General features: G+C 35.3%; 9 protein-coding genes across 12 annotated transcripts in view; 3 read left to right on the top strand and 6 right to left on the bottom strand.

Moving 5' to 3' along the window:
• Nucleotides 1-5,028, top strand: part of LOC130733093 (dihydrolipoyllysine-residue succinyltransferase component of 2-oxoglutarate dehydrogenase complex 2, mitochondrial-like) — a 6,474-nt gene extending 1,446 nt beyond the window's left edge. Inside the window, exons 4-15 of the mRNA XM_057585166.1 lie at nt 113-170; nt 273-297; nt 1,234-1,295; nt 1,867-1,941; nt 2,041-2,096; nt 2,211-2,255; nt 2,380-2,646; nt 2,746-2,840; nt 3,421-3,511; nt 3,597-3,707; nt 3,975-4,169; nt 4,544-5,028. Coding sequence (XP_057441149.1) covers nt 113-170; nt 273-297; nt 1,234-1,295; nt 1,867-1,941; nt 2,041-2,096; nt 2,211-2,255; nt 2,380-2,646; nt 2,746-2,840; nt 3,421-3,511; nt 3,597-3,707; nt 3,975-4,169; nt 4,544-4,735 — 1,272 coding nt within the window. The 3' untranslated portion in view covers nt 4,736-5,028. The remainder of the gene's footprint in view (nt 1-112; nt 171-272; nt 298-1,233; nt 1,296-1,866; nt 1,942-2,040; nt 2,097-2,210; nt 2,256-2,379; nt 2,647-2,745; nt 2,841-3,420; nt 3,512-3,596; nt 3,708-3,974; nt 4,170-4,543) is intronic.
• A 146-nt stretch (nt 5,029-5,174) lies between these two features.
• On the top strand, nt 5,175-6,658 carry LOC130733094 (uncharacterized). The gene is made up of 2 exons (XM_057585167.1): nt 5,175-5,956; nt 6,382-6,658. Exons 1-2 carry the CDS (start codon nt 5,578-5,580, stop codon nt 6,573-6,575), a joined length of 573 nt encoding a protein of 190 aa, XP_057441150.1. The 5' UTR covers nt 5,175-5,577; the 3' UTR covers nt 6,576-6,658.
• Nucleotides 6,659-7,421: 763 nt separating this feature from the next.
• Nucleotides 7,422-7,985, bottom strand: LOC130732799 (protein STIG1-like). The gene has a single exon (XM_057584786.1). The coding sequence runs from the start codon at nt 7,983-7,985 to the stop codon at nt 7,422-7,424; it is 564 nt and encodes a 187-aa protein (XP_057440769.1).
• A 12,190-nt stretch (nt 7,986-20,175) lies between these two features.
• Nucleotides 20,176-21,093, bottom strand: LOC130731519 (chitin-binding lectin 1-like). Its single transcript, XM_057583827.1, has one exon. It carries the CDS (start codon nt 21,057-21,059, stop codon nt 20,400-20,402), a length of 660 nt encoding a protein of 219 aa, XP_057439810.1. The 5' UTR covers nt 21,060-21,093; the 3' UTR covers nt 20,176-20,399.
• A 4,621-nt stretch (nt 21,094-25,714) lies between these two features.
• On the bottom strand, nt 25,715-29,074 carry LOC130733092 (GDP-L-galactose phosphorylase 1-like). The gene is made up of 7 exons (XM_057585164.1): nt 28,285-29,074; nt 28,045-28,163; nt 27,883-27,942; nt 27,360-27,602; nt 27,076-27,261; nt 26,709-26,957; nt 25,715-26,273 (listed from the first exon to the last, which is right to left on the bottom strand). Exons 1-7 carry the CDS (start codon nt 28,388-28,390, stop codon nt 25,953-25,955), a joined length of 1,284 nt encoding a protein of 427 aa, XP_057441147.1. The 5' UTR covers nt 28,391-29,074; the 3' UTR covers nt 25,715-25,952.
• Nucleotides 29,075-36,994: 7,920 nt separating this feature from the next.
• On the bottom strand, nt 36,995-47,299 carry LOC130733091 (pescadillo homolog). The gene is made up of 13 exons (XM_057585163.1): nt 47,146-47,299; nt 46,781-46,866; nt 46,374-46,622; nt 46,157-46,282; nt 45,873-45,957; nt 45,675-45,785; nt 45,325-45,418; nt 44,927-45,222; nt 43,392-43,499; nt 43,181-43,302; nt 37,821-38,040; nt 37,507-37,722; nt 36,995-37,389 (listed from the first exon to the last, which is right to left on the bottom strand). Exons 1-13 carry the CDS (start codon nt 47,167-47,169, stop codon nt 37,312-37,314), a joined length of 1,815 nt encoding a protein of 604 aa, XP_057441146.1. The 5' UTR covers nt 47,170-47,299; the 3' UTR covers nt 36,995-37,311.
• A 3,207-nt stretch (nt 47,300-50,506) lies between these two features.
• LOC130733090 (uncharacterized) lies at nt 50,507-51,436 on the top strand. The gene has a single exon (XM_057585162.1). It carries the CDS (start codon nt 50,664-50,666, stop codon nt 51,225-51,227), a length of 564 nt encoding a protein of 187 aa, XP_057441145.1. The 5' UTR covers nt 50,507-50,663; the 3' UTR covers nt 51,228-51,436.
• A 4,475-nt stretch (nt 51,437-55,911) lies between these two features.
• On the bottom strand, nt 55,912-58,446 carry LOC130733088 (ribonuclease 3-like protein 2). Its single transcript, XM_057585161.1, has 3 exons — nt 57,900-58,446; nt 56,753-57,129; nt 55,912-56,217 (listed from the first exon to the last, which is right to left on the bottom strand). Exons 1-3 carry the CDS (start codon nt 58,362-58,364, stop codon nt 56,040-56,042), a joined length of 1,020 nt encoding a protein of 339 aa, XP_057441144.1. The 5' UTR covers nt 58,365-58,446; the 3' UTR covers nt 55,912-56,039.
• A 4,085-nt stretch (nt 58,447-62,531) lies between these two features.
• On the bottom strand, nt 62,532-67,714 carry LOC130731518 (uncharacterized). Of its 4 annotated transcripts, none has more exons than XM_057583823.1 (9): nt 67,231-67,714; nt 66,750-66,827; nt 66,303-66,392; nt 66,041-66,083; nt 65,146-65,252; nt 64,566-64,664; nt 63,885-64,075; nt 63,722-63,791; nt 62,532-62,879 (listed from the first exon to the last, which is right to left on the bottom strand). In XM_057583823.1, the coding sequence occupies exons 1-9, from the start codon at nt 67,402-67,404 to the stop codon at nt 62,772-62,774; spliced, it is 960 nt and encodes a 319-aa protein (XP_057439806.1). In that variant the 5' UTR covers nt 67,405-67,714; the 3' UTR covers nt 62,532-62,771. The 4 variants fall into 4 exon arrangements, with proteins under 4 accessions (XP_057439806.1, XP_057439807.1, XP_057439808.1 ...); XM_057583824.1 differs by having other exon boundaries at nt 64,566-64,661; XM_057583825.1 differs by having other exon boundaries at nt 67,246-67,714.
• Between the last annotated feature and the right edge of the window lie 2,453 nt (nt 67,715-70,167).

The following is a 70,167-nucleotide window of genomic DNA, read 5'->3' as shown; positions in this document are numbered from 1 at the left end:
TCTGTTCTCTAAAAATGTGTTTCTCGTAGTGGTTAACATTCATTCTTATGTCATTTGCTCTCCCTGCTGAAGTGTATAATTCATACAAGTTTTTAATTATTATTTTTAACAGATCGTATTTCATTCAAGAGGATGTGGAAATGTCCGGAACTTTTGTTATATAACACCTGGTAATTTCTGGTGCATTACTTTTAAAAAGTGTTAGCTGGTACAAATTTAAATGATTTATGCAATATTCCAATTTATGTCATCAATTTTTTTTGCTGTTGCAGGAAGCATTAATTCAAAATCTATAAGGTTAGTCACACCTTTTATTAGTCACATGCTTTAAATTTTTCTTTAGGATTTCTTTTATTTAATTTGCAAATAATTGGTTGGCTTATAACTTCAACAGTTCAACTATGAGTCAGTAAGGGCGGACTTTATTTTTCGTATTTCTTAAACTATTACATCAAAACCTGTTTACTGTAGTTTTGGAAATTTTTAAAATCATCAGAAGTCACGAAACATACAATCATCAAACTCTCCAACCATACCTACAAGTGGAAAAGATAGTTTGGACGCTTCAACAATGTTCTTATGGTTTAAATGAAGAACTAGAATGAAAATAAAATAACTTGGAAATATTTTCTCTTTCTTAACCTAGAGCGCATAATAAAAAAATTATAGTAAGAAAATAAAAGAAAGAAACTATTTTCAAAGCTGAGTAAACTCTAAATTTTCATTGTGATAATGTCAATTTTAGCATGACTTCCTTGTCCTCTATCTGTTTTTAATTTAGTTGCAAGCGCACATTTTCTTTAACGTTGCTAGTGCTAGCTTATGAGCTTAAACATGCACAATGTTTATTCTTCTTCGTATAAAAACCCAGGAGTTAAATTAGGTGATATTATCAAAGGCATTGGATGTCCAGAGATACAAGTCTAAATGCCAATTAAAAAAAAAAAACAAAGCAGAAAAATCTCGATGTATTTTCTGTAATCTTCTTGTTTCATTTGTACTCAAATCAAATTCTGTTGATGAACTTTTCACATGGAGTTTGGGTTGAAACAATACCACATCAATTTGGCTACAGTCCTTTGTGTATGTGCAAATATAATCATGTGAGAATGCAGTGTTATGAGTTTTTGCTGATTCTGATATTCCCGTCCATTAATTTGTTAGTGATAATGGTAGTTACTTACTGTCTCTCACTGTCAGCGGCCCTTTTCTGATTTACTTATTGCTATGCAGGAACGTTTTTCCTCAAGAGGCTTCCGCGCAAACATGGAGGCGTTCGTTTTCTTCAGAAAGTGGTGAGATTTCAATATGTATATCAGATTTCTGTCATTCAAGTATTTTATAGTTCAGGTTTCTCTTATTCATGATGGATAGCTTCACACATGTCATGGTTATTGTAAGAACTAAAACTTTTTTGGAAGAGGAAATATTTCACAAAATTCAAGGTTATGCTGATAGAGTATTGCATTTGTGTAACTTCTGAAATTTTAGGCACTGTGTAATTAATTTATTATCACAGAATATGGAATATGTTGTTTGTTTGAAAAGATAGATCATCTTTTTTAAGATCCAGTATTTTGTGGAATGAATGGCAGTCCTTCGGGGCTGGGTTGTTGATATTATCATGGTTTTGCGGTGTCATGGAAAAACTACGTGACTACATATAAATTTTAGAAGTTCTTTTTTAATTCCTCATTTCCTGGGCATGATGTTTACCGAGCATATCTGTTGGAATTTTGTGAAAATTTTAAGATGCAGTTTCATTTTATAGTGAGAGTCCAAGGATTTTATGCTGTTTATTTGATGTGCTTTTGTTTGCTAAAAAATTATCAAGATATCAAATGTTGTTTATTTTTTGTGATATAGGAGATACGGTTGATGTTGTTGTCCCTCCATTGGCTGAATCTATCTCTGATGGGACCCTGGCAACATTTCTGAAGAGTATGTTAATTAATTCCTTGTACAAGTTTCTTTCCATGTACTTGTTATTTTTTATGGTTATTGGTGACTGACTGTCATCATGTGTTTCCTTTTGAGCAGAGCCTGGTGACAGGGTTAATGTTGATGAACCGATTGCTCAAATTGAAACAGATAAGGTGTTATGTTGAAACAACATGCAAATGTTGGTGTGGAAGATTTCTATGGTTATAGGTGGATCCAATTTTCTTTATTCCTAAATAATTCGTGCTGTATTTTTTTTTCTTTATTAGGTCACAATTGATGTAACAAGTCCTGAGACAGGTGTGATTCTGAAGGTATGTTTAACAGGTTTAAAACATTTTTACTCCATCAAGCCACACCCCATAAATAATAGAAACTATAATTCCTGTCTCTTTTTTTAACTAAATTTGACTTGGGTATCTATCTAATGATTTGCAGCTTTTAGCCAATGAAGGGGATACTGTTGAGCCAGGTAACAAGATAGCAATCATTTCAAGGTCTGCTGATGCTACAACTCATGTCGAGCCATCTGAGACCAAATCTGAGAAAGCTGCTCCTCAACCTGCCCAAAAGAGTAGTGAGACTGAGGAGAAGAAAGCACCTAAAGTTGAAGCTGCTCCTATTACAGAGAAGCCCAAAGCGCCTTCTGCTCCAAGGAGCTCTCCTTCTGAGCCACAGCTTCCTCCTAAGGAAAGAGAAAGACGGGTGAGTCACTGTGATTTGTGATTGTTATACACTCATACCTAACTGAATTATGTTCAGCAATCTTGAAAGTTGTTTTGATGTCTTCCTTCATCATCAAAGGTTCCTATGACAAGGCTTCGGAAAAGGGTTGCTACACGATTGAAAGATTCCCAAAACACATTTGCTATGCTGACTACCTTCAATGAAGTTGATATGTGAGTTTCATGGATTTTCAAATTGGGGTAGAAGCATTGAACATTGCCTATTACACCTTTGAATTTGCATATTGGATTTTGTGAGCATGGTCCCCATGGAAAAAAACTATTCTTAATTTAATGAAGTTTATGCTACATCTATGATGCATTCCAAGTTTGGTATTAATGACGGATCAGTATAACATGTTACATATTCTCCCAAATAGCACATGTCCTGTTACACGATGTCTTGTTGTGCGTTTCTTATATTTTGTTGTTTAGACGAGGAGGGAGGCACTGGTATACACCAAACCAATACATATTTTCATATTTTTTTTAGATCTATTCTTGATTTTTGCTATATTATTTTACCTTAGGCCACTCACATGTTTCTATGTGTTAACATCAGTATCATGGGGCATGACATTGCCAATGACTTAATTTCAGTGATATAAAGAAAAATCAGTTCATATGTAGATTAACATAATAGAAAAGGGGTGATATTCCATTTGTTTTTTTTAATGTTATTTTTCTGGTAATGACCCTATCTAGTAACTTGCCTTTGTCATTCTCTCCTTAATTGCTCTGCCCTTTATGATAGGACTAATTTGATGAAGCTCCGTGCTGATTATAAGGATGCTTTTGTTGAAAAGCATGGAGTCAAATTGGGACTTATGTCCGGGTTTATCAAAGTATGCTTTCAAATTACTGAAGTATAGAGCAAATGGACTTTTTATTTTAATTTTCTTATGTACTTACTTTGGTCTCCCTTGTCAGGCTGCTGTAAATGCACTTCAACATCAGCCGATTGTAAATGCAGTCATTGATGGGGATGATATTATATACAGAGATTATGTAGATATCAGCATTGCTGTTGGAACTAAGAAGGTTTTTATCAGTCAACTTGACCTTTTCTCATTTACAATGTTTATTATGTAGGAAAATCATTGGGGTTGGATGCGTTATACACTTGTACGTTTTATGGAAACTTAACCATTTCACATTTCCCTTTATTAATTTATATTGACATAGATGGTCTGCATAATTTTACATTAAGGAGCTAATTAACAAGTTTATATTGTCTAATTTGCATTTTTCGCTCGTGCCTGATGTGTTTAAACTACAACTAATGTAATCCTTTAATTGGCTTACCAGGGACTTGTTGTACCAGTTATCCGCAATGCTGATACAATGAACTTTGCGGATATAGAGAAACAGATCAATGCTTTTGCAAAGAAGGCAAATGATGGAGCTTTATCAATTGATGAGATGGCTGGAGGCACCCTTACAATATCAAATGGTGGTGTTTATGGGAGCCTTTTGAGTACCCCCATTATCAACCCCCCTCAGGTTTGCAAGTTCTACTAAGATAACCCTTATTATGGTTTCTCTTCTATTTTAACAAATATTGTTCGATTTATGACAAGTGGAAACAAACAATGGCCTCATTTTTTGTCATTCATGGAAATGCATACCATATTTGTCTCCAGTTACTCTTCAAAATGAAATTTGTTTTCATGGTACGATCAATATAATTCAAAACATCAAGCCAAACCCTTTGAATACAGGCTAAAGAAATTTCTTTGATAGTTTTTCAATCTAATCAACAGAGTAGTAAGATTTGGATAATTGCTATTATGATGCTGAATAATTGTTAGCAATTTTGTATAATTGAAATTGAAACTATCTAGAAAGACATCTCATGTGGTTGTTGTTTTTGGCAGTCGGCAATCTTGGGCATGCATTCCATAGTGAGCCGTCCTATGGTTGTTGGAGGTAATGTTGTTCCAAGGCCAATGATGTACATTGCTCTAACATATGACCATAGAATAATTGATGGAAGAGAGGCAGTGTTCTTTCTGCGACGCATCAAAGATATCGTGGAGGATCCTCGCAGGCTTCTGCTTGACATATAAAGTGAACCTCATGTTCAGTGGAGTAAATTAAACCTCTTGAATTTCAATTACCATAATGTGTACCCTTTTGCTTGGGTCTTGAATTGCGGCGTGATTTATAATTTTTAATGAGCAAACTCTTTAGGATCATGTCCTAGTTTTTTTCTGATATCAGTTCAGCACGTTTGTTTTCTTTTCCCCTATTCCTTATTTAACATGAGGATCACAGTTTTTGGCACAGAAATTGTATGAGACTACTCTGCATATTGTAGGGATTGTCCCTAGAGTAATAATGGGATTTAATTTCAGTAGTACTATATACTACCACATGTCCACTGGATCAATTTTTTTAGGTGCGTTTCATAAATTGATGTCCTGGATCAGAGTGAAGTGAACCCGAGGAAAGGAAGATGATTGCAAGACATAATAAGCATGTTGGCCAATGTTTTCGTTAAATCATGTGTCAACTTTTAAATCAGCACTAGATTGGAATTTTTAAAATATTAGCTGCAACTTGTCAAAACCGGCATCTACCACATTAGTACTTTTGTTTATCTTATGTATCACATATACAATAGACTAGTGTGAAGGTGCTTTTGCTTACGTAAATTTGAAAAGGAATCAGGTCAAATGTCTTTGGATAGTGAAACCAAGGTTAAATATTCTAGGAAAAACCCAAAAAGGTAGGTATTGTATTGATCCAAAGCTTGCAATCCATATTCATTTGTTCTATTCTTATCAATGTTGCCATTGATTCCTCTTGTTTAAAGTTATTCTCTACCTCCTGGGGTCTTGGAAAGCAAAGCATGACATAATTCCTTGCCTAACCTCTTGAGTTTACAAAGGCAGGTGCTACAAAACACATGGTACAAAAAAACACAATAAAAGTTTGTTTTTGGTCCTGGCTCTCATTTTACCTTCATCACAGAATTCAAATATTCAAAAGTATTTCAACAAAGATGATACAACTTTTATTTCCACTTTTGGCGATTGAATTTGCCTTCATCCTGTTACTATCTTTTGCAAATCCATTGCGGAAATTGGTGGTTAAGGGGCTAGACATTTTGAAGCAGGGGAGGGGTCCCGTAGTCATAAACACTGTGGCAGCAACTATGTTTCTGGTCTTAGGCTCCACCATATATTCTATAATCCAAATCAATAAGCGTACAAAGGATGCTGGCATGATTAATCCAACAGAGGAGGTTCTCATGGCACATCATCTCTTGGAAGCATCTCTCATGGGTAAATATTGAAAAAAGAAAAATCCTTACTTCCTGCAATACCTTTGTTACTATTTTCTGTCACAAATATAGCTAGTAGAAAGATCTTTTATATGCGAGTAACAGAACAATACACTATGATCAAGATTAAAAGTTATTAAATGCACATGACCAAATGTTTTAATCATGACTATTCATGAGGGGATATATGATATGAGAAAGACTTTATAATGTAAGTGAGATGAAGGTTGAAATCATCAAAGTTTCACACTAGAAGCTTACACACAAATGTAGCAATTCATTCTTTTCAATTTTCATTCATTCAAACCAAGCTACCATATGAGTTCAATCAATGAATACAGATTTCTCTTGAACCACTGTTTCTGATATATTATATCCAGAACATAATGAATTTCAAATCCTATAAAATGTTAAAATATTGGGCAGGATTTTCTCTATTTCTTGGATTGGTGATGGATAGACAACACTACTATATTAGAGAGATTACTTTACTGAGGAAGAGCTTGGAAATAGCTAAGAAACAAACCCACAGCCGTGAGCCGCCAAAGATAAGAGAGGAAGAGGAAACTGAGAAGAAAAAGGACAAGCAGGAGGAAACCATGAACTGTCTTAAAGCTTGAAGATGTGGCATGTACTTGTATGAATGTGCAGTGCTAATAATTGAATTGAATAAATGTATATAATTGTCCAAATTCTGTTTGTAGTTTATATGAATAATTTATTGCATTTTAACTTTTAAGCAACAATTATAGAATATAAAGAAATTTCAAATTTCTGTCTTCTGATATCGGTAGAAGACTAGAAGCTATGGACAAGCATTTCTACTGTGGGAGTGGTTTGAGAATAAAACTCCCCCTATGTCCAATTTATGTTGTGCACAGAATCCACAAAGTAGAAAATCATAATTGGTGAAAATTAGAATACCATGTTTCCTTACTTTTCAGCATTATGTTCATCAGTGCAAGTTCTTAAAGGCAATTGGCAATATAAATATGGCTTCTTGTTATGTTTAACCTTCCCTTTTTCAGAAAAGCTTAACCTTAACCTTCATGCTAGTTGAGCAAAAATCAGAAACATCCACCACAAAATGTTGTAAAATTTGCAGTGTTCCTAATTCTGAAAGATGCCTAGCTAGCTTGGATGCATATAAATTTTGCCTTCAAATTAATACGTTTATCTTATGAGTGACAAATAAGTACCTTATAAAATGTCTTAATAAGGGGATACTAGTAGGTGTTGTATTTTCTCTCATAAACATAATATAATATATTATGCTCTTCTACTAATATAGAAGGCATTAAATCCAACACACAATATCATATGTAACAGCAATATCAGATACAACTTATACTGACACATGAAAAAAAAGACACAAACTTGAACCAAGGAAAGGTAACTATCAAACACAAGTCTACTAAAGTTTACTCCATTGAAGGTGAATTTTTGGGATATCAAGATTGGTGGTTCTAGGGCTGTGGTGGTTTTTGCTCTGGTAGTCCAGGAGAGGGTAGTGGAGCTAGTGGTGGTTGTGGCAGTGGCGCTGGCGGAAGCACTGGCTTTGGCTGTGGCTGTGGCTGCGGCTGTGGCAGCACCGGCGTAAAAGCACACACGCCAAGAATGCACAACCTTCCAATGGGGCAAATTTTCCCACATCCACCACAGTTGAGAGGGCTCAAGTTTGTGTTGGTGCAGAAACGGTTGCAGCATCGATAACCATTTCTGCATCTGACACCACACAATCCACAATTGGTTGCATCTGTTTCCACATTCACACACCTGTCATAACAGCACACATATCTTGCTGGAATTTCACCTTGGCTACATATCCATGGTGCGGTAGTACATCCAGTGATGGGGGGTATTTGGTTCACAACAACACCATCATTCATCCTTGGTGATGATGTTGATGTTTCAGTATTGGTGGCATTTCCATTCAGTGGAGCTGCTGGTATTGAATTGCCACCCTCTATGTTGATCACAAACAGCAGCAACAATGTCACAAGTGAGAAAGATAGTGCTTGGGGATTCATGGTGAATTAGTGATGAGAATGGTAGGATTTTGAAACATATATATAGGTTTATGCAAAGATAAATTGTGTTAGTAACAATCTTAAGGAACATGCTTTTCTTACATGTATGGCATGAAAAGTTGGCCTTGTGTTATGGTCAGTGAGCATTTTCCATGTTTCATTAGCTTTGTGCTTGGATTGCATTGTGAGTTTAGTAGCTTAACACTCAAGTTTTGATTAGTCCTTGAATTAAGGTAGCGTAGAACCGTAAGTTAAGTGCTAACTTACTTGGACTCATGCTTCTCATGGATTCCCTAGCCATGAGCTAAAACATTGAATGAATACTAATTCACATGAAAATTTCAATGCCTTTTAGAAAGAGTACTAAATGTCTAAATCCATGTCCTGTTGTTATAAACCTTTCACGCGTACTTACCCCATTCGCCCATCAAAATTGTCATGTTAGGAAGGAAAAATGCAAGAAACACGAGGAATGCCGAGGTGGCAAAACTCGGTTTGGATTTTCTAGTGTCAAATAAATGTCAAATTCATGCATTTAAGGAATGTGAGTCATTCGATCAAAAATCAAACGACTCAGATGATTCTTCAAAATCAGATGGCTAAGATAAATTCGAAATAAGAGTGATCAACCAACTCAAATTCTTTGATTGCGTGAGTTTAGGATTTACTTACCCCGAGAGAAAATCCAAATTCAGCAAAAGTAACAATATTATTTGGCTGAAATCATGGAAACATAGAATAGTTAACTTCAACTTTTGTATTCTGTATCGTTACTTTTAGCAATTTACTTTACGCGCGTTGTATCACATGAAGTAATGGTAAGCTGAATGTTGATACTCAATTTTAACTTTGAATGAAAAAAAAACAACAGAAGTTGCAAAATCAAAATTGGAAAAGAAGTATCCAGATCAAGTCATTACAAGGGTAAGCTCGTAACATTTTGTTACATACTCTTCACACTTTTTTGATTGATCCGGTTGTTAAAATGGTACTCCTTCCGTTCATAAATAACTGATATTATTTCTAATTGAATTTTGTTTCTAAATATCTGTCACTTTATAAAGTTCAAAAAAACATTAATTATATTTAACAATGGTACCATTTATTTATTGGTGATAGAAAAATTAAAAAGTTAGAATTAATAAGATATAAATGTTATAGTAAGAACATCTACAATGGTACGTATCTAATGTTAAATACATATTCATATGACTATTTATTACCATTGGAGTACATATTCAATTCTAACATGATAAAAATGAGTATGTATTTATTACAAGCACTAGACTTGAAAAGTGAGCTTGTAATTATTACAAGCACTTAGAATTAATATAATTAGATTATAAATAAATGAATATATATATATATAAAGCACTATGGTCGGGATCTGGACTGGTAGTACACTTTGAACTAAACTAAAATGAAAGCTCTTCTGAAAACCTTCTAGGATTATTACTATTCAGACTTATGATCATCTCTGCAGCGGAGGCGTTGAAGGCAGTAAGTCCCTGTGTGACCCCCTCTAGAAGCCCCTACGGACGCCACCACGGAGGGGCTTCTAGCAGAAATTTAAATTGCAGAAATTAAAAGACAGGAATTAAAATAGGAGGCTCAGCCTTCCATAAACAGAATAATAAAACTGGAGGAAATATATTACATAATCATAGGTTACAAAAACTGAAATTTAAAAATTGAAAAACTGAAAAGATTGAAGAAAGGAAAATTGAAAGAGAACTTACAGAAGGACTCTCAGTGTTTTCTCTCTCTATAACTCTCTATCTAGGCTATGCCAAACTCTGCCTAACAAAGCTCAGAAGATGCCTATTTAAAGAAAAATTTGGTCACTGTTTGAATAGTTCCGGTTGAATAGTTCCGGTAGACGGTACTATTTGACGGGCACTATTTGCTACAGTAAAAAGTTCTACTGTTGCTACAGTGGAATACAATAATTGAGATTGAATTATTACAAAACATAATGATAAAAGACGACAAAGCTTTAGCAGAGGTCATCTTCACTTGATTCCAGTGTTTCCGGGACAAGATCTGACCCGAAAGAAGATTGTGAGGAAGTCTTCTGCTGAGGGGCCTTTGAGGATGAGGCCTGCTCCTTTGGCTCTTTTTCTTTCAATAATTGCAGAGCTGTTTGGAGATTCTTCAGCAAGTCTTCTTCTGTTGAAGCTCCTGCAAGGGCCGCTGTGATGTGGGCCTTTTGATTGAGCAAGAGACTAGATTGCGGATTGGCATGCTTAAGGCACTTTTGGTTAGACTTAAACCACTGATTGACATTCTCCTTATGAGCTTTGGAAGCATTAAAGACCTTCCACCATTTGATTAAGGGTTGTTTGTGGAGAATTGGTTGGGCTTTTGTCTTGAGACCATAACGCCAGGCAAATACCCAAGAAAGGGAAAAGATTGTGTAAAAATTCAAACAATCAGGATAATTGTTTAAATCTTTATTCCAATGCTTTAAAAAATGATTGTAACCCTCAAGAACTTCAGAGGGAAAGATTTCCGTAGTAGGTCCAAAGAAATCCCACCAAGAGTGAAACCAATTTGGAAAAGAATATTTGTTGGACCATTTAAAATAAATGAGCCAAGAGTGTTTGAAATTCTGATTTTGTAGACCAAGGATTGTATTCTCCCAAGCTTTCATATAGTCCCAATAGTTGAAACCTACAGGGTCAAAGTTCTGAGAGAATTTTTTGTAACCATTTGGATTAGGTCCAAAGTCAGTGGGACGAAGGACACGGAGAATTTGGAGTGTAGAATGAGTGATAAGGGAGTTATCAGATTTATCCCTAAAGTGTTTGATTTCTACACTGTTTGTATCTATAAGGATAAACTCATAGAAAATTTGGGATTTGTTTGGGTGAATGGGATCAAGGTGATTTGGGAAGAGTTTAATGCCAATTTTGTTGGCAAGGTCGACTCCTCCAGAGCTATCCCACCATTCTGGTTCAATAAAAGTTTGGAATTTGGAGTTTATTTTGGCTAGATAACCGGTATTTTGGTTGGGTTGACTGGGTTGAGCAACAACGGGTTTTTTCCCGCAATGAGTTGCTAAGGTTTTGGTTTTATCAATGATGGCTTGGAGAGATTGAAGGTCATCATCTTCTTCTGTCATGCTAGCCCAGGATTTTTTGGGTAAATTGATGAGTCCCTGAGGAACATTATCCAGGCCTGCTTGTTTGAGGGCAAGGAGAGTTGGAATTGATAAAGCATAATCTGCTTTGGTTTGTTTTGGTTGGGGAGATTGATTTTGAGCAGTGGGCTCAGATTTTTGATTTTGGACAGTGGGTCCAGATTGATGGGCAGTGAGCCCAGAGAGGATTAAGTCAGAAATTGTAATACCTTTGTTCTTGTGAGAACCTCTGCCTCTTCCTCTGGATGAGGAAGAGCCTTTGGAGGCCATCTTATGATCTGCCCTGCAAATATTCACGAGTGAGGAAATCAGGGAGAGAATTTGAAGATCCTTTTATATATTCAATTTCAAAGTCAAAAACACTTAAAATAGCTTGCCATCTGGCGAAGATATGTTTTGAAGCTAAGTTTTTGACATCTTTTTGTAAAATCTCTTTGGCAGATTTGCAGTCCACCCGGACCAAGAATTTTTGATTGATCAAATCAGATTGAAATTTTGAAATAGACAAAACGATTGCTAAAACTTCTTTTTTGACAGTAGAATAATTCTGCTGAGCAGGGTTCCAATGCTTTGAAGTAAAAGCAATAATTTGTTCCTTGTCAGAAACCTTTTGTTTCAAAATGCCACCAAAACCAATATCAGAGGCATCAGTTTCAATAATTTTGAAAGCTTGAGGATTAGGGAGATAAAGACAAGGGAGATTCTTGACACGAAGTTTGATTTGTTTGACCACATTGGTATGAATATCGGACCAAGGTGGAGGATCCTTCTTGAGTCTATCATGAAGGGGTTTGATTATGGTACTGAGTTGAGGACAGAAATCCGCAACATAATTGAGACAACCCAAGAATCTCTGTAATTGGGTTTTGTCAATGATTTGATCAGGGAATTTATCAGTGAACTCGATGGCTCTATTGATCGGAATGATGGTTCCTTGGTGGATATTGTGACCAAGGAATCGGATTTTGGTTTGGAACAAACTGACTTTTGTCTTGGAAACAACCAAGCCATTCCTTTTGATTACAGAGATGAACGTATTGTGATGTTTGAAATGTTGATCAAGAGTTTGGGAAAAGATTAGAACATCGTCAATGTAAACAATAGTGAATTTGGAATAAGGATTGAAGATTTCGTTCATAATCCTTTGGAATTCAGAAGGGGCGTTCTTTAGCCCAAAAGGCATAACGTTCCACTCATACTGCCCAAAAGGAACAGTAAAAGCAGTTTTATACCTATCCTTCTCTTGCAATTGGATTTGCCAAAATCCAGATTTCATGTCGAATTTTGAAAAGACCTTAGCATCATGCAGTCTGGCTAAGAGATCTTTCTTGTTGGGGATAGGATATCTAATCCAACAAAGGGCTTGATTGAGAGGTTTGTAGTTAATAACCAGCCTAGGGGTTCCTCGTTCTATCTCAGCTTGTTTGTTGACATAGAAGGCTGCACAGGACCAAGGGCTCTTACTCCTGCGAATAAGTTTCTTTTCAAGGAGATCATTGATTTCCTTTTGGCAGAAATGAAGAAGTTCTTCATTCATTTGAATAGGTCTAGCCTTGGTTGGGATCTGTTTGTCTGAAAATTCTTTTTCATAAGGAAGTTCCACCATATGGCTCTTCCTTTCCCAAAAAGCGTTGGGTAGATCAGAACAGATGCTGGATTGAATATTTTCCAAAATATCCTCAATCCTTGATTTAACAGAAGGTTGTTGCAATTGTTCCTCAATGGTTCTGTAAGAGATTTCTTCCTTGAGGAAGTTGATCTGCTTCTCCTTGTAGGATATGACGTTCAAAGTCTTATCTATGGGAGGTTCAGAGAATTTGAACAAGATAGGTTGTCCAAGATGCTGAACAGTGATGCCGTTTTCGTCAGTATTATAGGGGAAGAGTTTCTTAATGAAAGGGGTCCCTATAATGATTTTTTGACTCAAATTTCTGACTAACAGAAATGGAGTTTCGATTTCAAGACTACCATTTTTGATGATAGCTGAGGGGATTTTATACTTGATCTTTAGTCTAGATCCTTCAGCAGCGCTGAGCTTCTCAGTTGTTTTCTCAAAATATCTGGTGGGAATGAGTCCCTCCGAGATACAACTGGAATCTGCCCCCGTGTCATAGAGGGCAGGGATTTCGAGAACAAAATCTCCAATGAGGATTTTAACATGGATAAAGAATTTCTGAATGGTGACCTGGTTAATATTCTCCAGAAAGTCTTCGCAATTGTCGTTAGGAGCAGGATTGGAATCAGGTATAGAAGAATCATCTTCTTCATAATTTTTAGTCAGTTTCTCCAAAATAAGTTGCTGACTTTTTTGGATTTGCTTGAGACTTTTGACCTCAGTCTTGAGGGAATTGACTTCAAATTGAAGGTCTTGAATAGTAATGGGCTTGACCGTAGATTTCTCAAGACGCTTGAAAGTATCTCTGAGATTGAATTTATTGGTGGTTATAGGACTTTTGGGAGGCCTATCTTCAAGAGTAGATCTGAGGCGTTCCAAATAGATTTTCTTTTCCTCAGGATCAGGGATAAAATTAATAGCTCTGAAGAGAAGATCTTGTTCATTGGTCAAAGTGTTGATAGACAAGGTATTGACGGAAGATGATGATTGAGAATCATCATTCTGAATTTGATTTAGGTCTTCAGAGACCTCAGAATCCGAAGGATTAGATTCTTCTTCATCAGAAGTTTGAATGAGAAGATTGTTGATCTTGTCTTCAATTTCAGGTTCAAGATGAAGCTCAGAGATTCTCTTTTTGAGTCTGCAATACCTGCTAATATGGCCCGGCTTGCCGCAGTTGTAGCAGGTAACATCTTTTCCTTGAGAGGGTCTAGTCTCAGGAGGATTCTTTGGAATTTGCGAAGATTGGGGTTTTGATCTAGGCTTGGGTTTCCTATGATCATTCCTGCTAGATCTCTTTCTCCATTGTTGTTTGGGAGGAGGATCTTGCTTTCTGGGTTTAGGTTTCTTGGGACAACCTTGAATTCCAAATTGTTCGCAGAAAGTACCCAAATCCCTGCGATTTTGAGACTTCTCCTTAGTGAGTTGCTGTTGGATTTTGTCATCCTGACAGATTTTGAGAGCAACTCTTTGAATGATAGCTATGAGCTGTCCATAACTAAGGGTGTGATATGGGATTTCTCCCCCCGGATTTTGGCTTCTAAGTTTCTCACGAACTTTGTCGCCAAAAGATTTAGGAAGACCAGCCAGGAATTTCTCTTTCCAGAAGGCTTGTTGGCTGTCTTCACGGGTGTAAACTCTGGTTAGGAAGGTATCTTTATACCACCTGAAATCACCCAAAGATTTGCACTTAAGATTGGACAAAAGATCACCAGATCTGTCCTTGATGAGGGAAGGATCTCCAACAAAATGTTGGGCTATGGTGAAGATTAAGGAGTTGACGGCATCAGAGATGAATTTGCCATCTTCCATGATAGGATTACCTTCTTCATCAGTCTTGACAGCAGTCAAGATCTGATCCTTCTCGTCTTGAGTGAGATAATTATCCCACCAACCTTTGAGCTGGCCACAGAAACCAGCAACCAAGACTTCAACGATAAGAGATTCAGGGCAATTGTTGGCGGTAACATAGGCAGTGGCTACCATAGTCATATTTTGGAGGATTTTGGTGATACCATACTCATTTTCACCATCAATGTTCCATTCATAGACATTGTTGGCACTGAAGCTTTTGAAGTTTGAAGATTCTTCTAAAAGAAGATCAGGAGCAGTAGCTCTAGGATAGTAGAGCTTGGTTTCTTTTCTCCACTGATTCTTAGAATTGTGAATGACAGTATTGACAGGAATACTTTTGATAGATTGAACGTCAGATTGAATATCAGAATCAGACTCAACCTTACCATCTTCAATATTATTTAAAGAAGTAGAGGTATTACGAGTAGAAGTACGAGTTTTTGGAGGAGGAGGAGCAGTAATAGTGGGATTAGAAACTGCTTCCGGAGTAGGTTCCGGAGTCTCAGGAGGTTCCGGAGTCTCAGGAATAACTTGTTTGAGAAGCTGAAGTTGCTCTACCACTTTTTGGAGGAGCTCATTGTCAGATTCCTTTTTTGCTCGAAGAGTTTGAGCCGAGTGTTTGGAACGGCTACTGATTTGAAAAGGTTTGAAAAGGGGTTTCTCAAGTTGACATCCTTTAGAGATATCAAGATTAGAAGAGGAAGGTTCAATCTTGACCTTTTCTTTTCCTTTCTTGGAAGAGGAATCCTGTACTTGGGATTCTCCAAGAATTTGAAGATACTTATTGGTGTAATTGGATTGTTCCATGAGGTCTTTGATGTCTTTTCCAGTGACATCCCCTTCTTCTTTTCTAGTCTTGAAGGGAGAAGCTAGGACAGCTGTAGATTGAGCTCCTTTAAGAAGGAAAGGAGTTTTAGGTGGCAGGTTAGAAAGGGTTTCTTTTCCATCTTTATGCTGCCATTTAACCATGTCAATTTGGAAGGGGTAAGATTTCCAATTCTTGTTGGCATAATCTTGAAACCATTCGAAAAAGAAGATGTTTTGCTGGGTTTTTTCAAGGAACCCGTAGAATTTTTCTTGGATCTTCTTTCTCTTTTCACCCTGATACTTTGCAAAGAACCATTTTCTTTGCTTAGTCCATCGGTCAGAGTAGAAATCTGCTTTGATACTTTCTTTGTCGATGACAAATTCAGTAGTGATTGCTCCAATGAAATCAGAAGTTTCTCCAGGGGTTTCTAGAGAAGAATACGTTGGAGATAAGTTGGATTGATGATCTTCATCACCCTTGTCATAGGTGGTCTTGACAGGAGTGGTATTGACATATCCAGCCAAATGGATAGTAGATCCGTCATGTGAGAGGGAAGGTCGAGCGCTAGACTCAGGCTGGTTCCTTCTAGTCATAGAAAAAGATCTTCTGGACATGGCAGATTGGAAATCATTTGAGGATGTCCTAATAGATCTAGGGATAGAGAAGGAATTTCTCCTATCAAAGATAAGATCTACTTGACCAGATTGGTGTTGGACGATTTCACGAAACTCAGGAGTTTCAACAGGTTGGGCTGGAGTAGCCTTTTCCAAAGACCATTTCTCTGGAAGGGTGATATCACTCCATTGGATGGTTTTGGGAACAATAACGTTTGCCTTATCATAATCTGTAAGGAAAAGAGTTGTTTCTCCGGATTTCTCACAATTGGTTCGCAAGAAATAAGATTTGATAGAGTTCATTACCTTGTATTGAACCCTGTAGATCAAAGAGATTGGTATGGAATCTTCTTTCATATCAAGGCCGTGAAGCTTGATATTTAGGAAGAGAACGTCAAGGATGTTTTTGTCTTCCAGACTGACAGTTAGATCTGGAAAGCAATTGAAAAAGATTGGTCCATTACTCAGGCTGGTTTCAACCGTTCCTAAGAGGGAGTCATGGAATTGATTATGTCTAATATCCCTAAGACAAAGAAGAACAAAGATGTCCAGAGACTTCCTAGTTAGGGGTTTGAGACCAACTTGAACACTACCTATGTGAAGATAGTTGAAGTTCTTGCTGATATGATCTTTGACGCTTTTCTCAGAAAGCAGATGGATTTCTTCATTATCAGATCTGAGCTTGTAGGTTTGCTCAACGGTTTTGATGATGAAGTCTGATCGTTTGAAAAAGGATTCGTTTGGTTTGTAGATCTCAGCATGAGAGATTTTAGGGATTTCCCAGTTGTCGAGATCTTGATTGATATCTTCAAAATGAATTTCTTCTTTGAAGACAGATTTGGATAATTGATTGGATTGATGAGGATGATCGATAGAAGAAGAAGAGGGTTGGGAAGATCTGAAAGAAAGCTTAGAAGAGAAAGAGCGAAGCATCATAGAAGACAGACCTTCCTTACCCGTAAGTATCATCGCCATCACCTGGTTCTATAGAAACAGATAAATAAATTAGAAATATAAGTTAGGTTCTACGTTGTTCTTAATAGTTGAGCAGTATAGATCTGGATCAGACTTAAGCCACCACAAAAGAAACTAAACAAGGACATTAAAAATATTCAGAACTTAATAACATGTCTGTAGTATGGCCAATATAGACTTACTGCCACACAGGGACTTACTGCCTTCAACGCCTCCGCTGCAGAGATGATCATAAGTCTGAATAGTAATAATCCTAGAAGGTTTTCAGAAGAGCTTTCATTTTAGTTTAGTTCAAAGTGTACTACCAGTCCAGATCCCGACCATAGTGCTTAATTATATAAGAACATAACAGAGAAATAACTTATATCTAACATATTTAGCATGTTCCTACTTCCCCATCAGGCTCTGATACCAAGAGGGGGTCAGAAGCAGAAGGAAGGGGATGAGATGAGGATTAAGAAGAGAAGTAGGACGCCACCACGGAGGGGCTTCTAGCAGAAATTTAAATTGCAGAAATTAAAAGACAGGAATTAAAACAGGAGGCTCAGCCTTCCATAAACAGAATAATAAAACTGGAGGAAATATATTACATAATCATAGGTTACAAAAACTGAAATTTAAAAATTGAAAAACTGAAAAGATTGAAGAAAGGAAAACTGAAAGAGAACTTACAGAAGGACTCTCAGTGTTTTCTCTCTCTATAACTCTCTATCTAGGCTATGCCAAACTCTGCCTAACAAAGCTCAGAAGATGCCTATTTAAAGAAAAATTTGGTCACTGTTTGAATAGTTCCGGTTGAATAGTTCCGGTAGACGGTACTATTTGACGGGCACTATTTGCTACAGTAAAAAGTTCTACTGTTGCTACAGTGGAATACAATAATTGAGATTGAATTATTACAAAACATAATGATAAAAGACGACAAAGCTTTAGCAGAGGTCATCTTCACTTGATTCCAGTGTTTCCGGGACAAGATCTGACCCGAAAGAAGATTGTGAGGAAGTCTTCTGCTGAGGGGCCTTTGAGGATGAGGCCTGCTCCTTTGGCTCTTTTTCTTTCAATAATTGCAGAGCTGTTTGGAGATTCTTCAGCAAGTCTTCTTCTGTTGAAGCTCCTGCAAGGGCCGCTGTGATGTGGGCCTTTTGATTGAGCAAGAGACTAGATTGCGGATTGGCATGCTTAAGGCACTTTTGGTTAGACTTAAACCACTGATTGACATTCTCCTTATGAGCTTTGGAAGCATCAAAGACCTTCCACCATTTGATTAAGGGTTGTTTGTGGAGAATTGGTTGGGCTTTTGTCTTGAGACCATAACGCCAGGCAAATACCCAAGAAAGGGAAAAGATTGTGTAAAAATTCAAACAATCAGGATAATTGTTTAAATCTTTATTCCAATGCTTTAAAAAATGATTGTAACCCTCAAGAACTTCAGAGGGAAAGATTTCCGTAGTAGGTCCAAAGAAATCCCACCAAGAGTGAAACCAATTTGGAAAAGAATATTTGTTGGACCATTTAAAATAAATGAGCCAAGAGTGTTTGAAATTATGATTTTGTAGACCAAAGATTGTATTCTCCCAAGCTTTCATATAGTCCCAATAGTTGAAACCTACAGGGTCAAAGTTCTGAGAGAATTTTTTGTAACCATTTGGATTAGGTCCAAAGTCAGTGGGACGAAGGACACGGAGAATTTGGAGTGTAGAATGAGTGATAAGGGAGTTATCAGATTTATCCCTAAAGTGTTTGATTTCTACACTGTTTGTATCTATAAGGATAAACTCATAGAAAATTTGGGATTTGTTTGGGTGAATGGGATCAAGGTGATTTGGGAAGAGTTTAATGCCAATTTTGTTGGCAAGGTCGACTCCTCCAGAGTTATCCCACCATTCTGGTTCAATAAAAGTTTGGAATTTGGAGTTTATTTTGGCTAGATAACCGGTATTTTGGTTGGGTTGACTGGGTTGAGCAACAACGGGTTTTTTCCCGCAATGAGTTGCTAAGGTTTTGGTTTTATCAATGATGGCTTGGAGAGATTGAAGGTCATCATCTTCTTCTGTCATGCTAGCCCAGGATTTTTTGGGTAAATTGATGAGTCCCTGAGGAACATTATCCAGGCCTGCTTGTTTGAGGGCAAGGAGAGTTGGAATTGATAAAGCATAATCTGCTTTGGTTTGTTTTGGTTGGGGAGATTGATTTTGAGCAGTGGGCTCAGATTTTTGATTTTGGACAGTGGGTCCAGATTGATGGGCAGTGGGGCCCAGAGAGGGGCTCACAGAGAATATATATATATATATATATATATATATATATATATATATATATATATATATATATTCAACTCTATAGATACTTTTAAGAGTTGTTGGGTTGGAGTAAAGTGGTGTAGATATTTTAGTGAGTATGATGGATGTAGATGCTCTAAGAAGTTACTCCCTTCGTTCCTATTTAACTGTCAACTTTGAGTGGAGACACACATATTAAGGATGTGATTAATTTTGTTGATTTTTAGAAAAAGTGAGGATTATTTTTCTATTTTACCATTTAAAGTATGTATCTCTCCTCATTTATTGTATTGACAATGACATTTGTTGTAAAACATAATTTAATGTTATCTTGAAATGCTAGTGGACAGTTAAATAGGAACAAAAAACTTTCTTCAAAGTAGACAGTTAAATAGGAACGGAGGGAGTAGATTGTAATTTTAATAAAATAAGAACATTAATTGTTATTACTTAATACTTGTGCAACAACCTTAAAGTGTCAGTTATATAGGAACGGGTGGAGTAATACACTAAACTTGTAGAGGTTGTGTTTTAATTGACAGTTAGAAGTTCTGTTTTCTACCTACCCTGGCAAATCACGCTTTTATATATGTATTTTTTTTTTTATCCTTGACGGCATCTCAACCTCTTTTGAGTGTAAGACTAATCTCGTTTAAAAAACTATATGTCATCACTCTTTCGTGTCTAGTTAACCTATCACTAGACCAACACTCTGTTAGTCATGCGTGAAAGAAATTTTGAAAAAACGTGAGTTTCAGTTTACTTCAACAAGTTCGCAAATGACAACTAAACGTTGATTGACTAGCTGTGATGCTATTAAATTTTGTCTTCAAATTAATAAGTTTGTCCTATGAGTGATAAATAAGTACTTTTTAAAATGTCTTAGTAAATTACAGAGGATTACTTGAAGGGGTTGTTCTTTCTCACACAAACATAATATAATATATTATGCTCTTCTACTAATATAGAAGGCACCAAATCCAACATACATATCATATGTAACAGCAATATCAAATACAACTCATACTAACACATGAAAACAAAGACACAAACATGAACCAAGGAAAGGTAGCTTCAAACACAAGTCTACTGAAGTTTACTCCATTGAAGGTGGATTTTTGGTGGTTCTAGGGCTGTGGTGGTTTTTGCTCTGGTAGTCCAGGAGAGGGTAGTGGAGCTAGTAGTGGTTGAGGCAGGGACGCTGGCGGTGGCACTGGCTGGGGCTGGGGCTGGGGCTGGGGCTGGGGCTGAGGCTGGGGCTGAGGCTGGGGCTGAGGCTGTGGCTGTGGCTGTGGCTGTGGCTGTGGTAGTGAAGGTGGTGGTGGCACTGGCTGTGGCGGTGGCAGCACCGGCGCAAAAGCACACACGCCAAGAATGCACAACCTTCCAATGGGGCAAATTCTCCCACATCCACCACAGTTTAAAGGGCTCAAGTTTGTGTTAGAGCAAAAACGATTGCAGCACCGAAAACCATTTAAGCATCTAACCCCACAAAATCCACAATTGGTTGCATCTGTTTCCACATTGACACACCTGTCATAACAGCACACAAATCTTGCTGGAATTTCACCTTGGCTACATATCCATGGTGCGGTAGTACATCCAGTGAGGGGGGGTATTTGGTTCACAACAACACCATCATTCATCTTTGGTGATGATGATGATGTTTCAGTGATGGTGACATTTTCATTCACTGCAGCTTCTGGTATTGAATTGTCACCCTCTATGTTGACCTCAAACAGCAGCAACAATGTCACAAGTGAGAAAGATAGTGCTTGGAGATTCATGGTGAAGTAGTGATGAGAATGGTAGGATTTTGAAACATATATATAGATATATAGATAACTTAGTAACAATCTTAAGGAACATGCTTTTCTTACATGTATGGAATGAAAATGTTGGCCTTGTGCTATGGTCAGTGAGCATTTTCCATGTTTCATTAGCTTTGTGCTTGGATTGTATTGTGAGTTTAGTAGCTTAACATTCAAGTTTTGATCAGTCCTTGAATTAAGGTAGCGTAGAACCGTAAGTTAAGTGCTAACTTACTTGGACTCATGCTTCTCATGGATTCCCAAGCCATGAATGAATACAAATTCACATGAAAATTGCAATGCCTTTTTGAAAGAGTACTACATCCATGTCTTGCTATGAACCTTTCACGCTACACGGTTCGTACCCCATTCGCCCATCAAAATTGTCATGTTACAAAGGGAAAATGCAAGAAACACGAGGAATGCTACTGTGGCAACACTTGGTTTGGATTCCCTTTGTCAAAGAAATCTAAATTCATGCATTAAAGGAATGTGAGTCATTTGATCAAAGATCGAACGACTCAGATGATTCTCCAGGATCGGATGACTAAGATAAACTTGAGATATGAGTGATCGACCGACTCAAATTCTTTGGTTACGTGAACTTATGATTTACTGATCACAGAAAATCCAAATCCAGCAAAAGTAACAGTATTGGAAATCATGAAAGGTAGTATGTTTAACTTCAACTTTTGTATTTTGTATGTAACTTTTAGCATTTTTCTTTACGTGTTGTACCACATTAAGTAATGGTGAGCTACTCAATTTTAACTTTAAATGAATAAAAAAAACATTGTTAAACTTGAAGCAGAAGTTGCTGAGGCAAAATTGGAAAAGAAGTATCCAGATCAAGTCATTACAAGGGTAAATATAAATAGAATGCAAGTAATCTATATATATTAGTAAAGCTCACTTGAGTTAAATATTAAGTACAAATACACATGAGAACCTACATATAATAGTAAAAAAACTGGTGTTTTAATGAGATAGCTTAGTGAGTGAATGAACGAGTAGTAAAAACTTGTGCACTAATGATTTCAGTTTTAAACTTAATAAATATCAAATGTATAAGCAAAAGAGTAACATCCATGCCAAAAGTGTAACAGGCCACAAAGTTATATCTGCAAATGGTTTTAGCACAGTACCTTAAATTAAAATCAAATTTATTGTTAATTTTAAACTAATATCAATTTAGTCCAAGAAAAAAAAACTATTAACAATAAAACATAATTTGGTTTTTCCAAATAAAAAAATATCTATCTATCTATATATATTAGTAAAGCTCACTTGAGCTAAGTATTAAGTACAAATACACATGAGAACCTACATACATTAGTAAAAAACTGGTGTTTTAATGAGATAGCTTAGTGAGTGAATGAACGGGTAGTGAAAACTTGTGCACTAATGATTTCAGTTTTAAACTTAATAAATGTCAAATGTATAAGCAAAAGAGTAACATCCATGCCAAAAGTGTAACAGGCCACAAAGTTATATCTGCAAATGGTTTTAGCACAGGACCTTAAATTAAAATCAAATTTATTGTTAATTTTAAACTAATATCAATTTAGTCCAAGGAAAAAAAAACTATTAACAATAAAGCATACTTCAGCCAAAATTAATCTTGATATGCAATGGTCTTAGTTTGTTGTCCAATTTTCTGCAGGAATATATGTCTATTTTTCTTAAACTCACAAACTCTTAGAATTTCTTAACATAGTAAATCCGAAGAAAAACTAACATTAAATTAAAAATAGTGGCATGATGGCAATACCAGTGTAAAAAACTGAATAAAATTGTTAATGTCAAGAGGCTATTCAACTATCTACATTAAATAAATAAAAAATGAAATGTATTGTATTGTATTGAACCATGCATCTATTATATCTCTATATAAACAAACCAGTGAAATCACTCACAAACTCAAATTATTCATATTTCTTAGACTTCAGCTGCTGGTGAGAAAAAAATGACAATTGTCTCTAACTACTTCAACAAATATGTCATTTTTAATTATTTTAGTTAATTTCAAAATTGCTTTTTTAAATTACTCATTCTTATTTCTTTATTGCAGGAGAAAGATCATCAACAACAACAAAAAACACACATTACTTAGTGATATATCCCCGTTGCAGATGATTGGAAAATAAAACTGTGAGTTTCACATATATGGTAATTCACTAAACAATTCTTCTCATTCAATTGAAATCATACAAATATATCATCATTTCTATATTTATATGACACAAATTAGTAACAAAGTGTGAGCCACATAAATTTATATACTGCACTAGAAAGATAAGTGTAAAATGTAGTACTCACTATATTCTTGATAAGAAATGAGAATCTTTCACTCCTCAATATTGTCATATTATGGAAAAAAATAGCAACTTAATCATTCAAAGGGAACAAATGACGTCCATCCTGCAGTTAGATAGAATCTATTTTTATGTTTGTGAAAGTGATTTTAAAAGAACTCCTATGCCACCAGCAATGGTAAACAACACATCAATCTTGATAAAAAAAATTAGCACAACTGATAACATCATTACAATGACTAAATCAATATTAGAAAAAAAAATAGTAGAGTACCACGTTCATTTCAATACTAATCTAATTAAGTAATTAAATTTATTTTATATAAAAAAAAACTACTCTCATTTCAATCTTAATAGAAATCTACCTATTTTTTCTTCCGATGAAGCAAAAAAAAAAATCTACCTGTTTGATCATTTTTTCCCTTATTAGAGAAAGAAAGTGTGAGAATATCATAACTCAATTATATTTAATTATACATATATTATAAATCTTCTTCTAAATAATAGTTTTCTTACCTTTCTGCAAATTTAAATATTACAATTAAGAAATACAAATTAAAAACGAACCCGTGCAATGCACGGGTTTAATTTCTAGTATTTTGTTATTTCACACTTTCTGATTGATCCAGTTGTTCAAATGGTAATACACTAAGGGTAAGGGTGTGTTTGAATTTCAGTTGAGATCAACTCAAAAGCATTTTCAACCCAACGGAATCTAAGAGTTACTTTTACATTCGCACATTGGAATTCGTGTTTTTCAATTGAAACTGTCGTGAAACGCGTGTGAACTGAAAATCAAACACACACTAAACTTGTAGGTTGTGTTTTGATGGCGGTTAAAAGTTCGGATTTCTAGCTACTCTTGTAAATGACGCTTTCACATATAACTTTTTTTTTTCAATTCACTGTAAGCAATCCGTCTTTGAGTGCAAGACTAATCTTATTTGAAAAACTATGACAATCTCTATCAACAAATGACTTTTCTCTTTCTCAAGTTCGAAATTGTGTCCTTATTCTTATGTGTCTAATTAACCTATTACTAGACCAACACAACGTTGGTGGTCATGCTTTCAAATGTTTGAAACGTGAAAGAAATTCTTTGTTCAAAAGAAAAACGTAAGTTCACCAATACTTCTACGGGTTCGCAAAGGGCAACTAAAGAAGTTGATGGCTTTCTGAAAAAGGTGTTAATATTTTTTTATAGAACTTATTTCATTTCCATATTCTACCTCTCCATTCAATGAATCCAAACCCACCCACACATCTTGTGATATTAATTTATACCTCTCATTTTCATATTTATATATATAATTTCATATGTTTTTCAAACTAATAACATACATCTAGGGCTGATCCCGACATTTTGGAGGCCCTGAGTAAATAATAAAAATTGACCCCCAATAATTTTTTTAAAGAACATTATCTATTTAAATTGTAAATAGCATCAACAACTTAAAAAATATGTGACTAACATAAACAAAACGTCATATTCTAGTCAATATTATCCAAAAAAAAAAATTAACTACTTAATTTTTTTTTTGGAAAAGTTTAATGGAAATTTTTTTGGGACCCCTTCTTTTTGGAGGCCCCGAGCTGTGGGTCTGCCTGTACAGGCCCAGGGCTGGCCCTGCCACATCTTTGATAACATCATTGCTTAAAGTTTTCAACTTAATAAAAGCCGATTATATCCTCAAAAACATCCATTCATTTCCCCTAAAGAATTTGTGTAAATGGTCCTAAGAAAACTTTGGAAAAATTACTCTATTTCTAGGTGGACCAATAATATTTAAGATAAATGAGTTAGAAAATCTACTTATTCCACCTAGAATTAGAGTAATTTAATTGAAATTTGTTCTTGGGTCATTTAGACAACCACTTCTCAAAATAAAAGATCAATCATGATAGTATAATATAACCTTCACCAATTTTATTTTTTGAAGCTTTTAAAATATACTAACACTTCTTAAAAGAAAGCCTCCACCAAAGAAATGTATTTTTTGTCTATCCCATGAAACTTGTGGGTCTACTCTTGTTATATATTATACCTACAATTATAGTGGATGGAATGGAATCTTTGACATTATACTATGATGCAACAGGTTCCATTCAAAGACCAAATAAAAATCTAGCGCAGCCAAAAGATATTGGAAGAGAATCATACATGTTTGGAAATCATTCTAGAATTGATACTACAACCAAAATCAATTCGGGGTATAAGCCTATAGGTAGCTTCTGAATGTCAAAATTGATTCAGAAGAAAAAACAAGCTGATACAAACATACTATCAAGGTGTAAAAAGATTTGCATCAAATCAAATTCTAAATAATTGACATCCATAAACATAACAAATATACCATTTATCATCCATAGGAACAGATACATGTTATTCAGCTAGGTGAAAGGACCCAAACATACATCCAAGCACTAACTATAGACAACAACCTTGAATACATCTTAATAGGCACAACATAGGAAACTGTTACCATAGATGGTACTTATTTCAACTGTGACATAATTCAGAAGTTCTTTTAATACCGCAGAATCACTGCATTTGTTACTGCAGAACAACACATTCTAGTGAACCAGCCACCACAGAAGGGTGTGTGTTTGAGTTGACTGCTACATCTTCTGGAAGACAATGAACATTGACATCTAAAGCAATGGCTTCAAAAACAAAAGCGTTCACTTCTTGAAACCTCTCTGCAGAGAGTGAAACCTCTGCAAGAAGCTTCCAAGCATTGGCTTCAGATGCCTCATCATAATCCTTTTGCCTCTTTAAAACCATATGTCCACTAATTTCCCACACAGCAGGGTTCACTTGGGTGTCAAGCAGCTCAGCATTCACTTCTCCAAGAGCTTGTTTCTCTGCATAACACTGTAAATCTATTTGATGAGTACCCATGCAGTTAACGGAAGTGAATTTGGAAAACTAATCTAGCATGTTTGGATCAGCTTATTTTTAGTCAATTCTGCGGATAAGCTCGAGAGAGTAATTTAAGCAGCAGGGGGATAAAATCAATTGTGATATTTTATAACTTATTTCACAACATTAACTATAGAATCATCACTTTTCCCATAAACGTATCCAAACATAAATCATTTTACTTTCAATCAACTCTCATAATTAATTTTACCAATATCAATTCTATCCAAAATCAATTCTGATTATCCAAAATCAATTCTGATTTTGATCCAACAAGCATAAAAGCTACTCACATAAGTTTCTTCCCATGATTGATTTTGCCTTTAGAATCAATTGTAAATGAATATCCAAACCTGCACGAAGTTAAATGAGTTTGGGATCATTTACCTGAGGTAACAGAAACACTTGCCTTCCACAGTCAGAAATCAGAACATTGTAAGGTACGTTGTTGTTTTGAAGGGAGATGCAAGCATCAGAAACAATGTTTGATAAATCTTCCAAAGTATCACCACCCTCAAAGACAAGGCCTCTAACCGGATACTTCAACAATTCAGATATCTTCACACCACCATTTAAGCTTGCAATTTTCTTAGTAGGAGCCTTCTCAATGGGAAAGGGCAGAGCCAAATAATAAGCCTGAAAATATCATAAACAACAAATTAAAATCTTATAACAAAGTAATTAACCGTCAAATTTCTTAGAATTCGGGCAGCCTAACTCTACTCCAAAAGCTAGCTCAGGGTGAGGGAAGTACCTGGAAGTGGAGATGGTTAATAGTTGCAAAAGCTCCCAAGCTGTTGTAACCAAGTCGGAAATATGGGTTATTAGCTTCTGCTGCCATATGAAGTGCAACCAAGAAGCTCTCGCGGTCAATCCTTTGAGGCAAACACTCAAAAATGCGCGGAATCAGCAAAACATGCCCATACTCAATAGGACTAACCTGTTAAAAATAATCAAACACGAAACACCCTCAGATAAAACACCTTTAGCCTAATGAACCAGCAAATGCAAAATTTGAACAAAAGGCAAGAGTCGTACATTGATAGCAACAAAGCTGGGAGAATTGTCAACATCAATTGGAGCATTTGGAAAGAACTGGACTTCACCATCATCACTAGCTTCAAATTGAAAGAGGACCTCCTCCTGCCCAACTTTAGTGAAGTTGAATTTGGTTTCATCAAAGGGCTGGAGGACCTTATCAACTCGGAATTCAGTTGGCCTCTTCTTGAGGTGACGACCCTCGTTAAGCTGAGCAACGAAACCATATTCACCAGGAATCACCTATACCAAAAAATTACCACAAAAACACATGAAACTAAACTCATATAGACATATACCGTATCCATGAATTAGGATCCTTTGATGTCACACAATAGTGTCATGTGAAACTTTGCGTCTATCTCTTTCTTCATAAATATAGGTTACCAACTATTTAATAGGTATGAAGAGAGAGATACACTACAGATGAGAGGATTCTGATTCCATATCCATGCATCCCCAAAAGAATACTAACACCATACATAGACAGGGGAAAAAAGGAAAACGAATCAAAGAATCAAACCTTGGTTTCACAGGCCGTAACATCATAGCGAAAAAGTCCTCTCTGCATGCGATCTTCCCACTGCAATCAAAAGGTAAACAACCATTAACACAAAACATAACAATAAAACTTGAGAAACAAAAAATTGTTCAACTTCCTCCATCATCAAAATTCCATAAGTACCTCCCCAAGAATAAGCGATTCCAGAAAGGCCACAGGAGGCTCCCCAGATTCATGGAGGTCCAAATCCTTTTCAGTAACCTTGTTGATCTTTTTGAAAGCATACAAAGGTAGCTTTGCACCTGTTAAGAAAACAAATAGTAAATTTTAGATTAAACAAAACCAAAATTACATGCATGCTAACCACAAAAATCACAAACATAATAAAAAATTAACATAGAAATCAATTGGTCTAATTAGTACCTTGAATGCAGCAACTTTTGAGGCAGTTTCTACCACAACCCCCAGCAGCCTCCTCTTTTTGATAATTGGAAACAACAGTAGGAACCCTCTTAATTTTCAACATCATTTTCACCAAACTAAACAACAAACACCTTGTTCAACTTGATCTTAGTAAAAATCTCTTTGAGAATCCTAACCTTAATAGCTTACACTGACAAAAGACTAATCTAGCAAACTACAACAGAGAAGAAGAAGAAGAAAGCACCAGCACCACCACCAGCAAGGAAGAGAAGGTCAGAGGGGCTACCACCTTCTGAAGGCGAAGCACCACGGCCACCGTGCGGCGCAGGATTGGTGGCAGTAGTAGTCACACAACCACCCTTACGTCGAACAGTTCGGCCATGAAAGAGAATCCGAGAATCTCTGAGAATAGCCGTGATGTCTACAATGCGTCAAACCGGGTTTTAACCCAAACCCAGATAAAAAAATCTGATTTTTTTTCTTCCACTTTCTTCTTGTTTACGAACCTGGAAACTTGGCTTTGCAAAACTTGAAATCGCAAGCGACCCAGCATGCAAAATGGAGGAAAGTTTCAAGCTTTGGAGGGTTTTTGTGATGGGGTGGTTGGTGGGGATTAGAGGAAGAGATTGGGTTGGTTATATAGATAAGGAAGAGGAAGATGAAATGTGGTTGTGAATTTGTACTAGGAGTGAGGAAGGAAGGGTGGTTAACGAATGGTGAGGAAGGAAACAGAGTAGACGAGAGAAGAGACAATTATCGAAAGAGAGTGGTGGTGGTGCTTTCACACATGGTGAGTTCTTTGCTTTCTTCTCACTTTTCTATGATTTGGCTGCGAGGGACCGGACCACACTAACGAACCGGTACAAGACTCGAAATGAGATAAGTGACCGAAAGTTAGTTTAAGTGATAAGAGTTAGGAGAGATAAGAGATTGGAAGGGTGAAGAGTCCATGATTCGAATAACTAATTTACTAACATTGCTAACGACTAACATCGGAAAAAAACTGGAAATGAGAAAAACTTTTGTTTGTTTTGTTGGAAAATAGGAAAATAGCATTTTGATTTCTTAATTTTTATTATACATGTGGAAACAACAGCAAGGGGAAAAAACTAAGCTAAAACGTTACGACACGAAGATGCAATAATACTAGAAGGAGGCAGTCTCCAAATTCAAAGAGAAGATCTTGCCATTGCTAAGATGGTCACCTTCCAATCCTAGCGCATCAACAACCAAGTTTTGCTCCATGAAAATAGCTAAGATGGTTACCTTCCAATCCTAGCCCATCATTGCTCAAACTCGAGTGATATTTCCCGATCTTAGAATGTATCCACCTCCATATATGGTGCCCGTAGTAACGCGAACGACATCTCTGTAGTATGACAAACAAAGCACTCCGAGCTGTGTCCCAAGTCGCAAGTGTGTTGCAACCTCTTTTCATCTGCAAGAAGCTCTGCGTGAAATGCCCTCCCAGGACTTTAACTAAAAAATTTCTCAAGAGCCAATTCTCAGGTCTATCTCAAATTACATCCCCCATGCACATGTGGTTTACAACATCGTTCCAACTCTCATTCACGTTAACTACGACCACATGACGAAAATTACGTATTGTGACAGTTCCATTTTTTTTAGGTATAAACCTCGTCATAAATTTTATTGTTTTACCAATGATTTTGACTGTCGGTATACTTCCTACGATCAAAACCTTCAGTAACTTATCGACGACTTTAATCACCAAATTATTTTTTCATCGACACTAATGATAATTACTTATTCTTACTTCTCCGTCTCCGAGTCATCCTCGTCGCAAGTACAAAAGGAAAAGCTACATAAGCAACTTGATCAATACCACCATCATCCATCACGGCTAACTTCGCAACTTGTGCTTTCAGGCTTTTATATTGTTAACTCGCTTGTGGATCTCCTCATTAGGTTGGATCTTTTACTGCTTCATCAACTGCTTATAATTATATTGATCTTAATAATTATAAGAAAAAAATTATTTCATATAAATAAAAAACGATTTAGAAAATGAATCAAGGTAATTTATTAAAATAATAAAAAGTCCTAAGATTTTGATAGAAATATAATGATGAATCAATAGGACAATATTGGTGGTACATATATTATATGTAACTGAAAATGTTGTCAACATTCTGCCCATGGACCATATAGTACGAGACAACTCCTTTTAAACTTGCAAAAGAAGAAAAGAAAGGAACAATGCGTTAACATGAATACACGTAAATCGACTCTCACACACTCGTATATTTTGTATCTACCACAAAATATAAATTTTTCTGTGGACTTGAAATCTCCTAGTGTTTGTCTATTTTGAATTTTGATGACAAATGAGTGGCAACCTATAGCGCAGGGAAGAAGCTCTGCACTTTCTTTATCTCTTGCATCAAACAGAAAATTCCAGCCCATGAAATTTCCTCTTTAATTGAATTAAATGGCCATCAAAATATCCTTTCAAGGTGGGCCCGGGTCCACCAACACAATCCAACTGTCATCAAAATATACCATGATTGAATTCAGTTTTAGTTGTTCTATAATCACTTATTCTACAAAGCTACTCATGTTTAGATCAACTTTTTTGTTCTTCCAGTAAAAGAGTTTAGAGTACGTACCTTTGAGTTTAAGTACCTCTAATCTTAGTGGCGCGGATGTAGATTGAATACACGATGGTGTGAGAAACATCCTCAGCAGAGTACGATAAGGTGTACTTATAAAAAAACACTCTAACGCTCAAGTCAACTTTTAAATCAGAGATAGAGAAACTCAAAGTCGATCTTAAAAGAGTATTCATTGAGTAAAGTGAATGACGTTCTAAACGATCAAACATGATTTTATAAAATAAGTCTGATATGAAGTATACTGAAGCACTCAACCTAATAACTTCTGAGTCAATGGCTAGACTGGACAACCCTTATGTTATTAGTTCTGTCAGCTCTGTTTTGGTCAACTTACTATTAGACGAGATAAATCTCGTTTTAACAATCCTGAACGACCAACATAACATTCACTTTGGTATGAAACCTCTATGTCATCTAGAACAATATTAGATCTTATGACCATTTATACAAGTTGTAACATTTTCTGATACTTAGAAAGTTACTTAAATAAATTTTCTAGCATTCACTTAAAACTTATTTCATAATCAATTTTTTTCTTGGCTAAAAAGCACTTTTGGCCCCCTGATGTTTCAAGTTTGTGCAAATTCTGCCCCTATTCTATTTTTGTCGATGTTTCTACCTCTCATGTTTTCAAACAGTGCACCGTCTACCCTTCCGTGTCAGTCTAGACATTAAAAAACTAACGGAATGAGCTGATTTGACTTTTTTTTTTTATATTTTTTGGACCTGCAATGTGGAAATTATAAGTGAAATTGGAAAAAGGGGCATGAGAGATTCAAACTCAAGACCTTTAAGTAGCAAAACATGCATTTAACCAGTTCAGTTACATACATAATTGATATATACATCAAATTAAACAAATTTAATTTATATCATTTCCTTGATCATCATCAACTTCATATACTTCTATTCATCTCTCTAATCCACTCAGGAACATCTCCTGAGAAAACCTGACTGACGGAGGGGTAGACAGTGCACTGTTTGAAAACATAAGGGGTAGAAACGTCGACAAAAATAGAGTAGGGGCAGAATTTGCACAAAGTTAAAACATAAGGGTCAAAAATGTACTCCCTCCGTCCCTAATTATAAGCTAACATTGATACTTTTTTTGTGTCACTAAATATAAGCTAACCTTGCAAAAGTTAATATTTCTTTCCATATTCACCCTTGCATTTATTGGTAGTGGAGCACCATCATTAGTAGTACAATGATGAAAAAGTGTTATCATAAATAGGGGTAAACATAGAAAGTTGTACATTTTTTTTGAAAACCAATGCATCAATTAAGGCTTTCTTAATAAGTGTGATTTTTACAACTTTAGTTTATAATTAGGGACGGAGGGAGTATTTTTTAGCCTTTTTTCTTTAAATACGAAAACCTACTGAGTTTTCAATAACACTTAATTTCACACACTCAATTCCACGTGAATGTGCACCAAGAAAGAAAAAAAAAAAACAAAGTTGGAATCTACCACGTGAGGTCCTACCTTTTTTTTTGAACGTGAGGTCCTACCTAATTTTTTTTTTTTGTAACTGAGGTCCTACCTAATTACAAGGCATGTTTTGAATAATCCTCTTAAAACATTCCCTTTGCTAATAATAATATTTTTGTAGAAATAAAATTATATAAGTTTAAGTAAAAAGTGCATTAATTTTGACGTATATGTAGTTAGTGTCAGATTTATGTTATTATTGGACAATATGTCAATATGCAATCATATCATTATGTTTGTGATGATTAAACAAAAATATATATTTTATGTAAGATATTGAAATTATTTTTTATGTCTCTCCATCATACCTCAAATTTTGTTCACGAGCTAATACTTTTAAATTATTTTTTTAAGCTAGCCATCATTTGATTATATGTGAAAAAAATTATTTCATATATCACAAGTTATCATCGAGAACATGATATTTTTTTCTCTTTTAAAACTTGAACTTATGCAAGCTAAATTTTTATATTCAGAAAGTGCAAAAAAAAAATATACTTCCCGATCCGTAAGCTAAAATTGATATTCTTAAATTTCAAATTTCAGATAATTGAACCGTGCACTTAGTTTTTTTTTTTTACATCAGAAGATAACCATGTACTTAGTTTAACATCCATTGTATAATATTTAAATGGATATTCAAAAATACTATTCTTTGAGTTGTTCACATCAGTTTGGAAAACCGAAAACTGTAGATACATGTTACTTTTAATTAATGAATGATTTTCAAAATAATCAAACTTGTCTTCTGATCATTACTCCCTCCGTTCCTGATCTTTTGTTGTTTTAACTTTTGACCTAAATTTCAAAATTTTTGTTGTTTTACAAACCCAATGCATTTTTTCTTAATTTTTTCCATGTATACCCTCATTTATTATTATATCTCTCACCAACCACCTCTTATTTTTACCAATCAAAATCATAACAAGTTTCTTAACCAATAACTATCACTCTCTCTCTTCACTCTATCTCAACATTAAATAGGGGTGTTTATGTCAACAAATTTATCAATAATTGCACTCTTAAACAATGTGCATAACCTTAAACAACAAAATATCAGGAACGGAGGGAGTACCATTGTAGGATTCAATTCGTTTACCAATAAACCAACACTTATTAATAAATACAATAATAGATTTACCAAGAAATTATTGCACACCTTGGAAAAGTGGTATATCTGAAAAGCTATAGTGCAAGATTCCGAATCTTGGGAGGGATCATTCCTAAGTTTATTTAACTGAGGGACCGAGACAAAGACAAGCACTTTTATTCCCACCAATTAATATCAACAACACTTTGAAATTTAGTTTATGTGGTACCACGTAAAAGTACTTTTTATCTTCTACCATACTATTAAACCATGCACAACAAAAGAATATTATAAATTATTACTATTGATTAAATCTTGATGGAGGAGCATATTGTCGTTCTTTTTTTACGTTAAAACTCAGGGTCGAGTTCTTCATAAGAAGAGGAGTCTGATGCAGGAGCAGACTAATTAGAAATTTATTATTTTTAGTATTTTTAAATACATTTAGGATCTATTCTATTTTTAATTAAGTTAGGATCTTTTAGGATATTATTTATTTTATGTTAGGAACTTATTTATTTTCAATTAGAAGGAACTTATTAATAATATCTTAAAAGATCCTAATTGAAAATAAATAAGTTCTTAAAAAAAAGTATCTTAAATGATCCTAACTTAATTAAAAATAAAATAGATTCTAAATGTATTTAAAAATACTAAAAATAATAAACATCTAATTAATCTGCTCCTACATCAGACTCTCTTCTTGTGAAGAACTCGACCCCGAGTTCTAACGTAACAAAAAAAGGACGACCTCTATACATGTGACATTAAGAATGTCTGGGTCGAATACCCAAATATGTGTAGAATTGTCTGATGTCCGCATAAATGCGTCATAACCAAGTGCATCTGATGTCTTTACATTACCCTCTTCTTCCAAAGAACTTGACCATGAGTTCTCTTCTAAATAAAGGGCTTCAACATGCAAACCAACCAAACGAACAACAACATTTCTACAACTCTGAACTTTTTTTTATCATCTCCTTCAACAAATATTCCATGAGCACCATCACTATCTTTAATCAATCCTAACCTCTCCAGTTTCTCCAAAATCACTTTGTGAGCTTTTGGATTACAGAGAATAATTGCGTTCCTTCAGGAAGCGGAGTTGAGGATTTGATTTCACATGTAAGATACTCTGAGGACTTCATATGGCCAAAGTTTTCATCTTTTGTGGAATTAACACTAAAACCCTATAAAATAAACTGGAATCCACCAGAGAAGAAGAGAAAACTCTTGAATTTTATTATTAATAAAAAAACTGAATATGTTATGTCTTACAAGTGCTTAAATAGGGAAAAAAAAATATCATAACAGAAAAATAAATAATATCCTAAAAGAAAAATAAATAAGTTCCTAACAAAAAATAAATAATATCCTAAAAGATCCTAACTTAATTAAAAATAGAATAGATCCTAAATGTATTTAAAGATACTAAAAATAATAAATTTCTAATTAATCTCATGCATCAAATCTTATACCACGAGCTCTTCATTCTTCAAGATTTCATCATTCATTGTATATCATTAACATCAAACACATCATTAAGCAAATTCAGATTTCACCATTCCCATTAAATATCCAATCAAAGCACAAAATATTGCTCGTTGCCACTGTCAACAGGTATAATCAATGTGTACAGCAATGCACACACCTTTAATCATATGAATTATAAATATGTAATGATTTTCTTAAACATGAAAGTTTGTGAAATTGTAACGCATCTCATTCCAAAAGTACAAAGCTTTGGTGAAAGGACTCACATTTGCATAACCCTTAGCCGCATTCCAATACACCCTCCGATTACATATATAAGCAAAAACACTTTTTTAGGTTCATTCATTTAATTAATGTATCTAGTCATTAAAACAACTAGATACATTCATTAAATGAATGAACATAAAAAGTGTTTTTTTGCTTATATATGTGACCGGAGGATGTATAAGACATCAAATTCAGACAAATGTCAAACACCTTTTGTGGGTGTTCAAGGTCGGAATCACTTGATTATCAGGGGTGGCAATACGGGCTAGCTAAGCTTGGCTCACTCAAAGCCTATTACAAATAGGATGGGTTGAGATGACGCCCCATTAATGAGTAGCCCGGAAAAAGTATTGAAAGCACTATGATTAACAGGACGCACTCAGGGTCTCAATTTCTAACGTTGCTGTGCTAGGGTTACAACCGTTTTTGGGTATTCTTCTCCCCTTTGGGGGGTCCTTTTCCTCCATTAGGGAGGCCATGTTTTCTTTAGTTCTTAGTTTGTTTCCCACAAAAGGTGGGTTTCTTCTCACAATAGGTGAGTTTCTACCACTTTAGGTGGTTTATTTACCCAAATAAGTGGGTTTTTTTTGTTTTCTCCTTTGCTTCTTCCACCCCCACCATCCTCCCACCGCCATTGTGTTTCACCTCAAACCACCTTCCCACCGTTCAGAGGTAGATCTAAGAACGCACCACCAGCAGCTGTCCTGAGCTTCACTACCACCTCCTTGTCCTCATCTTGCTGCCTACTCCAGCTTTGTGTTCTGTGCTTCCTCATGAACAGATCTATGGCCTTTCCCGGATCTTGTTGTCGGCAGTAACCCACCGACCTCCGCCACCAACCATCACCAGAACCACCACCTCTCCTTGGTCCATCTCAGGTTTGTTACAGTGGTGACTCGTGCAACGATCTGCTCTCCTCCGTCGTCTCCTCTGCCGCCTCTTCCGCCTCCACCTCTGCCGCCACCTTCCATGGTGGATGCCTCTGTTTGCGACTTGACTGCATCTGAGGCCTGTATGGAATCTGCAGGAGTCTCTGTCATCCAAGTTCCCAGAGATGCTTTTTGTCCCCATTTGTGTTATTGAAGCCGTGATGGTCTTCCTTGTTTATTGCACAGGTTACAACTCCGACAGAGCCGATCGAGTTGTTTATGGGAGTGTTGTTCAAAATGTTATGATCTTGTTCGCTCATAAGTCACTTAGTATCTTTGGTTTTGGTTTCTGGGGGGCAATTGTTGGGCTTATAGGGTTTTGCATCATGTTTTTAGGCTGATTTAGTCAGTTAGAGTGTGCATGCTTGTTCTTTCAGTTTCTCATGTGTATGTGCATTGTGAATAGCACTCATAGAGATTTATTCTCACATGTTGTAAGTGTCGTTTGGTAACCCTATGGGCTTTTATTCTATACATCTTTGACCAAAAAAAAAAAAAACACTATGATTACAAGTGTGAGACAAAGCTATTCCTTTGGTTCATGTTTTTTTTTTTTTGTCTACCAGAATTGATTTCATAATTATTTTAATCACACAAATCACTCAAACCAACCCATTTATGATCTGGTTGGATCAATTCAGATTCTAAATTGAAAAGACGTGAAACTCAGACCAACCCAACCAATCCCCTTTTGTTCTGTTTGTATTGTTTTTTCGTCAAAACTCAATCCAAACCGACTCGTGAGCACCCCTACTCTTAGCTAACCGACTGCAAACAGAAAACTGAGAGGGCTTTTTAATGGTCAATAACTAAAACTACGATGAGTAACATCCAGTTTTCTCTAGGTTCAAAAAAATAAAAAATAAAAATATCCAGTTTACATTTATAGTTTTCTTACACACCCTAGTTGATCTAACTTCTAAATCTGGAGAACAGGCAAAAAATCTAAGCCTCAATTCTGAAAACGTGAAAACTCCTGACTCCAAATTAACTTACGAAAACATATAAGTAACAAAACTGAAAGAACAAGAGCATAATTAAGTTCAAAATCAGCAGCTACAATACAAAATGAAGTCATAGCTGGAATCCTTGAAGATGCAGGATCTCTTCAACTTTTTTTTAACTCTGAGCTTCATCTAATCTCTTTCTCCGTTGTTTAAGAAGCTCAGTCTGATCTTGCTTGCGTTTATTAGATATCTGATTGACAGATTTTCAATTAGTAAATGAAGTTGAAAAGAAAAAAACAACACAAATAAGAGCATTCCTAGGAATTAAAGAACTCAAGTCTCCATAAGAAGGATAAAAAGAGCTTACCTGCATTGCTTCCAATAGCTTCCTCTTCTTACGTGACATCATAAGTTTACCCATGTCAGCAGTATCATCGACATTTTCTTGAACCTTGGTAGCTGGTTCTACAGTCTTCTCCCCTCCAGAAGTTTCTTTTTCAACATTAGAACCTGCTGAAGTATGTGTCACACCCTTGAGTTCTTTCTTCAAATCATCATGGTATTGCTGCTCCAGAATCATCATCTGCAATGTAACCATCCAAATGTTAGATCTAACATAGGAAGATCCCCACAACTCATTCCGACAATAATGATGCAATGTTCTTCTCACAATATGCATACCTTCTGCTTTCTCTTGGCTGCTTCATTAGCCTCCACTCGGTCGATCATACCTTCTGCCAGAAGATTTTGAGGATCTTCCAGATCTTCTTTTCCAATACCTGGGAGCGGAAGGACTTCCTTTTCAGCAGCAGCTTGTAATTGTTTAATAATCTTTGCATAGTCAGGAACATATGCTCCTTCATCATAGTTAACAAAAGGTGACAGGTGCGGTGGAGGAATCCTATTGGCAAAAGAAACATTTTAAGGAAAGTTAACGTTAGAATCAGATAGGCTTTCTTTAATATACATACACTTTTTTCTATAATGTTGTTTAATACACACGCACATTCTAATAATGTTTTTTTATAAATTGATAGAAATCAATTTTCTAATTTAACACAATTTTAACAGTAAAGAAAGTCTGTTTATATTGTAATATATCTGTTTTAGCATGCTTAATTATTATAGTTTTTCTTTACAGCATCACTCTGTAAGATATGGTTCAAATAATAAATGTATGACGCTGCATATTGACATGCTTGTAAATTCATCTCCTAGATAAGACAGAAAAATTGCAACCAGAAATAGGACTTGGTTCTTTCGTGAGCAGTTCAGTTTAAGGAAAAAATAGTGGCATAGTTAATATTAAAATCAAGAGTGTATTTCAACAAATCCATATTTATGTATATGGATGTTTATCAACCATTGAAGAGATGAAAGGAGCGAAAACCCTTAAAATTAAAATTAACTACTTATCATAATTTCTAGCTTCTGGGAAAAGTTTAACTGTGAAGCTTCAAAGTAACTACCCATTATCTATTAGGTTGGGGGGCTTATGTTTCTTTCTTTTTTTCAGATTTAGATAATTACACTTTTAAATCGCAACAAATTCATCAAACAAAATGAAGAGATGAAAGAATATGTAGAACTGTGACCCCAGAAAGATATCATGATCCCTAGTAGAAAACATTAATTTGTTTTAAATAACACATTCCTACCAAGATCACTACAATCAATAAGAATCCTAAAGACCCTAAAATAATAGGCATAGAAAATGCAATTCCAATTACCCAAGAATAAAGGCACAAGAAAATGAAAATATGAAGAAAGTCCACATTTTGGAAGATAGAAACTGTAAACTACCACAATCAACACCAAATAGGTGGTAGAAGGTTCATTCTAATGGACTTATAGATATTGGGCTTTATGCACTTTATCATTTATTATCTATAGTTTATCAATATAAGTTTAATGTCCAAACTTTTATTAGGTGTCAACTTCTAGAATATTCTCTTTATTAGGATGATGACACTTGTTGGTTATCTAGAGAATTATGTTTAGCTATAAATTGTATCTTTTACTCTTGAATGGATAACAAGAAAATTGATCAAGTATTTTATTTCTATCCTTTTCTTATCCTTTTCTTAGTTTAGATTTTAGGGTTCTAATGTTCTTGCTTGATAGGAATTAACTTCCTACCAAATTGGTGCTTTCATTCTGATCTCTTGCTTCCCACACGGTTACATCCAGTGATGTTTTCTCCAGATCTTGCACCGTTTCACTCAGAAGTGCTTCATAATGAAGGTTTTTCTGAGCAACATTCTACTGATTCTGGGTTCTCATATCCAGTTGCCTACCAGCACAACAAGCCACCTTCAATCCCACCACAACCCCCACCGTATCCCCATTACCAAACCTCTTCCTACACCCAATCTGCCACACACTATTCCTACAACCCCAAACCATTTTCCCTTCCCCACGTATCACAAAACAGTACCCACTTCCAACCATACCACTACACCCATCCAAACCCAAACTTTGAATATGCTTCACCTTTCCCACCCTATTACTCACACTACCCCCAACCGGTTATAGACACTTACCCCCAGATTCACCAGTACAACCCACAACCTAAGCCACACTATTACCCAAACCATAACCCACAAATTTCACGAGTTCAAACGCACAGGTTCACGGGTAGCTGTGAACTTCCCTCATTCGATGGAGAAAACCCAAGTTCTTGGCTATTGGATGCTGGACTCTTCTTCCTTCAAAATCCTTACCCATGGGAAACCCGTTTGCAGTTGCTTGCCCAGTGCATGAGAGGACACGCTTCCACTTGGTTTCAGATAGTGCATGATCAGATTGATTCCTGGGAGAAATTTAGGGATGACTTCAAGTGGCAATTTATAACAAACGGTGTTGTCTACAACAGTGGAAACAACCGATCAAAGAAATCTAACGCAAAGCCATTTACAAATTTGTTCCAATACGCAAACGTGGTTCCAACTTCAAGCAGAACTGAAAACTCTTACAAATCTGGGTTTCAAACCACATCAGAGGTTGCATTTTCCACCACATCTGAGCAAGCTATTCCTCAGCGTGTTGATCTTTGCAATGAGACTCTACAGGCACCTGGTTCTCTCTCTGAATCTGTGGACATTTCCCAAGATGAACCTCAAGTTAAATCTGCAATAGTTACATCCCCAGATTTGGTTATGGAGAAGTCTACAGTTATCTCTACTCAAACCCTTACACAGGTTCTTTCTATACCTTCCCCGATTAGGTCTGCTACTATTTTTCCTATATTGGATACTGTTTCACAAACTGCACCCCAACTGCTTGATATAATGCATGAGAAAGAATCTGAAAAGAAAATTGTTGCTGCCTATACTGACGGGTCGTTTATGCAACTATACATTACTACAATTCCTGCCTCATGGCCTTTGTGTCAAGATAAACAGTTGTTTAGACGGACATTTGACCCTGGAATAAATGCTGCTTCCATTTTACCCTATGGTGACTACTCTAAATGCCAGGCTCCTGACCTGTTCACAGCTAACCACGAATTCAATTGTTTGTCTCTATCACAACTCTACCATGTATTCAAGTTGGGACCAACATCCCATGCATCATTTACAGCAGGACGCACCCTCCGGGGGAGACATTCTGCACTGATGCTGGCATTGACCTGTCTGATTTCAGCAATTACTTCCACAAAAACGACATGTTTTATCAGCCAGAGCATGGTACATTCAGAAACCTCATGTAAAGGCCAGTGGTATTATTATGAGAGTCCTCACTATTTGAGCCTGTTGATATTGGTTATTACACCTTTAACTAGTAGCATACCTAAGTGTGATATTGGTGACTTGTTTTCATGCATGTTGCTTTTACCTGGTCAATCCACTCCTCCATGGCATGTTAATCGATCTCTTCCGGAATCACAAGTCCATTTTGGCCTCACCATATTCAATGATCGTTTGGCTACTCGAGAGTTAATCTACTATGTTCTTATGGCTGCTGAGTTGAATCTATGGGTTCTCTACCATGTGTCAAAGGACTCATCATCTAGTGATTGTATCAGTGCCTTTAAAGTAGGATCCCTGGTTCTCATATTGGTTCCCTTTTCCACTTTCTGCCATTGGTCATACCTACAAAAAGAAACCAAGGGCTTCATCACGCGGCATAGCATTTGCCAGCTCAAAGAAAAAAATGACATAAAGCAAAGAAAGTTTCAGCAGTACTTCCCTTGTAAAGCCTTCTCTCATGTGTTCCCTGTTGAATCAGCCACCAGAGTTTGTAGTGTCCTTGCAATACTAATTGAACCAGTATATTTTGGTACTAAGCTAAAGAAGGTTGTGTGGAGGGAGCTTCTTTCTGAGGGGCCCTTAATTTCCAATTCAGGGACTAAGCTGCTGCTTTCTCACTACAAGAGTAAAATTGCTTTTACAAATGAGAGAGGTGCCTATGCTGTTGTGGGTCAAGAAAGCTTACCAGTGGCCTGGAAGACTAAGTTTAGTCAGTCTGGAGAAATTCTTAGAAGTGAACATATTATTAGCTCTCATCAAGCCAAGTGCTTAACTCGATTGAATAAGCCAATGAGGTCCACCAATAAGGAGAGTGTTTTGACTGATTGGGTGAGAAACTCAGAACCCTTCTCAACTAAGTTTTATATCATTTCGAAAACCACCAATTCCAAAGAAGTGTCTCTTGCAGCTGTCGTAGCCAAGGTCCCATCCAAAGCTACATTGGAACTCATATTCGGGCTCTCCCAACTAGCTTCACACTACTTTTTGGGGAATTCAAAATTTGCACTATTAATTGTTACTTTTGTGCTTCTTCAAGGACCTAACAATCTACAAGGTGTGTCATTTTCCCCACCATTGGCTTCTTTTCAAGTGGACCCAGGACCCATGGTTTTTGGCTCCCTGTCAAGTTGTATTCACGTGGAAAGACAAGCCTTGCATAACACTATGTCCACATGGCGTCCAAAGAAACTTGCTCCCCATGTCCAACATTCTGTCAATTTGGTCTTGCTTATATTGGGCTGGTCTTATGAGACTCCCCTAAGGCCACCACTTGAATTGTCTCTCCCACAAGGCAACACACTCCCCACTGAATTTCCTTGTGCTTTGGACAAAAACTCTATGCCGTGGGATTGCCAAGTTACACCCACTCAGCTTCCTTGGCAAGTTGCACACCCTGTGACGTTCAACTTCTTTCACTTTAATTTGTGGCCGTTTGATCCTGGCGTGGAAGCCAGCCATATGTCCCATATCCAATTTACCAAGGCAGGAGCTGCTCCAATTGCACAGGAACGTTTCAAGTGCCTGCATGCTCATAAAGTAGTTGACATTCCCTACCTAGTTTGGCTTCCTTATGGCTTTAAAGGTATTGGATATTATTTATTTGGGCCACACCATGTTGAATCCATTACATGGCTACTCACCATGTATACCACTGGATATTCACGTGGACATTGGATTTGGAAGATGCTGGACCACCATTTTCTTGTTTCTTTAAGCCGTAGCTATTTTACAAACAGTGGTGATCCTATATTGGGCTCCAGCCAAGTTCACAGCTCTTTACTCTCTTGGATCCTTCTCATTGCTTGGATAGCTCAATTGGTTTGTTTTCTCTTGGGTCAGCCCATTTGGACCATCCTTTTTTTTCAACCCATCCTTGAGGACAAGGATGCTCTTCCAGCGGATGGTAATGGTAGAAGGTTCATTCTAATGGACTTATAGATATTGGGCTTTATGCACTTTATCATTTATTATCTATAGTTTATCAATATAAGTTTAATGTCCAAACTTTTATTAGGTGTCAACTTCTAGAATATTCTCTTTATTAGGATGATGACACTTGTTGGTTATCTAGAGAATTATGTTTAGCTATAAATTGTATCTTTTACTCTTGAATGGATAACAAGAAAATTGATCAAGTATTTTATTTCTATCCTTTTCTTATCCTTTTCTTAGTTTAGATTTTAGGGTTCTAATGTTCTTGCTTGATAGGAATTAACTTCCTACCAATAGGTCATAATGATACAACAGAGATAAGAAATCTTTGAAGAAACATAAACAATTGGAATTTACCTTCCCACCATATACTTTTCTGTTGGCAAAGTAACTCTCGCATTCACAGAGTCATATACCCACTGTGGTTGAACATATTCCCTAGAGAGGAACCTATGACCTTGCGCTTCCCTATCGACAATCTAAACATATGAAAGCATTAGCTTAGTGAATCTAAAAGGAAGGCGTAAAAAGTTACGTCATCTAGAAGACAGTATGCTTAATCACAAACCTGATGAGTAATGCTCTGGTCAGATTCTCCAAAAGGTGCCCCCTTTCCTTCCCATGAAACTGTACCTCCAAAAGCTGGAATAACAAAAAGCAAGGATTCCCTGGGTACCTGAATAATTAGACCAAGACGTCGCAAGTAACGTCAAAACATACAACCCTGAGAATAATCAGGTTAAAAAGATATAGCATAAAAAAATCTAATAAAATCTGTTGTGCTATAAGCACATGACATGCATCATCCGGCATCAATTTTTTTACAATACAGTACAAATCTCATAAATTAACAAGCTGAAAACTTTTGAAAAAAAAGTAATCTATTTTAACTTTGCCACAGTACTTGACAAACAGCTTCTTGGTTTACCACCAACACAAGGTGATTCACTTTTGGATAATCTTTTTTCTTTACGGATACAAACAAGTTTACAGGGAGAGGTTTCCCCACTCTAAGATGGCATGCCATAAGCCTCAGCAAACACTTACATTACTATCAACATATAACCTACCAATGAGAGTCCACTAGTAAGAAATGAAACCAAGGCAATGTTGTGGGCAGTATTCAATCTTAAGAGTTATGGTTGACCCAACTGGGATTAGCATCTTTATGAGAACCCTGAATAATTATCTGATAGAATCTGGCTTAATTATACTTTTTTTTGGTACAAACAAGTTTATGGGAAGAGGAAGTTGCCCAATTATAATATCGTGGCATTCCCAATGATAGGATCTAGCTAAATTCTCTTTTTTTGGGTACAAACAAGTTTATGGGAAGAGGAGGTTGCCCAATTATAATATTGTGGCATGCCATAAGCCTCAAAAACGAGTTACATTTGTAAGTACATATAACCAACCAATAAAGAGTCCAGTAGTAAGAAATTAAACCAAGACCTTGGGGGCATTCAATGGGAATGGGTCAGATTGACTGCTTGATGACAGTTACTTGTAGAAAATAATTGATGGTAGATCTGTTTTAGGGATATATATCTCTAGTTTTAGGGAGAATAGGATTGTTGTTGATGTTAGTATATTTTGGACATAGAACATTCTCTGTAGGAGAGACTTTAGTCTTTGGGACAGCAACTAAATTGTTGTATGTATGTTATCTGCGTTCTGTTTAATACATATTTCATCAGTTAACTTCAGGTGTTCTATCAGCATTATTCAATCTTAACAGTTGTTGTTGACCCAACATTGATTGGCATCTTTAATAGAATCATGAATAATTATCTAATAGAATCTAGCCAAAATTTAAAAAGGTAGGCAGCCGCTCAAGTACTAATACGAATTTTAGCATGACAATATATACCACCCAACTGGATTATAAAGTGATTCAAATAACTATGTTATCAGCTTTAAGTTTACTTCTTTAAGAGATTTAGCCAATAACTAGCATCACTAATCCATATATTGACTCTTTTACTTTCTTAAATTTAAATAAAAATGACACTTGGCACATGCTTTGTGCTCGAATGCCAACTATTGACGGACACAATAAATTTAATTAATATTGTGCTTGTTAAGACTATCAAAATTTCTTACCTCTCTACTCAAGAAGAATTTCATATTTTTAAAGAGATTTTTACATTCTCTTGTATCTTGGTCCTCTTCAACTTCTTCACCTGCGACTTTGTCAACAAGTTGCATTAGTGCACCAGGTTCATTAGAAGGAAGTTGATGCTGAAGTTGAGCAAGTCTTAGTTCAGAATGTTCTTTTTCAGTTACAGCCCTATTTTGCTTGGATTCCACTTGTTCAGATCCAGCTAAAAGAGAAGCTTCAGAATTCAATACAGAGGGTTTGGGATCAGCATTGGCATATCTTGACAGTGCATATAGATCTGCATGATTTGAAAAGAAAATTGGTCAGCATAAGCATAAACATATAATATTAGTAGCAATTCAATTTTTTAAAAGTTCAATTTAAGTTGAGTAAATGGTACCTGCAGCCAAAGCTTCCAACTGAGGATCGAGTATGGGTGGGTACTTCAAATTTATAGAATGATAGAGCCGGAAATTAACAAAACTGAGAAGAGGCTGCGGCAATTCATTACAGAAGTTTAACAAATCAGTAAAAAAAAACTGACTAAAACAATTAGGAGATGTATGTTAGTTTGGTTAACTAAATTGGGTTTATACATGACCCTGACACAACAGTTGAACACTTGAACACTTGAACTTATTCAATACAAAATGATTAAAATATTTGGATTAATAGTCCTATTAATTGAGATGTATATCAATGGGTTAACAGAATGACAATACTAAATAGAAACATGAATACAAAACTGACCTCATATAACTGCAGAAAACTTAGCATGGTAACGATGTCAACATCATCAGGCACGACCTGCTGAAGTGAATGAGGACTTAACCATGTTATCGTCTGACCCTCAACCTCTGCCTGCACAAGCAATATAATCAATCCATAATCCATATTCATAACATGTACAATTTTAGATTAAAACATTACAAATGCCATAATTGATACCTGGTAGTATATTCCTTTCACAGATACAAAGGTTTTTCTTAACTTGTGCATGCGAGATATGAATGCTTGCCATTCATGCGCCAATCTAGCATAAAGGTAAGTAGTACGTATAAATAGTGATGAAGATATAATAGCATAAAAATTTGCACTTTTTGCATATGAAAATACCAATGAGACTTTGATATAATAGCATAAAAATTTGCACTTTTCCCTACAGTCGGAATGATAGAACCCCAAGGCCTGAATTCTTTCTTATATTAATCCAAAGACGTTCATATTCATACCTGCGGCATTTGTGGACACGTTCTACTTCAATTTTTGTTCTCTCTGATGCAGGTAATGCTGCAAAAAGATGCACCATTGTAAGACAGTCATCCAATTCTCCAAGTGCATCCACAAATCTTGGGTACCTGTAATTCAAAGAAAAATGAAATAAATTGCAAATTCATCACAACAAGCTACAAGACATAAATTGAGATAAACAGAAACAAAAAAACGAACCTCTGGCGAATAATCCTGTCTACTTTGGGTTTGGGGGTTTTGTCCCGCAGCCTATTTGCACGTTCAATGTTTTGCTTGGCCTCTGCTTTCTTTATTTTTTTCTCATGTACCCTTATAGCTCTGTGTATTTCCAGCAAAGGTTCATGATGAAGAAAGCTAACATCCTTGACATGGTAATAAGTGTGATGATTTCCTTTGAACTTCTTCTTCGGCTCCCGGGGAGTTACACCTTTCAAAATGCATAGCTTCCTAGAAATTGTAAAAGCCAATATAAGAATCAAAGTCTTGTTCACATTTTACCACATTATCTTCTCTCTTTTTTTCATACTCACACTAAAGATATCCAATTTCCAAATGATATCATATCAGCAATGATAGAAAACATAAATGATTTTTACATATAGTACCTGAAAAGTGGTAGAGTGATTTGAAGCTGCTTCAGTGCTTGTGACCTGGTGACGAATTTAGCAGCATTTCCCTCCTTTTTCTTCCCCTGCCATACAATAATAACAACAACAACAACAACAATGATTAACTGAGTGAACTCGTTAAACGCATTAGCAGCAACAGAAATATAAAAAATTCCAACTTTTCTCATACCCAACAAAATTAAAAGATGGGTATGAACCAAAAATACAAAACTAACATCCATCAATTCAAATACCAAGAGAAACGAATAAGGTCACTGATTGTGAAAACCGACATAGATTTTGTAGCAAATTCACAAAGCAACGAGAACGGGGAACAAAACAAGAGGGTTTGAGGTACAAACCGCGGGTCTGTAGTGCTTCACCATTGTTGGAGTTGTGAGCGGAGGCGAGTTATAACAGCAGACTGTTACAACGGTTTAGGTTTGGGCTTTTCTTTTCACTTTTCTTCTATTTTCTCACTTTCTTGAAACATTTTAGGCTTAATTATCTTTTTAGTCGCTCACGTCTTGACTCTTGAGTAATGTATTTATAGCCTACAGTTGTGAGACACGATCAGCGCACTAAACGGTAGGAGGCTGACCAAAGAGTTTTCTCTATTTGCAAGAGTTGGGATTCGAACCCCCAACTACTTGCTGAGTTCCTTGATGACTTTTATATTTGTTTGTTAATTAATTTAAATTGTTAATTGTTATTAATATTTATCAAATAAATTTAAAATTGTTGTAGTTTGTTAGGGAAACAATTGCATGTGTGTTCTCTATGAATGTTTTTAAATTGCACTCACCAAGACATTCTCATCTCCAACCCATATGTCACCTAGCTTTTAGCGTATCAGCTATCCTTCGGGACATTACGAAGTCTGACTTGTTTACCTCTAGACCAACCCTATTTTAAAATAGTAGGGATTTATAATTTAAAATTTCCAAATTGAAGTGTAGGTGACCTTTTTTTTGTCATTATCCAACCAGCTTAGATTAGGCTGGCCCAATTTAGAGGGGAATATAGTGTCGAAATCATATGAGCCCAATTTTACCCTCTGTTTGGTCAAAACCCCAAAATTAGCCTGAACGGGTCAAAAACTCACTGCGGATGAGGGCCAAGGCCCAAGAGGCAGAAGAGTTCAAAGAGAGTTTACCTTCTTCCCCTTAAGATATGAGTATTTTTTTTTTGGTATTCAAAAAAAAGGAGGATGAGTATTTTTTTTACATTCGGAAGTAGGGGTGTGAATAGGCCAGACCGTTCGTAGGGGGCCTATGGCCTAGCCTACCATAGGCACAGGCCAAATTGGTAAGTAGGCAAGGCTTAGGCTTTTTGAAAAGCCTATTTAGTTAAAAAGGCTTGGCTCAAATCATTCAAAAAGCCTTATAGGCTAGCCTATTTAAGTAAAAATGATTAGTATTTTTCTGGTACATTGTAAATGTGATTAGTATAAATATATTTTACTATTGATGATGTCTATATATTAGAAATTTATCATAATATCTTCATATTATATACTTATTGACATTTATATAAGCAAATTGACTTATATAATGACTCAAAGTTATAAGTCTATTTAGAAATAGATATATAACATATTTAAATACCTTAATATGAAATGTGATTTTATACTGACTCTCCGACTCTAAGAAACCAATATTATCTCTCGTTTTGTTTCATCTCTACCTAATAGCTTATAATATTGTGAGTCTAACTGTTGAAAAATTTATTTTAGTATAATTTAACCCGTTAGTTTTTAAGTTTGAAAGCTTTTGTACAAATAAGTTTGTTAGCAAACGTAAAACTCTTGTTGTGAAACAAACCTTTAAATAGGCTATCAGGCCAGGCCAGACTTCTGAGAAGGTTAGGCCAGGCTCGAAAAAAATCTTTGACATGCCATATGCCAAGCTAGACCTATTTACGCAAAGCCTACATAGGCCCAGCCTATTCCCACCCTTATTCGGAAGATAAAGCAAGCAGCTAATCTAAAGAATCATGGTACAACGAATTAACCAAGCTAGCCGGAGGATGCCTCTAGACTTTCTTTTCCCAACTCTCCTGAGAAGTTTGTTGTGCCAAAGCATCCGTCCTGTGATCTTGCTTTCTAGAGACATAAACAAGAGCCACTGTCCAGGCCCGATCCATCATATCTCTGATTCGCATGATCATATCTCTGGCTCAGTATGTGGATATGTCATCTCGGCGCTTATTTAGTGTATATTCATAAGTTAATTTGAAAATTTTATTAAAATAAGTTGAAAATAAGTTCAAAAGCGATTATAGGTAAGATGTTAAGCTATTTATATAAGCTCACTCAAACACATGTATAAGCGTAAATGTGATAAGATAAGTTCAAATAAACTCTTCCAAACGGTTCTAAGCGCTTATAACAATAAGCGTTTTTTCATAAGCTAATTTGAGAAATTTATTAAACTAATATGCATAAGCTCTTATTATAAACTAATATTAACAAGAATAAGACAATCAAACAAAGTCCAATAATACACATTCAAATTACCCAAGCGTAACCAAATCAAATCAATGCCCCCAAAACAAGACAATCAAACAAAGTCCAATAATACACATTCAAATTAAATCCCCCTTGCATGTCACTTGCACTTATGATTCATCTTATCTAATCAAGGATTTCTAATATCCACTTATTCTCCTAATTAACAAGTTCAATTTCTTCAACTTGCAAATGCTATAATGTCATCTTGTTGTCCTGATTTTGTGCCTAAACTCTATATTGGTCCTACAGATACAATACTTAATATGAACACCTAAGCAAGGACGCAACAGAATAAACAGAAGCAAATGAAATTGTTTTAATTGTTTAAGCATCTGTCAAGTGATATTTATAACGTTTTGGATATTCTTCATAAAAATAAAGAAGTTGGTTTGCAAGTAGTAGTAAGTTTGCTTTAGATTTCCATCCCAATTGGATTAAATATTATGATATCTTTGTCATCATTTGGTAGATAAGTGATTTCAGTCATCACAGACAAAATATCAGAGGTTTGTGCTACGTTATCCACAGAACTACACCACGGTTTAACAAATACAGAAATACTGCGCTCCCATAAACAACTACACTCATACAGAAATATTATCTATCATGAATGCATGAAAAGAGACGGGGTCAAAAGTAATAGGGTTTTGATATATTCACGCCATAGTTTATCTTTCATTACATTTTCACCAATTTTCACTTCATATCTCTTTCTTCTTCTTTTTTATCACATCGCACATGATTTATTTCTTTTCTCCTCTTATATCTTACTTACTAGGTGTGGGTGAGATTTTGGTGACAACCCATCTTTATCCAAAGTAATACACCATTATCATGATTTTTAAACATTCAAGTAACATTTTCACCTTCAATAATAGTATCAACCACAATCATACATTTAAGTACCATAGTCGCAAAAGTGAGTGTACGAGAGTGATCGCTACTATTATATGATTTATTTATCTTTTTCATTTCACCTTTTATACACTTCATTTTTTTCTATATTTTTTTTCGACATAACATTATATATTACCTTCACAATAATTTCTCTCTATTCTTTTTCTCTTTCAATCTTGTTGTTATTAGTGTCTACCAAATGTTTTCCATTTTCTTATGCACATATGCAATTCATGCTGATGCAAATGACAGCTTCCACTATTTGTCTCTCTGACTCTCTCCTTGCTCCCTTTCTTTCTCTCTGTCACCCCAACTCTATGTCCTCTATATATATGTCTAGAACCTCACACTCATTAGTCATTCCTATACTTATTCCAATTACTTTATGCTCTATCACTGATTCTTCTTGATCTTCTTGATCATTTATCTTATTCTCTTCCATTGCCACTTCTCCTTTCACTCATCTAAGCCATGAATAACAAAGTTGATAAATCTCAAGTTCTAGTGCTCTTTGTCCTAGCTCTTCTCCTTGTTATCACACCCTTCTTACCTTCCTCTCTGAAACCTACCTACCTTTACTTCATCTTGAACATCCTCATCATTTCACTTGGAGCTGAAGCTGGCCTTCTTTCAGCTTTTTCTAAGCCCTTTGAAGACAGAAAGCAACATGTTTCCCCTGTTTTCCCTGTTTCCCAGAAGCCAGACATGCCCTCAGAAATCATCCCTGAGGAAAGTGGAAGTGCTGCCTCAGAACATGGTGAAAAGAAGCCTAAAAATGTTGAAAATTTTTCATCCGAGAAGATTCTTCGTGTCATTAAAGTATATAAGATGAAAAAGTGTGCTTCAATGCCAAGCCTTTTTTTCATAGGAGGTGGAGAGGCTGACACAGAAGTCATGGATGAGGAGCCTGAAGCAGAAGATGAGGTTGGAGGAGTTAATGCGCAAGAGCTGTTTGCAAAAGCTGAGGCCTTCATTGGGAACTTCTACAAGCAGCTAAAGATGCAGAGAGAGGAGCACATGATCTATCAGAATTAGAAAGACTATTAGGACTGCATTAGCTTTTTCTCTAGAATAAAATCATAGATTAGGATCTACTTAAACCATATTTTGTTTATTCTTCCATCAGGTTTGTACAGATTTTAATTTGGAGTCAGAGGTGAGGTCTGTTTGCCAATTCAGCCCATGTTTGGAAATCTTTCTGAATTTGAATTCAAGATAAACTGAAGGGAGAAGTTTTACGCATAGCTTTTGAGTGTACGAATTGATTCTGAGAAAATATTGGTCCATCCAAACATGCTTGTAGTTTTGCATTATCACCAGATTAGTTTCCTATTAAAAAGAATTTTACTCAGTTATAATATAATGCGGGTGCTTGTGGTATTATATGTTTCTTTTATCTATCGGTACCATAAGTATCTTCTACATAACTTAATCATATTCTTGTGGGTATGATCAGTATATATGCCATATCTTTTAGTAATATCTTTTATATTTTATAAAGGTTGATCATAGTTTGTGCTAAGTAAATTATATATGTATGCACTCAAGCATCTCACTAACCAAATTTATGTATAATTAATCAAACTTGAGTCAAACGTTAGCCTTTATCTAAGTGATTAGTAAAAAGTTTAAGTGGTCATAAATAGCTGGTTTGATGAAAAATAAAAGAGGGTAGATCTGATACTATAAAGCTTATGTTATGCGCAAGGTGCAAGAAGGACCAAACCCACTTTATAGATTTAATCTAGATAGTTTTACCTTACTTTTTTTACAAAAGACTGGTTTTACAGTTCGAACATTTATCTACAAAGTCACATAACATCCTATGGCCCTCTGGCTGGTTTCAATAGTTGTTGCAAAATCATTTTCAATAAACACTTACTAGTTGAATCAATTACTTACTACTAGCATGTTGTAATATACTAGTCTTCTTAATTAGACAAAACCTGGTCCAAGATATGAGCAACATTGATGCCACCAATTGCAGCTCAAAGCCATCAATTAAAAATACATTTTATTAATTCTTTTGGGTCTTACTTGAGTTGCTTTCCTATTTTTCGTCATATGACGATTGATGAGATGACCGACTTGTTGGATATAACATTAGAAAAAGTATGTTGGAATATATTTTATGACAATTGGATGAATTTTATCCAAAATTACTCAGAAGAATTCTGAAAGTGTCACTTCATACCCAAAACAATAAGTGCAGGTAATGTTTGATAGTGCCAGCTTCATACAAAGAAAAGAAAGATGACAAGTGTTTTAATTTGACTAATATCACACCTTATTTTGATTACAAAACTGTAAAATATCTATCATATACTAATCAACTCTACATCAAAATATCCTACGTACTACTGCGGATAAATATTCAATTGAAATGGTATATATTTAATTTTCTTTTGAGTAGAGTCTCAAGTTTGAGTTTTATTAATAAAAAAAGACTTTTATACTAAAAGTTAATTTCATTATGATTTAAATGTTCTCGACCCAAATATATATAGTTATCTTTTGTGAAGAATATTTGTGATCAAGCCAACAAAATGGTACTCATGCTGCAAATATAGTGTGTCTGAATTTGTGGTTAATCACAGTAATCTTATAAAAGCTACACTTTTAAGTTTTAACTTCTTTGATTAAGAGACTCAAGTAAACATTCAACAAGTGGTGCAATAAAAGTTAATACAGTTCACACTTCATAGCTTTTCACTATAATTGACCTATGATGGGCTACCATGTTCTTATTTGCTGAATTAGAGAAACATTCTTATTTGCTTTATTTTGGCTGCCATGGCCATTTGCATTTGCTAATGCATTCAATGAATATGTCTGCTTGCTGTCTCCCACTGTCGTATTAAAACTTCCAAATCATTTTTCTGAACATTGAAAACAACATTTTGTTAATAAACCAGTGTATATAGAGTATAGACCCCTGATTAGTTCACATTATGAGAATCCACTATCTACAGAGAGAAAAACATTTTTTTTTCATATTAAATTGTTTAATTTTAGATGTTGCATAATATTTTGTTACAACTTCCTAATATATCAATCAAATGAATCCATGTCTCCTTAAAATTGATACCTTTGATGTGGCCTTCTAGATGAGAATATATACAAAACATGGCATCATAGTATAGCACTGAATTCTTTGCTATATTGGCATTGGAGTTTGTGTTAAAGTTGTGTGTAAAAAAATAGCAAGTTTTGAGTAAACTTGCCTTCAAGAGCACATCTTTTCAATCTTGGGATACTAATAATTTGCTTCAAATTTTAACTGGTGTAGGAAAAAGAAGGAAATCAAGTGCCAACATGAAGTTACAGACATCTCACTTCAATAATGGAGTAACTATAAGTAGCAGAAAATGTAGACATATATAGCATATCAATACCCAGCTTCAAAAGTTGACAAGGACAGGACTCAGTGGAGAGGGATGTGTTATAGATCAATATTTTTTTTTTTGGAAATTTAACTCTTTTAACCCCTGTTTTAATCAGTCCTTCACTTTTTATTTTTTGACAAAAACCAAATCAGGGCGGTGACAAGTGACAACCAAAACCTTACTAGTTGATAAGTTCCTTTTCTCTAGCCCCCTTTTTTTTCCAGACGATTTTAAGTTGAAATCTTTCACAAAAAAAATGCAAAATTTTGTCTCTTTCTCTTCATATGTTATATGTCCACATGATCACTTAGCTCATTACCATTTTGGTTGGTTAAAATGTTCACACATCAAGTAACTGTCAAGCGGCTCGGTCAGGACGATAAAATGCAAGACTTCCACTTAATTTTCTAACCAATTAGCTTAATGTAAGACTAAGTTGTAAAGATTATAGTTACGAACAAAGACTGACACCTCAATGTCACTTATATGACTGACTGACAAACAGTAAACCGCATCTACCCTTGATCACTTTGAAGTGACTTGAACATTGGAGTGTCTCAGGGCCGTGTACAGAGATTTTAGAGCCTAAGGCGAAAATGTTAAAGTCATTTTATTTTGACAAGAATCTAAAAGAGACCTAACATATTATATAAATTATCAATTTTTTTATATTAATCTTCCCGTTTTTTAAGGTGCGAAATCATTTATCAAGACTTTTATACTGTAAAATAAAAAAAATTATGAACAATAGAACATAAAACACAATGAATAAATTAATGAGAGATTTTGCAACACTTTAATGTCAAATATCTTCTTTGATAATTTACTTCAACGTACATAGAAAATGAAAAAAATTATTTTTTTTCTAGAGAAGAAACAGAAAGTGAAGAGCAAACATATACAATACTATATATATATAAGTTATTAAAAACTATTATGAGTAACACAATTTAATTTGTTGAGTTTAGCACTTCTAAGTTCTTACATTGCATTGCTCATGTGGCAATTCATGTTATCTATTTTTTCATTATTTCATTACCATCTCAAGTCTCAGTGATATATCATGTCTACATACTAAATATATTTGGAGGCCTATATATTCTTGGGGGCCTTAGGCAATTGCCTATTTTAACTAAGGCCTTACACGGCCATGGAGTGTCTATATTTCCGTCATCATGGATACTCACTGCACCAACATGCTCTCAACCATACAATCTTGCACCACCGCATTTGATGAGAGTAACATCTTGCTCATATTCTAGAATAACAATCTCAGTAGAATGAAAGAAATGTGCTATTTTGGTATTTGTTGTGGGTTCAAAGGTGATATGATTTTGTGTTTTATGTTTTATCTTTCTAATTAGTACATTTAAATCAATCTATTTGTATGCGGCTGATTTATTAGCGCGGCAAGCATGTAGGGAGTTTTCTTCGCATCGGGTTTGGAAACTTCTTCCTTCTCATGTTATTGAAGCCTTGTGCCTTGATATGCTTCCTTAATTTTGTTTGTTTTTAGTCTTCCTCCTCCTATAAAAAAATAAAATCCCCTATAATCCAAAAAGGGACTGCATTTAGATTTGTTTAACTATGTTATTTATTTTTTAGTAGTATAATCAAATAATTTAATGGTTGAGATTGTGTACACTTTTCTAAGTACAGTAGAAGATCTCAATCTGAGATATGATGGATTGGGTCATCAATCAAACTGTATTAGAAATCCCATTTCTGTTTTGATATGTAGAGGGGTCCTTATATGCAGGGTCAGATGCTACTTGTAAAGATCCTTATCTTCACTCACTTTTAGTGGTTTATTCCCATCCCACCAATGTTCTGTAATAGTACTATTTATTTACCTAAATTATTTATTTATTTTGAAGTTAGTTTTTTCTTTTTACCTTATCGTTTTTTTCAAATTTTAAGTGTGGACTTTGGAATACTAGTGCCAACCCTTTTTACAGGATACTCATCCATTATTTTAGGAGTTATAGGAGTTAAAAGACTTGGTTTCCAGAATATTAATTGATATTCAGGATTTGACCCTTTCATTTTTTTTTTGAAACATTGGCCCTTTAATTTGTCCCCTAAACATGAGTGACTTAAAAGGACAGTTATGAGATTTACCAGGTTTTTAACGTCAAATGAACAAGTCCCTTGACCAGTTCTGAGTTTAGCCAGTCGAACAGCCAGGCGCGTTTAATTTTACTTAACATGGCACATCATACGGCTACCTAATATGTAATCCAATATAATCAAGTAATTATGTACTTATCACCAACCTGTTAGAAATTTCAATACAATTTGGGGTGAATTTTCATATGAAGTAGCAAAACAGATACTCAACAACCATTTCCTGTCAAGTTTGTATTGTCAAGAACATGAATTCCTCTTTACAAAAGACAAAATTCTTGTCTTAAAACAATGACAGGAAAACAGAAGACACAGACTATTTACAACACAGTTCTTATATGAAGTTACGTTCTTGTAATGCCCTAATCATGAAGGAAGCCGCAGAGTTCTCTGCATCTTTCAACCGAGATTTTTCCTCCCCAAACATTTGGAGTGGACCATGTGGGGTGGTTGGTATCTGAACCGAGCAGAGATATATCTTTTCATGAGGAGGGCCTTCATCTTTCCTAATGCTGTGAAAACATTGTTAGAGGAGTAAGAAGCTGGTTTACACAGATCAAAAGCATCACATATAAAACTGAACTGAAAGAACAAATTGAAATTAAAAAGCACCAGGAATTCAGGGCATGCATTTGGATTTACAATAGCAAAGATATCAAGTAGTTGGTTCTTTCTCTTGAATGGTGGAGGACATTGGAAATAATTTCTCTAGGCTATGCATTTACAATTGCATGCACTTCCTCATTCTGATTAGATATCATTGGGATTCAGGGGGAGGGTACCTAATTGAGAAACTGAAAATAGTTCTTTACTACAAGGACTAATATAAAAGTTGGTAAAATGTTGGGGACTAAAATAACACCGGGAGTGAAAATAACAAAAATTACTTTCATCATCATCATTTTTGTTTCATCCACACACCATAGTACTTTCATACTTGGGCTACTAGAGGGAATCAGAAGACCAGAAGATGCATTTTATATAAAGAAATCAGGACTCTAAATGAGTGTTATTCTTTCATATGTCATTGCAAATGATAGTGGTTACCTGTATACTGGTTTGGACCACTTTTTCATCACACATAGCTCATGTAACCTGTGTTTGGCGACATCAATCTCAAAGGTGCCGTCAATGCTCGCACAAAAGTCAAATGTCATTGTACTGGAAGGCACTAAATGTGCTAGTTTATGCAAGGCAACCTTGGCAGCATCAAGCTTTGCAATGTCCTTCTGATCAGAGGAAGCAGAGGCAACAATTTGCCCATCAACAAAGACACCGGCAATGCTTTTGTCACTGTCCCTCCAGTATTTGATGTCAACCTGCTTCCCATTCTTCTGGCAGATCTCAAAGAGCATTGTCACCGGTTGAGGGTTATGTTCCAGATCATCCAATGTCACTATCGGCTCCAAAAGACCTCTAATTATCTGCAAAGAACAATCAGAATTCACAATAAATTCTCCTCAGCCTCAAGGACACAGCACCAAATCACAAAGATTTTGAATAAAAGCAACTAATAGTTCCTCAATCAATTCTCCTCACACCAAGAAGCTACTCATAGAAGTTTATCTCCATAATTGGCTTTAGCTTTATCATAAATTGTAAATAATTTCCAAACATGCACTAAACGATTTCAGGTGTGTTTGCGTAACAATTGGTATAAAAGTAAAGTCACTTTTAAAACATGCACGCAAACACCGCAGGCAATCGCAAAGCTTATTTCTCAAGCGATTATAATAATATGAGATTCTACTTCTACTTTTCAAATATGCACTTAACATGTTAGTAGGAAAACCTCTGCCATTTTTGGTTCTACGGTGAAATTCTCTAGAATAAATCACTTCTAATTAGAAGCTATAAGTCTTGTGTCATGGATTATCTGCAAATCATCAAACAAATCATGCTAGGAATCCTGTGATTTCACTGAACACTACTCACAATAGCTTCTAACTTTACGCGATCCTTGTAATTCCTGTTCTCAATTTCCAATGCAACTCAAACCAATCTAGAAAATAATCTAAATTACCTAAAAGAAACTCAATTATATGATAAGATAATCTATTTTCATATTCTAACACAACACCCCAGATGGAAATTTCAAACATTTGAATCAGAAAATCTTAAGATCAATGAAAATGCAATAACTATCATATAATGAATTAACAACAGAGATTTCTTAGAGAAAACGAAGACGCACCACCCATAAATTCTGGAGATCAAAACCAAGATCAATGTAAACAGCAGCAGCCACAGACTCAACAATGTCAGCAAGAACCTTAGGAGCCTTCACGATTCCACCATAGCAGACAGTGCGGTCCTCACCAGCAATAGCAACGACGAACTCCCGAACCTTATCGACAAGCGGAACGCTGTTGTGGCGGACATGGCGGTAAATTCCGCTGCGAATGGCGACGCGGGCGAGCTTCTCGGTGCTGACATTGGCGGCGCGGAGGAGAGAGAGCTGGCCGGGGTCAAGAGAAGGGTTAGCGAGATAGAGGTAGTTGCTGATGGCGAGGCCGAGAATGGGGTCGCCGATGAACTCGAGGCGCTCGTAGGAGGTGGCGCCGGTGAAGGAGGAGTGGGTGAGGGCTTCTTCTAGAAGCTTCTTGTTCTTGAAACTGTAACGGAGTATGTTTTCCACCGCTACCACCGCCGCTTCCATGGCCGGAAAAGTTTGAACCGCCGCTCTCACTTTTTATTCTCCGGCGACCGGTGTTGTGTGTCAGAGTGTATATATAACTTTCGAGAGGCTTGTGCTTGTCACGCATATGATGACACCTTCTTATTTATATGTTACTTTTTTTAACATGTTTTATTTTTTTTGAAAGTTACATGTATTATTAAAATTATATTATATATATATTATACAATATTATATTATATTATATTATATTATATTATACATTTTTATATATTATAATAATAATAATAATAATAATATAATATAATATTTTAAGATATTATCACATAAAGTTTTCTTCCTACTCATGTTTATATACCCAAAAAAAAAACTGAGAAGATTGCTTTGGCTACGGTTAGACTAAGGTAGCGTTTGGTGACGGAACGAAATATGACAGAACAGAACGGAACGGGACAGAACAGGATGGAACAGGACAATAATGTTCTGTATGTTGTGTTTGGTAACTCCAAGTCAATAGAACAGAACAATGATTTTAATTACATATATAACCCTGCAAGTGTAATAAAACAAATTGAACTCAATTGAACATTTTGCATAGAAACCGTTTGTTATTGCTTACTTCATGAAATAATCACTTATAATTCTTTAAAATAATCACTTATATATTGTTTAAGTTGTTTCAGTATGCTATTGAAAAAAGTAGAAACCTAATTATCTATTTAAGCTATTTTAAGTGTGTTTGTTTAGATTAAAAATATTGATTTTTAACTATAATTTTATTTTTAAGAGATTTTGAGAAAAGCATAAGTTGATTCGTGTTTGACTACTCTAATTAAAATTACATTTTTTATCTCATCTTATCTATCATCATAGATTTTCATTATAAGCTAAAGTAACTGTTTCAAATAATCTGTTTTCAGCTTTAGCTGAAACAAACACAAAAAGTGATTTTTTGATTAAAAAGTATTTTTTTTCCAAAATAAGTTGAATCAAACGCACTCTAATTGACTCGTTTATCATTGCTTACAAAAACTGATTTTACTTTTGGAAAATAATTGATTTTATTTTAATTAAGTTGATTCGTGTTTGACTACTCTAATTAAAATCACTTTTTTATCTCCTCTCATCTATCATCATAGATTTTCATGATAAGCTAAAATAACTGTTTCTAATAATTTGTTTTCAGCTTCACCTGAAACAAACACAAAAAGTGATATTTTGATTAAAAATGTGATTTTTTGATTTTAAAAGTGATTTTTTGATTAAAAAGTGATTTTTCAAAATAAGTTGAATCAAACGCACTCTAATTGACTCGTTTATCATTGCTTATAAAAAGTGATTTTACTTTTGAAAAAATAATTGATTTTATTTCAAGTGATTTTTTTGAAAAAGTAGATTTTCATATAACTTTGTCTACAAATATAATAAGTGCTTTCAATTTTAGAAGTGATTTTAAACTGTTTAGATATATAAAATTTCAAATATAAATTAGGGGTAGTTTTGAACTTGCAAAAATTTTAAGAAAGTGTTCCGTTATGTTCCCTTCCGTTCCACCCTTTTCCAGGGAACCAAAGTGTCCCGTTCCTGGAGCCTTTTGTCTCGTTCCGTTCCATCTTAAAAACATGGCAAACACAGAACGGAACTCATGTGTCCTGTTACGTTCCCTTCCCACATGTCTATCAAACGCTACCTAATATAATATTATTAGATATTATATGATAATACATTTAAGAATTTTTTTATGAAAAGTGAATATTTTGTTATATTTCGATTATAAGTAAGTTAGACCCTATAACTAATAATTAATAAGGTATTGGTCTAATGGTAAACAAGTTAGGTCACGTAAGAATGAGAGGATAAGTTTGAATTATGAAAAAGACATGCAACCGTATTCTTAACATATGGCGATAACCTTCTATGACAATAAAAATAAAACTAGACTCCGTAATGATAAGAACATAAGTTTGAATTTCGGGAAAAACATTTATCAAGAAGAGCATACAATTTTCCAAACGTGCATCGGTCAAAAGAAAAAAAAACAGGTTATAATGTAACACAAATATATATGGTATAAACATCTGGTACCCGTTCACACTTTATATATATTTATATAATAATTAATGAGGAGGTCTTCATTTACTCCGGGAGTAACTCTTCAAACTTACTCCGCATCCTAGCCCTTTATTTTAGTAAAACTCAACGGTTGTGATTAACATATAATTCATCATCAAGTGACCTGTTGTTCCCCATATCTTGCAATTGCTCGCCGTTTTGTTTCTCCAAATTGTCACCTTTATTCACACAGTGATGACAAAGAAAGTTTTCTTAGTTTCGCTTAGATTCAATCTCCCGTGAGAAAACCCTCCATTTACTATCCAATTTGATAATTCCACAAATGAGATTTTGACGGGTTCGATTTTCTACTCATCATTGTTTTTGTAAAATTGTGTTCTTTTAATCCTTTGCTTCTCCTACGAAGCTTCATCAGCAAATAATTTTTTAACCTGTCTCATTCTTCTTTTTAAGCGATATGTAGAATTGATTGTGAGATCATTTTAATTCTATAGCCCAGGCCCCAGATCCTTTTACCTTCCATGTGAGATGTTTTTGACATACAAAATTATGGAAAAACACACATGTGCAGCATAATTGCAAGGAGTGATACATATGATAGACATAGATAATATAGTAATTGGACGGAGTGGATGGCAACTTGAAGAGATCTATGTAGCATAAAGCCTTTTGTGATCTAATTAGGGTGATGAATTCCAGAATAGGAATAAAATGAAAATCACGTGAGGCTTAATTAGATCTTAATCACAACCGTTAAATTTTACTGAAATGAAGGGCTAGGATGAGGAGTAGATTTGAAAAGTTACTCCTGGAGTAAATTGAGACCTCTTAATTAATATATAAAAACAATATAAATAGTATAACTTTAAAAACCTATTTTATTTATTACATGAACTTTGCACGGGTAAATGACTTGTTAAAGGTTGAAATTTTGGAGCAACTATAAGAATCAGTTTGGATTGTAATTTCAGATTTTATTAAGTATGTTATTATGAGAGTAAAAATCACTTTTTTGTTATTGTATGTCGTTTGCTCTAAAATGTAAATGTAATTAAGTGCTTTATAGGTGTGCAAACTTAATTATTGAAAAAGAGGAATGTGAAAAATTGAAACGGACTCTAAAGAGAATCCTTGTTTCCTAATTTTTACTGATGTTATTTGTTTATTACGTGCATGTGGCACCAATGCGAGAATTGGATTGTGACATTTAGCTTCAAAAATGCCAATGAATCATTAACCAAAAAAACAAAACATGTGGTTAAAAGTGTTGTTAGATCCCAAGATCAAAAGTACAATTTATATGAGAAAATCTTTGATATTTATCACAGTCGAATAAAATTGTCTCAATAGATAATACCTGTAATTTGGGAAAAAAAAACACATCCAATTTTCGGATAAAAAATAAAGATACCATTGTAGTTGCTCAGAAAATAATATAGTTAAGTCTTTGGATTTAGTTATAACATTTTGTCTGAACCAAAAACAATGATATAACATTTTGTTAAGCTAGTTCATTGGCTGACAGGTTAGGACTTAGGACCACTATATCATGAAGATTTGATTACTAGCAGGACCACACGATCGTTGATTCTTGTAGCATAGCCAGGTTCTTATGCAACCATCATCATAGAGTAATGGGATGGTCAGAGAATAATCAAAGAATTTATCGGTTGTCCTGTCTTTCCTTTTGATAAAACGGTAATATAAAATTGATAACTCTATATACTTAACGTTTCATTTGTAATCTTGATGCATTATATTTCTCTTAACATGGTTACGCCACCTAATACTCATGTGTTTGGTTACACGGAAACATTCTAAATTGACAAGAGAGCCATTTTGGAAATTGATTCAGCTCCCAAAATCAATTCCGCTAAAAGCTATAGAGAATAGAGCTAAATATGATCAATTCTATAACTGAATATCATAAACTAACGTAAAAAACCAATTTTTCATAGATGTATTTAAACGTAAATCACATCATTTTAACTCATGTTTACTATACGCAATTTTACTAAAATTAATCCTATCTAGAATCAATTATGTTAACGCAGATCCAAACCCACTTCGTAGAGTCTAAAAAGAACAGCCAAAGGGAGGAGTAAAAAAAACGCCAATTTAATATCTCACTTTCCAACTTGAAAATTCATTTAGGGATTAAATGAACCACCTAATTAAGTAGGTCAAAAGTACCAGCTCGATCGAGCAACTTTTTTAACTCGATATTTAATCTATAATCTATAATCTATAATCGCAACTAATACTCAATTTTTGGTGTAAAACAACTGGTCTAGCCTCAATTTGGTGCATCAACTAATTTATCTCGGACCTAGCAACTAACCAAGATCTATATTCTCAGGGTGCCATCATATGATTGAACCCACCTCCAGCTTGTTGTGAAGGAAGCTGATTAACTTTGTGAAGCAAATGATGTAGCCCCAACATGAGTGATTGGTCTTGATCCTGAATGCAACATTAAGGCAAAGGTCAGATAACGTAAACTAAAAACATGAATAAATTTTGATATTAAAATATTCGAGTACCACAACTTTGAAGTAATTATCTATTTTCAACTTAATATATAAATATTAAAATAGAATTAGTTTAAAAATAAGAAAGGGATTAAAATTGAATTGAAAATTGAATAAGGAATATAATAATCTATATATTAAAAGAATATTAGCTTAAAAACAACATATGAATTAAAATTTAAATTGACAAAAAAAATAAGGAATAGAAATTGAATGAAAAAAATAGAAAGATTAAGGACAATTATGCAATATTAAATTGTTGTAGCAAATTATATTAAGCTACTAAAATTTAAGTTACATCATTTAAGGAACTTTGAATTATAAAATAAATATTAAAAATTAAAATACTACTTAAGTTTTGATAATTTAAATGTATGAAAAGTTCACACTGTTAGATGGGGGAGAGATAAGGTTAAAATTATTTGACATAGAGAGCAAGTGAATGAATGTCTCACTAGCCAAATCCCAAAGATCTCAAATTTATAATATAAAGGTTAAATAAATTTTGAGTAAATCATCATTTTAATTCTTCAAAGATGAGATAACGATTAATTTAATCCCTGAAAAATCAAAAAGAAATTTAATTTTAATCTCGGGGAGGACTGAATTAAATGTATTTTATCTTTCAGGGGACTAGAGTGACCAACCTTCTCTCTTTCAAAGATAAAAATGGCTATTTAGTTTTTCATCCCTTGGACAACAGGTCCTAACACTATCATGTCTCAAAATATTAAGGTTTATCTTATGATGTATGGCAAACATGTGAGTACTTACTTGAAGCCAACTATTGAAAGTGCCATCTCTGAAGATTTCAGGAAAATATCTGCGTAATGCTTCGCCACCACTGTTTTAATACGAGGGGAGTTTTATTAGAAGATGGAAGGGAAAGGGCATGGTTGGAGCACTTACGATACTGGAGTTAATATTATTAACCAACCTCCAATTTTCTGACAGAAGAAGATAACATCGGATAACATGCTTAAAAAGACGAGGTGAAGGTTGCTCTGCAAGAAATGCCACCACTTCCCCCAAAACTTGACTAATTGCACAAAAGCGGTCTGTCCTAGTAAAAATATATCCCTTACCAACATCATGCGACAGAACTCTTTGAATTATAAATGTTGAAACCTGCAGGGAAATAGAACTTCAATAATTCCTTTTAGGTAAAACAGGATTAAGAGTTATTGGCAGGCAGGCAGCTAAAACAATTCAAGTGGCTCAGCCATTACAGAACATAAAAGTACACAAGTGCAACATTCATTAACAAGTAGCTTTTATATTTCTCACATTCACCACACAAATCCATCTCAAAGATTTAGTTTATGTATCAAGCACTGTAATAGAGTCCATGTAGTACAACTGCGGGTCTTAAGTTGCATTGTTGTGCCACTAAACACATCAACAAGAGTACAACAGTCTCCTGACTATAGCTAAAAGCTTATAATAAGACCAACAGCTTAAAAGATGGGATTAAAAAAGGTTCTTAGAAGAACAACTTTCTCAAGTTCACATAATATTCATGTTAGTCATATAAGCAAAATAAAGAATGATATAGCAACCAAGTTCAATTCACACAAACAAAATACTGTATTAAAACATTGGCCGGGGTAAACTCAACTGTTTTTGACAACTCAGTGCCAATTTCCATAGTGCGCAGGCAGAGTGGAATTATCTCTGTTGAAAGAAGGAAGCTTATAATATCCCCATCATCAACCTGCTGAATATCAAGAGGGAAATTAAAATGACTTAAATATAAATGATATACATGTGACTGGGTGGTAAAAAATTCAACAGTTACGAAAAGAACCAAGAACAAAAAATAGTAGGGGAACTTTTTTTCTTTGATAATAGAGATGAAGTCATTCATTTAAGTTGGATTAGTACATCCTGTTAAATTATACGAAAATTTCACAGGACTAAGTTTGAAACTTAATAATAATTATTAGAGGCAACTAAATATTTACCCAACTAGCTGCTTGTCATAAAATTTGAATTAATCAAATAATAAGTCACAAGTGCTTTTTGTTCGAGGCATAATATCTTAAGGTTGTGCTGTTATTGCCATATATAATTTTTTGTGGCAATATTTTTTTGCTTTTTAGTAAATAAAATTATCTTCTTTTCAGCATGACTTTCACCTTTTAAAATTAATCTTCAGTCAAGGTTATCAAACAACAGAATCAGCAAGGATGTAGTACCTTCACCAAGGCACCAATGACACCAAGACTGGTAAGCCTCAAATACTCAAAAGGCTTTGACTTGCTTGTTGATTTAAGGAAGGGATACAGATATAGAGGTAAGTGAGCTGCAGATGAGAAAAGTGTAAAGAGTGAACAGGCTAATATCTTTTTACATCAATGTTATCTTTGAAGGAGCATAAACAATTTCAAAGCAATCTCCTTAAATATAATATTACCAAAACAAATTCAACGCATAAGTCTGCTTACATATTCTTGTGGAAGTATAGATATTAGCAACAAAAAATACAAGTCACAAGGAAAAGGTATAATCACTAAGAAAGGGAATCAGGTGGAGTGAACAATGGGGGAAAGAAACTCATTTTCAAGCATGCAACACCAGAGTTGTATGATGAAGAGACAGTATGCAGGGTGTGCAAGTCGCATTTAAAATTTCTCCCCATGGCTAAAATTTCATGTATAGAAGCTAGTTACTGGACCAAAGATCTTCCAGGAAGGACATCTTATATTCATTTTTTCATATAGAAAAAATAAATTTTAGTTGAGAGTAAATAAAGAGGGAATATACAGCTGGGGAAGGAAAAACTTTCCTCCAAAACAAAAGCTCAGTGATCTTGCATGCTCCAAAACAAAGCAACAAACAAAAAAATAGTAATTTCAAATAATGCATTTTATAATACAGTGGAAAATCTGGGAAGATAGAATTGAATTGGCAAAGGGAGAGAACTGGGCCATCTGTTTTTGGTGGTGTATTTATCATCAAGAAAGATCAAATTGCAATTCCACATTGAGTTGATGATTGAGCTTATAACTTTGCATTTACCCCTAATGATACAGAGAACAGGAGACAGAAAGAGTAATTCCGAATTCAAATGAGTATGAAACTTGACATTACCATTGAGAAATAGCCTCCTTGTATCATGGTGAGCTGCCACACACTTCAGTAAAATCATGAGAAAAAGAAAAGTGTTAGCAAAATTGTTTTCAAATTTGTATCACATGAAGGAAAGGGAAAACAAGACCAATAAGAAAGTATTGCTAGACTCATTTCCAAGTCAATTGATTTTCAGTGTTAAGAAAAATATCTTTGGGGCATATCAAAATTGTCTGTGTCCTGAACACTAGATACAAAACGAACTTGAACAAACTCATCTCACCTGAAGTAGAGCAAGTGCATTGCATACTCGATTTGATTGTGTCGGAGAAAGATTTGGTGGCGAAAGAACAGGGTATACAGCAACTATTTCCTGGAAGAAAATAAAAATGCCAAATCCAGGTAAGTGCAGCTGTGCAGGGCAACCAGTACAACCTATTTACCAAGGCTTAATTTCTTAAAGCAATCAAGAAAAACCATTTAAAGAGCATGCTCAGAAAAGAGTCCTATTAAGTCAAACTAAAAACCATTTCTGGCATGACAAACTACATAGAGCAATTTTATATCTTAACAGTTTAAAACAACTTCTAGTTGAAATCCACCATTGAAATTTACTTATAACTCTCTCCGTCATCTTGTCACTTATAAAAAACGCTCGAAACGCATAAACAGGACCGAAAAGAGAGAAATTCATAAGCTCAAAAACATAACAAATCAAACACATACATACCTGCAAAAGCACAGCAATGGTACCAAAAGAATGCCAAATTAGCGGAGCGAGTTCGAGATCCTGAACTAACTCCCTCTTCTGAAATATGAGAAACTGATTAGCTAACCAAATTGTAATGCGAAAATGCCAAACCCAGACAATGCAAATGTAATCGTGATTCCACATAACTATGCTAAGGTAGAAGCAAAATTTTGACACGGCGATGATCGGCGAAGCAAAATTTTGACATGTCTAGTTAAGCATAATACATATGTGAAGTCACACATGTGTAATTTTCAATCTAACTAACAGTGATGATCATATATGAATACAGAAGCAATGCTTGAAAATTCAAATGCAAATGTAGACCAGAAATTGAATTGAAAACGAAAAGAAGAGAGTAAAACCCTAGTAAACGGAGGGATGTTGACTGAGTTGAAACGAAGTTCTCATTCTCATTCAAATTCTAACAAAACGGAAACGAAATTGAGAGGGGAAGTACCGAAGTGGTAACGACCTGAGCGAGTTCATGAAGAGCGCGTTCACGATTATCAGGGTTGCTGAGTTCGAGAATCAGTTTGAGAATAATGCGTTCCGCTGCTGCCGTCTTCTGATCCTTGACGACGACGGCGGCGCCGCCGCTACACACTGAGAGCGATTGGGGCAAATTCGCCATTGCGAAAGAAAGGGTTTGTTTGTGAAGTTCAGAATTCTGATTAGCTTGTTTGTTTTAATCTGTAATGTTTAATGCGTGATGATGATAGTGATAAATGCGTGAGGGTGAAAACGGTTCGTCACTTCGTCGTGTTATGGTGGTGTTGTATTTTCCGGTTTAGAAGGAGAACGCGGCACGTGCTTTGCATGCGAGTCAGTGAGTGAGTGAGTGAGTGAGAAACTACAGATAAGTGTGTCTGTGTTGCAAAGGGAGAGGAGATGGAAAGAAGATGAACAAGAGATATTGTTGTTGTTGCAGAGCCTACTACTGCTGCGTGTTTAGTAGTAGGGGTGAAGATAGACTCCGATATGCGCGTTGTTTAAATAGGTCTGACCTAGTTCAAAAATTTAAGACTCTTTATATATTATATTATATGGGCTTTTTTATAAGCGGAGTTGAGGACCAAGGCGGTGAGGTGAGGTGAGGCTCGACGCACAACCGGAGTTGGTGGAGGTTTGATGTGCTCGGTGATTCTGATTTATTATTTATTACGGGCTTTGTTTAGGTTAGAGACGATTCTTTTTGAAAGTCTGACGTAGTGGCCGATCTAAATATTTGTTTTGTGATGATGCATTTAAGTAGATCAACAAATGAGTCAAATTTATTCAACAAAATTATAAGTTAACAAGTTAAAACATGTTAAAATCATTCAACAAATATATTTGTGCTTATGGAGATTCAAGGTTTGCTTGCAAAGAGTTGGCGGGTGTAGTTATTTTGGTGTGGCGGGGAAGTTAATGTTGCGGCGGATTGGTTGGCTAAGCGTAGATCTTGTCTTTCCACAACTAGTCGATGGTCGAGATCCCTCCTTCAGAGCTTGAAGTCCTTCTCCTAAGGGACTCTTTATGTTGGCTAGTGTTTGTTTCGTTCAATTAATTTTCCGATGTATAAAAAAACAAATATATTTGTAAATGTGTCAACAAATTTATAGACCGAGTTAAAACATATTAAAATTATTAAATGGTCTAAATCAAAGTGCATAGATTATTGGATCAATTTCTAGAGAGGTTTATATGAGTAAATTGTTATATAATCTATCGTGTCTAAACACATAAGTGGGTCGATAAGTATGGATTGTCTGGATTTGGTTCGAGCGGTGAGGAAGGGTAGATATGATTTCTACCAATATGGTATTATGTTGATAGACATTCATCTTCTTCTTTCGCGGAATTGAGAAGTTAAGATTTGTCATGTCTCTTGCGAAGGTAATGCTCCGACGGATTATTTGGCGGGAATTGGTGAACGTCTGCAATGTGGTGTTACGGATCTGATTTCTCCTCCGACGGAGGTGTTGCCTCTTCTTCAAGAGGATTTGTTTAGCTTGTAGTCTCGTTGTTTAATTTTCCTATTTACCAAAAAATATATATATGATAAAAGTTTGATATAAAAATAATAAGAAAATTTATATTAATTATATTTTTCTATATAAATTAACCTGTTGAGTTTAAAAGACTTTCTAAGTGGCTAAAGTTTGACATTTTAAACTAAATATACTTTTTAAAATAGCATTGACATTGTCTATTTATTAATTTGGTTAGTCTGACTTGAAGTTGGGGTCATGGGCCCGTTCTTCTTCTTTTTTGATTCAACGAAATCTACCCCTACTTTTTAGTATTTAAAGTTTAAACAACAGAAAATATTATACTTCATTCATTCTAAAAAAGAAGTTTTAAATGTATATTTTAAGTGATAACTTTACCAAAAAAATGGTTTGGAGGTGAGGCATTTCTTTTTATATCTAATAAATGTAAGACTTTTCTTTTTTTTTTTTGGTTAAAAGGAGGGATTACAACCCAAAGCGAAAAGACTACACGCGAGTAGCGTGCGGGAGAGAACCTCCCATTACATCAAACAGAAGAAGGTTGGACACCCTGGGTGGAGGATAATCCAAAATATGGATACCAAAATTGAGATCATGCGCCATATTAGCAAGTTCATCAGCCACATTATTAGCCTCTCTACAAGCATGAACACATTGGAAGTCCCAATCTCTGTCCTTCCACTGTCGAATTTGAGAAATCAGCCCACCATAAGGATGCAGAACATCACTACCTTCATTGATGAGCTTCACGGCCACACTAGAATCACTTTCCACCACTAAACGCGGCACACCCCGATCCCAAGCAAGCTGAATGACTGAAAAAATCCCCCACAGCTCAGCCCACAACACGTTAGAAGTTCCCAAGTTTCTGCAAAAGCCAAAGAGCCAGCGCCCAGAGCTGTCACGACACACGCCACCACACGCCGCTAAGTTCGATGTGCCTCTAACCGAGCCATCGGTATTACACTTCACCCACGCCGGTGGAGGTGGAGACCAACCAACCTGCTCCGTGTGGTAACTAGTTCGACGGGGAAGAGCTGGGTTCTGCATCATATTTCTGCAATGCACATAATCCAGCTGCTGCCGTAATCCAAACGTCAAAACTTTATGCAAATCGAAAGGAACCCCCTGGAACACAAAGCACGAGCGAGAAGTCCAAATATTCCACAGGAGAAGACCAAAATCAGGAACCACACCTCCTCCCAATGGCGCCAGCAAGCTACTGCGAAGCTGCCCTAGCAACCAAGGACGGAGATCACTCGCGATAAAGGCTTGATATAGGTGACCAGGAACAAGTTGCTGCCAAAGAGGACGAACACAAGCACAATCTCGAAGAAGATGGATAATTGTCTCACTCTCTTCATTACAGAGGGGACAAAGAGAGTCCAATGCCATGCCCGCAC

This window comes from Lotus japonicus, chromosome 1 (assembly GCF_012489685.1).
Source record: "Lotus japonicus ecotype B-129 chromosome 1, LjGifu_v1.2".
In the NCBI taxonomy this organism is placed as follows: Eukaryota; Viridiplantae; Streptophyta; class Magnoliopsida; order Fabales; family Fabaceae; genus Lotus; species Lotus japonicus.
This window is presented reverse-complemented; position numbering and strand designations above follow the sequence as displayed.

What these genes read in the sequence shown, in the direction of transcription:
- LOC130733088 (XM_057585161.1), bottom strand. Translation starts at nt 58,364, where the DNA reads ATGGAAGCGGCGGTGGTAGCGGTGGAAAACATACTCCGTTACAGTTTC. An exon ending in ATCTCCAGAATTTATGGGTG is followed by an intron (nt 57,130 to 57,899) that starts GTGCGTCTTCGT and finishes TGTTCTTTGCAG; the next exon opens with ATAATTAGAGGTCTTTTGGA. An exon ending in TGGTCCAAACCAGTATACAG is followed by an intron (nt 56,218 to 56,752) that starts GTAACCACTATC and finishes ATGTTTTCACAG; the next exon opens with CATTAGGAAAGATGAAGGCC.
- LOC130733094 (XM_057585167.1), top strand. Translation starts at nt 5,578, where the DNA reads ATGGTACAAAAAAACACAATAAAAGTTTGTTTTTGGTCCTGGCTCTCA. An exon ending in CTTGGAAGCATCTCTCATGG is followed by an intron (nt 5,957 to 6,381) that starts GTAAATATTGAA and finishes AATATTGGGCAG; the next exon opens with GATTTTCTCTATTTCTTGGA.
- LOC130733090 (XM_057585162.1), top strand. Translation starts at nt 50,664, where the DNA reads ATGAATAACAAAGTTGATAAATCTCAAGTTCTAGTGCTCTTTGTCCTA.
- LOC130731518 (XM_057583823.1), bottom strand. Translation starts at nt 67,404, where the DNA reads ATGGCGAATTTGCCCCAATCGCTCTCAGTGTGTAGCGGCGGCGCCGCC. An exon ending in AAGGAGGCTATTTCTCAATG is followed by an intron (nt 65,253 to 66,040) that starts GTAATGTCAAGT and finishes TCTCATCTGCAG; the next exon opens with CTCACTTACCTCTATATCTG. An exon ending in CTTTCAATAGTTGGCTTCAA is followed by an intron (nt 62,880 to 63,721) that starts GTAAGTACTCAC and finishes TGTTGCATTCAG; the next exon opens with GATCAAGACCAATCACTCAT.
- LOC130731519 (XM_057583827.1), bottom strand. Translation starts at nt 21,059, where the DNA reads ATGAATCTCCAAGCACTATCTTTCTCACTTGTGACATTGTTGCTGCTG.
- LOC130733091 (XM_057585163.1), bottom strand. Translation starts at nt 47,169, where the DNA reads ATGGTGAAGCACTACAGACCCGCG. An exon ending in TGAAGCACTACAGACCCGCG is followed by an intron (nt 46,867 to 47,145) that starts GTTTGTACCTCA and finishes ATTGTATGGCAG; the next exon opens with GGGAAGAAAAAGGAGGGAAA. An exon ending in ACCAGAGCATTACTCATCAG is followed by an intron (nt 43,303 to 43,391) that starts GTTTGTGATTAA and finishes TCATATGTTTAG; the next exon opens with ATTGTCGATAGGGAAGCGCA.
- LOC130732799 (XM_057584786.1), bottom strand. Translation starts at nt 7,985, where the DNA reads ATGAATCCCCAAGCACTATCTTTCTCACTTGTGACATTGTTGCTGCTG.
- LOC130733092 (XM_057585164.1), bottom strand. Translation starts at nt 28,390, where the DNA reads ATGATGTTGAAAATTAAGAGGGTTCCTACTGTTGTTTCCAATTATCAA. An exon ending in CAAAAGTTGCTGCATTCAAG is followed by an intron (nt 28,164 to 28,284) that starts GTACTAATTAGA and finishes TTTTCTTAACAG; the next exon opens with GTGCAAAGCTACCTTTGTAT. An exon ending in CCAGCTTTGTTGCTATCAAT is followed by an intron (nt 27,262 to 27,359) that starts GTACGACTCTTG and finishes TATTTTTAACAG; the next exon opens with GTTAGTCCTATTGAGTATGG.